The following is a 53,937-nucleotide window of genomic DNA, read 5'->3' on the forward strand; positions in this document are numbered from 1 at the left end:
TGCTGATCCTTACGAGTCCAAAATGGTATAAAATTTCCAAATCGGACATTATTTGGCCGAGATATGCCAAAAAATCATCAAAAAGGGATGATTTTACAACCAACTCGGTTTTTGGTCAACCACCTTTTTTTACCCACCGATTTTTAAAATCTTTGAACGCCAATTAATAGTAGGGATCCGTACGAATTTAAAAAGGTATAACATTTTAAAATCAGACACCATTTACCCGAGATATTCAATAAAAATCATCAAAAAAGTTTTGATTTTCGAACCGACCCCGAAATTGAGAAAAAACGTGATGTAACCCCTTGCCATTTCGACGATTTGGGTGAAAATTTAGATTTTCATTCTTTTGATGCCAATCGATAGTGCTGATCCTTACGAGTCCAAAATGGTATAAAATTCCCAAAACGGACATTATTTGGCCGAGATATTCCAAAAAATCATCAAAAAAGGTTGATTTTACAACCGAATCGGTTTTTGGTCATCCACATTTTTTAACCCACCGATTATTAAAATTATTGAATGCCAATTGATGGTAAGGATCCGTACGAATTTAAAAAGGTATAATATTTTAAAATCAGACACCATTTACCCGAGATGTTCAAGAAAAATCATCAAAAAAGTTTTGATTTTCGAACCGACCCCGAAATTGAGAAAAAACGTGATGTAACCCCTTGCTATTTCGACGATTTGGGTGAAAATTTAGATTTTCATTCTTTTGATGCCAATCGATAGTGTTGATCCTTACGAGTCCAAAATGGTATAAAATTTCCAAATCGGACATTATTTGGCCGAGATATTCCAAAAAAATCATCAAAAAAGGTTGATTTTACAACCGAATCGGTTTTTGGTCAACCACCTTTTTAATCCACCGATTTTAAAAATCATTGAATGCCAATTGATGGTAAGGATCCGTACGAATTTAAAAAGGTATAATATTTTAAAATCAGACACCATTTACCCGAGATGTTCAAGAAAAATCATCAAAAAAGTTTTGATTTTCGAACCGACCCCGAAATTGAGAAAAAACGTGATGTAACCCCTTGCCATTTCGACGATTTGGGTGAAAATTTAGATTTTCATTCTTTTGATGCCAATCGATAGTGCTGATCCTTACGAGTCCAAAATGGTATAAAATTCCCAAATCGGACATTATTTGGCCGAGATATTCCAAAAAAATCATCAAAAAAGGTTGATTTTACAACCGGATCGGTTTTTGGTCATCCACCTTTTTTAACCCACCGATTTTTAAAATCATTGAATGCCAATTGATGGTAAGGATCCGTACGAATTTAAAAAGGTATAATATTTTAAAATCAGACACCATTTACCCGAGATATTCAATAAAACTCATCAAAAAAGTTTTGATTTTCGAACCGACCCCGAAATTGAGAAAAAACGTGATGTAACCCCTTGCCATTTCGACGATTTGGGTGAAAATTTAGATTTTCATTCTTTTGATGCCAATCGATAGTGTTGATCCTTACGAGTCCAAAATGGTATAAAATTTCCAAATCGGACATTATTTGGCCGAGATATTCCAAAAAAATCATCAAAAAGGGTTGATTTTACAACCGAATCGGTTTTTGGTCAACCACCTTTTTTAACCCACCGATTTTAAAAATCTTTGAATGCCAATTGATGGTAAGGATCCGTACGAATTTAAAAAGGTATAATATTTTAAAATCAGACACCATTTACCCGAGATATTGAATAAAACTCATCAAAAAAGTTTTGATTTTCGAACCGACCCCGAAATTGAGAAAAAACGTGATGTAACCCCTTGCCATTTCGACGATTTGGGTGAAAATTTAGATTTTCATTCTTTTGATGCCAATCGATAGTGCTGATCCTTACGAGTCCAAAATGGTATAAAATTCCCAAAACGGACATTATTTGGCCGAGATATTCCAAAAAATCATCAAAAAAGGTTGATTTTACAACCGAATCGGTTTTTGGTCATCCACATTTTTTAACCCACCGATTATTAAAATTATTGAATGCCAATTGATGGTAAGGATCCGTACGAATTTAAAAAGGTATAATATTTTAAAATCAGACACCATTTACCCGAGATGTTCAAGAAAAATCATCAAAAAAGTTTTGATTTTCGAACCGACCCCGAAATTGAGAAAAAACGTGATGTAACCCCTTGCTATTTCGACGATTTGGGTGAAAATTTAGATTTTCATTCTTTTGATGCCAATCGATAGTGTTGATCCTTACGAGTCCAAAATGGTATAAAATTTCCAAATCGGACATTATTTGGCCGAGATATTCCAAAAAAATCATCAAAAAAGGTTGATTTTACAACCGAATCGGTTTTTGGTCAACCACCTTTTTTAACCCACCGATTTTAAAAATCATTGAATGCCAATTGATGGTAAGGATCCGTACGAATTTAAAAAGGTATAATATTTTAAAATCAGACACCATTTACCCGAGATGTTCAAGAAAAATCATCAAAAAAGTTTTGATTTTCGAACCGACCCCGAAATTGAGAAAAAACGTGATGTAACCCCTTGCCATTTCGACGATTTGGGTGAAAATTTAGATTTTCATTCTTTTGATGCCAATCGATAGTGCTGATCCTTACGAGTCCAAAATGGTATAAAATTCCCAAAACGGACATTATTTGGCCGAGATATTCCAAAAAATCATCAAAAAAGGTTGATTTTACAACCGAATCGGTTTTTGGTCATCCACATTTTTTAACCCACCGATTTTTAAAATTATTGAATGCCAATTGATGGTAAGGATCCGTACGAATTTAAAAAGGTATAATATTTTAAAATCAGACACCATTTACCCGAGATGTTCAAGAAAAATCATCAAAAAAGTTTTGATTTTCGAACCGACCCCGAAATTGAGAAAAAACGTGATGTAACCCCTTGCCATTTCGACGATTTGGGTGAAAATTTAGATTTTCATTCTTTTGATGCCAATCGATAGTGCTGATCCTTACGAGTCCAAAATGGTATAAAATTCCCAAATCGGACATTATTTGGCCGAGATATTCCAAAAAAATCATCAAAAAAGGTTGATTTTACAACCGGATCGGTTTTTGGTCATCCACCTTTTTTAACCCACCGATTTTTAAAATCATTGAATGCCAATTGATGGTAAGGATCCGTACGAATTTAAAAAGGTATAATATTTTAAAATCAGACACCATTTACCCGAGATATTCAATAAAACTCATCAAAAAAGTTTTGATTTTCGAACCGACCCCGAAATTGAGAAAAAACGTGATGTAACCCCTTGCTATTTCGACGATTTGGGTGAAAATTTAGATTTTCATTCTTTTGATGCCAATCGATAGTGCTGATCCTTACGAGTCCAAAATGGTATAAAATTTCCAAATCGGACATTATTTGGCCGAGATATTCCAAAAAATCATCAAAAAAGGTTGCTTTACAACCGAATCGGTTTTTGGTCAACCACCTTTTTTAACCCACCGATTTTTAAAATCATTGAATGCCAATTGATGGTAAGGATCCGTACGAATTTAAAAAGGTATAATATTTTAAAATCAGACACCATTTACCCGAGATATTGAATAAAACTCATCAAAAAAGTTTTGATTTTCGAACCGACCCCGAAATTGAGAAAAAACGTGATGTAACCCCTTGCCATTTCGACGATTTGGGTGAAAATTTAGATTTTCATTCTTTTGATGCCAATCGATAGTGTTGATCCTTACGAGTCCAAAATGGTATAAAATTTCCAAATCGGACATTATTTGGCCGAGATATTCCAAAAAAATCATCAAAAAGGGTTGATTTTACAACCGAATCGGTTTTTGGTCAACCACCTTTTTTAACCCACCGATTTTAAAAATCTTTGAATGCCAATTGATGGTAAGGATCCGTACGAATTTAAAAAGGTATAATATTTTAAAATCAGACACCATTTACCCGAGATATTGAATAAAACTCATCAAAAAAGTTTTGATTTTCGAACCGACCCCGAAATTGAGAAAAAACGTGATGTAACCCCTTGCCATTTCGACGATTTGGGTGAAAATTTAGATTTTCATTCTTTTGATGCCAATCGATAGTGCTGATCCTTACGAGTCCAAAATGGTATAAAATTCCCAAAACGGACATTATTTGGCCGAGATATTCCAAAAAATCATCAAAAAAGGTTGATTTTACAACCGAATCGGTTTTTGGTCATCCACATTTTTTAACCCACCGATTATTAAAATTATTGAATGCCAATTGATGGTAAGGATCCGTACGAATTTAAAAAGGTATAATATTTTAAAATCAGACACCATTTACCCGAGATGTTCAAGAAAAATCATCAAAAAAGTTTTGATTTTCGAACCGACCCCGAAATTGAGAAAAAACGTGATGTAACCCCTTGCTATTTCGACGATTTGGGTGAAAATTTAGATTTTCATTCTTTTGATGCCAATCGATAGTGTTGATCCTTACGAGTCCAAAATGGTATAAAATTTCCAAATCGGACATTATTTGGCCGAGATATTCCAAAAAAATCATCAAAAAAGGTTGATTTTACAACCGAATCGGTTTTTGGTCAACCACTTTTTTTAACCCACCGATTTTAAAAATCATTGAATGCTAATTGATGGTAAGGATCCGTACGAATTTAAAAAGGTATAATATTTTAAAATCAGACACCATTTACCCGAGATGTTCAAGAAAAATCATCAAAAAAGTTTTGATTTTCGAACCGACCCCGAAATTGAGAAAAAACGTGATGTAACCCCTTGCCATTTCGACGATTTGGGTGAAAATTTAGATTTTCATTCTTTTGATGCCAATCGATAGTGCTGATCCTTACGAGTCCAAAATGGTATAAAATTCCCAAAACGGACATTATTTGGCCGAGATATTCCAAAAAATCATCAAAAAAGGTTGATTTTACAACCGAATCGGTTTTTGGTCATCCACATTTTTTAACCCACCGATTTTTAAAATTATTGAATGCCAATTGATGGTAAGGATCCGTACGAATTTAAAAAGGTATAATATTTTAAAATCAGACACCATTTACCCGAGATGTTCAAGAAAAATCATCAAAAAAGTTTTGATTTTCGAACCGACCCCGAAATTGAGAAAAAACGTGATGTAACCCCTTGCCATTTCGACGATTTGGGTGAAAATTTAGATTTTCATTCTTTTGATGCCAATCGATAGTGCTGATCCTTACGAGTCCAAAATGGTATAAAATTCCCAAATCGGACATTATTTGGCCGAGATATTCCAAAAAAATCATCAAAAAAGGTTGATTTTACAACCGGATCGGTTTTTGGTCATCCACCTTTTTTAACCCACCGATTTTTAAAATCATTGAATGCCAATTGATGGTAAGGATCCGTACGAATTTAAAAAGGTATAATATTTTAAAATCAGACACCATTTACCCGAGATATTCAATAAAACTCATCAAAAAAGTTTTGATTTTCGAACCGACCCCGAAATTGAGAAAAAACGTGATGTAACCCCTTGCTATTTCGACGATTTGGGTGAAAATTTAGATTTTCATTCTTTTGATGCCAATCGATAGTGCTGATCCTTACGAGTCCAAAATGGTATAAAATTTCCAAATCGGACATTATTTGGCCGAGATATTCCAAAAAATCATCAAAAAAGGTTGATTTTACAACCGAATCGGTTTTTGGTCAACCACCTTTTTTAACCCACCGATTTTAAAAATCATTGAATGCCAATTGATGGTAAGGATCCGTACGAATTTAAAAAGGTATAATATTTTAAAATCAGACACCATTTACCCGAGATGTTCAAGAAAAATCATCAAAAAAGTTTTGATTTTCGAACCGACCCCGAAATTGAGAAAAAACGTGATGTAACCCCTTGCCATTTCGACGATTTGGGTGAAAATTTAGATTTTCATTCTTTTGATGCCAATCGATAGTGCTGATCCTTACGAGTCCAAAATGGTATAAAATTCCCAAATCGGACATTATTTGGCCGAGATATTCCAAAAAATCATCAAAAAAGGTTGATTTTACAACCGAATCGGTTTTTGGTCAACCACCTTTTTTAACCCACCGATTTTAAAAATCTTTGAATGCCAATTGATGGTAAGGATCCGTACGAATTTAAAAAGGTATAATATTTTAAAATCAGACACCATTTACCCGAGATATTGAATAAAACTCATCAAAAAAGTTTTGATTTTCGAACCGACCCCGAAATTGAGAAAAAACGTGATGTAACCCCTTGCCATTTCGACGATTTGGGTGAAAATTTAGATTTTCATTCTTTTGATGCCAATCGATAGTGCTGATCCTTACGAGTCCAAAATGGTATAAAATTCCCAAATCGGACATTATTTGGCCGAGATATTCCAAAAAAATCATCAAAAAAGGTTGATTTTACAACCGGATCGGTTTTTGGTCATCCACCTTTTTTAACCCACCGATTTTTAAAATCATTGAATGCCAATTGATGGTAAGGATCCGTACGAATTTAAAAAGGTATAATATTTTAAAATCAGACACCATTTACCCCAGATATTCAATAAAACTCATCAAAAAAGTTTTGATTTTCGAACCGACCCCGAAATTGAGAAAAAACGTGATGTAACCCCTTGCCATTTCGACGATTTGGGTGAAAATTTAGATTTTCATTCTTTTGATGCCAATCGATAGTGTTGATCCTTACGAGTCCAAAATGGTATAAAATTTCCAAATCGGACATTATTTGGCCGAGATATTCCAAAAAAATCATCAAAAAAGGTTGATTTTACAACCGAATCGGTTTTTGGTCAACCCCCTTTTTTAACCCACCGATTTTAAAAATCATTGAATGCCAATTGATGGTAAGGATCCGTACGAATTTAAAAAGGTATAATATTTTAAAATCAGACACCATTTACCCGAGATGTTCAAGAAAAATCATCAAAAAAGTTTTGATTTTCGAACCGACCCCGAAATTGAGAAAAAACGTGATGTAACCCCTTGCCATTTCGACGATTTGGGTGAAAATTTAGATTTTCATTCTTTTGATGCCAATCGATAGTGCTGATCCTTACGAGTCCAAAATGGTATAAAATTCCCAAATCGGACATTATTTGGCCGAGATATTCCAAAAAATCATCAAAAAAGGTTGATTTTACAACCGAATCGGTTTTTGGTCATCCACCTTTTTTAACCCACCGATTTTTAAAATCATTGAATGCCAATTGATGGTAAGGATCCGTACGAATTTAAAAAGGTATAATATTTTAAAATCAGACACCATTTACCCGAGATGTTCAAGAAAAATCATCAAAAAAGTTTTGATTTTCGAACCGACCCCGAAATTGAGAAAAAACGTGATGTAACCCCTTGCCATTTCGACGATTTGGGTGAAAATTTAGATTTTAATTCTTTTGATGCCAATCGATAGTGTTGATCCTTACGAGTCCAAAATGGTATAAAATTTCCAAATCGGACATTATTTGGCCGAGATATTCCAAAAAAATCATCAAAAAAGGTTGATTTTACAACCGAATCGGTTTTTGGTCAACCACCTTTTTTAACCCACCGATTTTAAAAATCTTTGAATGCCAATTGATGGTAAGGATCCGTACGAATTTAAAAAGGTATAATATTTTAAAATCAGACACCATTTACCCGAGATATTGAATAAAACTCATCAAAAAAGTTTTGATTTTCGAACCGACCCCGAAATTGAGAAAAAACGTGATGAAAAAACGTGACCCCATGCCATTTCGACGATTTGGGTGAAAATTTAGATTTTCATTCTTTTGATGCCAATCGATAGTGTTGATCCTTACGAGTCCAAAATGGTATAAAATTTCCAAATCGGACATTATTTGGCCGAGATATTCCAAAAAAATCATCAAAAAAGGTTGATTTTACAACCGAATCGGTTTTTGGTCAACCACCTTTTTTAACCCACCGATTTTAAAAATCATTGAATGCCAATTGATGGTAAGGATCCGTACGAATTTAAAAAGGTATAATATTTTAAAATCAGACACCATTTACCCGAGATGTTCAAGAAAAATCATCAAAAAAGTTTTGATTTTCGAACCGACCCCGAAATTGAGAAAAAACGTGATGTAACCCCTTGCCATTTCGACGATTTGGGTGAAAATTTAGATTTTCATTCTTTTGATGCCAATCGATAGTGTTGATCCTTACGAGTCCAAAATGGTATAAAATTTCCAAATCGGACATTATTTGGCCGAGATATTCCAAAAAAATCATCAAAAAAGGTTGATTTTACAACCGAATCGGTTTTTGGTCAACCACCTTTTTTAACCCACCGATTTTAAAAATCTTTGAATGCCAATTGATGGTAAGGATCCGTACGAATTTAAAAAGGTATAATATTTTAAAATCAGACACCATTTACCCGAGATATTGAATAAAACTCATCAAAAAAGTTTTGATTTTCGAACCGACCCCGAAATTGAGAAAAAACGTGATGTAACCCCTTGCCATTTCGACGATTTGGGTGAAAATTTAGATTTTCATTCTTTTGATGCCAATCGATAGTGCTGATCCTTACGAGTCCAAAATGGTATAAAATTCCCAAATCGGACATTATTTGGCCGAGATATTCCAAAAAATCATCAAAAAAGGTTGATTTTACAACCGAATCGGTTTTTGGTCAACCACCTTTTTTAACCCACCGATTTTTAAAATCTTTGAATGCCAATTGATGGTAAGGATCCGTACGAATTTAAAAAGGTATAATATTTTAAAATCAGACACCATTTACCCGAGATATTGAATAAAACTCATCAAAAAAGTTTTGATTTTCGAACCGACCCCGAAATTGAGAAAAAACGTGATGTAACCCCTTGCCATTTCGACGATTTGGGTGAAAATTTAGATTTTCATTCTTTTGATGCCAATCGATAGTGCTGATCCTTACGAGTCCAAAATGGTATAAAATTCCCAAATCGGACATTATTTGGCCGAGATATTCCAAAAAATCATCAAAAAAGGTTGATTTTACAACCGAATCGGTTTTTGGTCAACCACCTTTTTTAACCCACCGATTTTTAAAATCATTGAATGCCAATTGATGGTAAGGATCCGTACGAATTTAAAAAGGTATAATATTTTAAAATCAGACACCATTTACCCGAGATATTGAATAAAAATCATCAAAAAAGTTTTGATTTTCGAACCGACCCCGAAATTGAGAAGAAACGTGATGTAACCCCTTGCCATTTCGACGATTTGGGTGAAAATTTAGATTTTCATTCTTTTGATGCCAATCGATAGTGTTGATCCTTACGAGTCCAAAATGGTATAAAATTTCCAAATCGGACATTATTTGGCCGAGATATTCCAAAAAAATCATCAAAAAAGGTTGATTTTACAACCGAATCGGTTTTTGGTCAACCACCTTTTTTAACCCACCGATTTTAAAAATCATTGAATGCCAATTGATGGTAAGGATCCGTACGAATTTAAAAAGGTATAATATTTTAAAATCAGACACCATTTACCCGAGATGTTCAAGAAAAATCATCAAAAAAGTTTTGATTTTCGAACCGACCCCGAAATTGAGAAAAAACGTGATGTAACCCCTTGCCATTTCGACGATTTGGGTGAAAATTTAGATTTTCATTCTTTTGATGCCAATCGATAGTGTTGATCCTTACGAGTCCAAAATGGTATAAAATTTCCAAATCGGACATTATTTGGCCGAGATATTCCAAAAAAATCATCAAAAAAGGTTGATTTTACAACCGAATCGGTTTTTGGTCAACCACCTTTTTTAACCCACCGATTTTAAAAATCTTTGAATGCCAATTGATGGTAAGGATCCGTACGAATTTAAAAAGGTATAATATTTTAAAATCAGACACCATTTACCCGAGATATTGAATAAAACTCATCAAAAAAGTTTTGATTTTCGAACCGACCCCGAAATTGAGAAAAAACGTGATGTAACCCCTTGCCATTTCGACGATTTGGGTGAAAATTTAGAAAAGTTTTGATTTTCGAACCGACCCCGAAATTGAGAAAAAACGTGATGTAACCCCTTGCCATTTCGACGATTTGGGTGAAAATTTAGATTTTCATTCTTTTGATGCCAATCGATAGTGCTGATCCTTACGAGTCCAAAATGGTATAAAATTCCCAAATCGGACATTATTTGGCCGAGATATTCCAAAAAAATCATCAAAAAAGGTTTTCATTCTTTTGATGCCAATCGATAGTGCTGATCCTTACGAGTCCAAAATGGTATAAAATTCCCAAATCGGACATTATTTGGCCGAGATATTCCAAAAAATCATCAAAAAAGGTTGATTTTACAACCGAATCGGTTTTTGGTCATCCACCTTTTTTAACCCACCGATTTTTAAAATCATTGAATGCCAATTGATGGTAAGGATCCGTACGAATTTAAAAAGGTATAATATTTTAAAATCAGACACCATTTACCCGAGATGTTCAAGAAAAATCATCAAAAAAGTTTTGATTTTCGAACCGACCCCGAAATTGAGAAAAAACGTGATGTAACCCCTTGCCATTTCGACGATTTGGGTGAAAATTTAGATTTTAATTCTTTTGATGCCAATCGATAGTGTTGATCCTTACGAGTCCAAAATGGTATAAAATTTCCAAATCGGACATTATTTGGCCGAGATATTCCAAAAAAATCATCAAAAAAGGTTGATTTTACAACCGAATCGGTTTTTGGTCAACCACCTTTTTTAACCCACCGATTTTAAAAATCTTTGAATGCCAATTGATGGTAAGGATCCGTACGAATTTAAAAAGGTATAATATTTTAAAATCAGACACCATTTACCCGAGATATTGAATAAAACTCATCAAAAAAGTTTTGATTTTCGAACCGACCCCGAAATTGAGAAAAAACGTGATGAAAAAACGTGACCCCATGCCATTTCGACGATTTGGGTGAAAATTTAGATTTTCATTCTTTTGATGCCAATCGATAGTGTTGATCCTTACGAGTCCAAAATGGTATAAAATTTCCAAATCGGACATTATTTGGCCGAGATATTCCAAAAAAATCATCAAAAAAGGTTGATTTTACAACCGAATCGGTTTTTGGTCAACCACCTTTTTTAACCCACCGATTTTAAAAATCATTGAATGCCAATTGATGGTAAGGATCCGTACGAATTTAAAAAGGTATAATATTTTAAAATCAGACACCATTTACCCGAGATGTTCAAGAAAAATCATCAAAAAAGTTTTGATTTTCGAACCGACCCCGAAATTGAGAAAAAACGTGATGTAACCCCTTGCCATTTCGACGATTTGGGTGAAAATTTAGATTTTCATTCTTTTGATGCCAATCGATAGTGTTGATCCTTACGAGTCCAAAATGGTATAAAATTTCCAAATCGGACATTATTTGGCCGAGATATTCCAAAAAAATCATCAAAAAAGGTTGATTTTACAACCGAATCGGTTTTTGGTCAACCACCTTTTTTAACCCACCGATTTTAAAAATCTTTGAATGCCAATTGATGGTAAGGATCCGTACGAATTTAAAAAGGTATAATATTTTAAAATCAGACACCATTTACCCGAGATATTGAATAAAACTCATCAAAAAAGTTTTGATTTTCGAACCGACCCCGAAATTGAGAAAAAACGTGATGTAACCCCTTGCCATTTCGACGATTTGGGTGAAAATTTAGATTTTCATTCTTTTGATGCCAATCGATAGTGCTGATCCTTACGAGTCCAAAATGGTATAAAATTCCCAAATCGGACATTATTTGGCCGAGATATTCCAAAAAATCATCAAAAAAGGTTGATTTTACAACCGAATCGGTTTTTGGTCAACCACCTTTTTTAACCCACCGATTTTTAAAATCTTTGAATGCCAATTGATGGTAAGGATCCGTACGAATTTAAAAAGGTATAATATTTTAAAATCAGACACCATTTACCCGAGATATTGAATAAAACTCATCAAAAAAGTTTTGATTTTCGAACCGACCCCGAAATTGAGAAAAAACGTGATGTAACCCCTTGCCATTTCGACGATTTGGGTGAAAATTTAGATTTTCATTCTTTTGATGCCAATCGATAGTGCTGATCCTTACGAGTCCAAAATGGTATAAAATTCCCAAATCGGACATTATTTGGCCGAGATATTCCAAAAAATCATCAAAAAAGGTTGATTTTACAACCGAATCGGTTTTTGGTCAACCACCTTTTTTAACCCACCGATTTTTAAAATCATTGAATGCCAATTGATGGTAAGGATCCGTACGAATTTAAAAAGGTATAATATTTTAAAATCAGACACCATTTACCCGAGATATTGAATAAAAATCATCAAAAAAGTTTTGATTTTCGAACCGACCCCGAAATTGAGAAGAAACGTGATGTAACCCCTTGCCATTTCGACGATTTGGGTGAAAATTTAGATTTTCATTCTTTTGATGCCAATCGATAGTGTTGATCCTTACGAGTCCAAAATGGTATAAAATTTCCAAATCGGACATTATTTGGCCGAGATATTCCAAAAAAATCATCAAAAAAGGTTGATTTTACAACCGAATCGGTTTTTGGTCAACCACCTTTTTTAACCCACCGATTTTAAAAATCATTGAATGCCAATTGATGGTAAGGATCCGTACGAATTTAAAAAGGTATAATATTTTAAAATCAGACACCATTTACCCGAGATGTTCAAGAAAAATCATCAAAAAAGTTTTGATTTTCGAACCGACCCCGAAATTGAGAAAAAACGTGATGTAACCCCTTGCCATTTCGACGATTTGGGTGAAAATTTAGATTTTCATTCTTTTGATGCCAATCGATAGTGTTGATCCTTACGAGTCCAAAATGGTATAAAATTTCCAAATCGGACATTATTTGGCCGAGATATTCCAAAAAAATCATCAAAAAAGGTTGATTTTACAACCGAATCGGTTTTTGGTCAACCACCTTTTTTAACCCACCGATTTTAAAAATCTTTGAATGCCAATTGATGGTAAGGATCCGTACGAATTTAAAAAGGTATAATATTTTAAAATCAGACACCATTTACCCGAGATATTGAATAAAACTCATCAAAAAAGTTTTGATTTTCGAACCGACCCCGAAATTGAGAAAAAACGTGATGTAACCCCTTGCCATTTCGACGATTTGGGTGAAAATTTAGATTTTCATTCTTTTGATGCCAATCGATAGTGTTGATCCTTACGAGTCCAAAATGGTATAAAATTTCCAAATCGGACATTATTTGGCCGAGATATTCCAAAAAAATCATCAAAAAAGGTTGATTTTACAACCGGATCGGTTTTTGGTCATCCACCTTTTTTAACCCACCGATTTTTAAAATCATTGAATGCCAATTGATGGTAAGGATCCGTACGAATTTAAAAAGGTATAATATTTTAAAATCAGACACCATTTACCCGAGATATTCAATAAAACTCATCAAAAAAGTTTTGATTTTCGAACCGACCCCGAAATTGAGAAAAAACGTGATGTAACCCCTTGCTATTTCGACGATTTGGGTGAAAATTTAGATTTTCATTCTTTTGATGCCAATCGATAGTGCTGATCCTTACGAGTCCAAAATGGTATAAAATTTCCAAATCGGACATTATTTGGCCGAGATATTCCAAAAAATCATCAAAAAAGATTGCTTTACAACCGAATCGGTTTTTGGTCAACCACCTTTTTTAACCCACCGATTTTTAAAATCATTGAATGCCAATTGATGGTAAGGATCCGTACGAATTTAAAAAGGTATAATATTTTAAAATCAGACACCATTTACCCGAGATATTGAATAAAAATCATCAAAAAAGTTTTGATTTTCGAACCGACCCCGAAATTGAGAAAAAACGTGATGTAACCCCTTGCCATTTCGACGATTTGGGTGAAAATTTAGATTTTCATTCTTTTGATGCCAATCGATAGTGTTGATCCTTACGAGTCCAAAATGGTATAAAATTTCCAAATCGGACATTATTTGGCCGAGATATTCCAAAAAAATCATCAAAAAAGGTTGATTTTACAACCGAATCGGTTTTTGGTCAACCACCTTTTTTAACCCAGCGATTTTAAAAATCATTGAATGCCAATTGATGGTAAGGATCCGTACGAATTTAAAAAGGTATAATATTTTAAAATCAGACACCATTTACCCGAGATGTTCAAGAAAAATCATCAAAAAAGTTTTGATTTTCGAACCGACCCCGAAATTGAGAAAAAACGTGATGTAACCCCTTGCCATTTCGACGATTTGGGTGAAAATTTAGATTTTCATTCTTTTGATGCCAATCGATAGTGCTGATCCTTACGAGTCCAAAATGGTATAAAATTCCCAAATCGGACATTATTTGGCCGAGATATTCCAAAAAATCATCAAAAAAGGTTGATTTTACAACCGAATCGGTTTTTGGTCATCCACCTTTTTTAACCCACCGATTTTTAAAATCATTGAATGCCAATTGATGGTAAGGATCCGTACGAATTTAAAAAGGTATAATATTTTAAAATCAGACACCATTTACCCGAGATGTTCAAGAAAAATCATCAAAAAAGTTTTGATTTTCGAACCGACCCCGAAATTGAGAAAAAACGTGATGTAACCCCTTGCCATTTCGACGATTTGGGTGAAAATTTAGATTTTCATTCTTTTGATGCCAATCGATAGTGCTGATCCTTACGAGTCCAAAATGGTATAAAATTCCCAAATCGGACATTATTTGGCCGAGATATTCCAAAAAATCATCAAAAAAGGTTGATTTTACAACCGAATCGGTTTTTGGTCATCCACATTTTTTAACCCACCGATTTTTAAAATCATTGAATGCCAATTGATGGTAAGGATCCGTACGAATTTAAAAAGGTATAATATTTTAAAATCAGACACCATTTACCCGAGATGTTCAAGAAAAATCATCAAAAAAGTTTTGATTTTCGAACCGACCCCGAAATTGAGAAAAAACGTGATGTAACCCCTTGCCATTTCGACGATTTGGGTGAAAATTTAGATTTTCATTCTTTTGATGCCAATCGATAGTGTTGATCCTTACGAGTCCAAAATGGTATAAAATTTCCAAATCGGACATTATTTGGCCGAGATATTCCAAAAAAATCATCAAAAAAGGTTGATTTTACAACCGGATCGGTTTTTGGTCATCCACCTTTTTTAACCCACCGATTTTTAAAATCATTGAATGCCAATTGATGGTAAGGATCCGTACGAATTTAAAAAGGTATAATATTTTAAAATCAGACACCATTTACCCGAGATATTCAATAAAACTCATCAAAAAAGTTTTGATTTTCGAACCGACCCCGAAATTGAGAAAAAACGTGATGTAACCCCTTGCTATTTCGACGATTTGGGTGAAAATTTAGATTTTCATTCTTTTGATGCCAATCGATAGTGCTGATCCTTACGAGTCCAAAATGGTATAAAATTTCCAAATCGGACATTATTTGGCCGAGATATTCCAAAAAATCATCAAAAAAGATTGCTTTACAACCGAATCGGTTTTTGGTCAACCACCTTTTTTAACCCACCGATTTTTAAAATCATTGAATGCCAATTGATGGTAAGGATCCGTACGAATTTAAAAAGGTATAATATTTTAAAATCAGACACCATTTACCCGAGATATTGAATAAAAATCATCAAAAAAGTTTTGATTTTCGAACCGACCCCGAAATTGAGAAAAAACGTGATGTAACCCCTTGCCATTTCGACGATTTGGGTGAAAATTTAGATTTTCATTCTTTTGATGCCAATCGATAGTGTTGATCCTTACGAGTCCAAAATGGTATAAAATTTCCAAATCGGACATTATTTGGCCGAGATATTCCAAAAAAATCATCAAAAAAGGTTGATTTTACAACCGAATCGGTTTTTGGTCAACCACCTTTTTTAACCCAGCGATTTTAAAAATCATTGAATGCCAATTGATGGTAAGGATCCGTACGAATTTAAAAAGGTATAATATTTTAAAATCAGACACCATTTACCCGAGATGTTCAAGAAAAATCATCAAAAAAGTTTTGATTTTCGAACCGACCCCGAAATTGAGAAAAAACGTGATGTAACCCCTTGCCATTTCGACGATTTGGGTGAAAATTTAGATTTTCATTCTTTTGATGCCAATCGATAGTGCTGATCCTTACGAGTCCAAAATGGTATAAAATTCCCAAATCGGACATTATTTGGCCGAGATATTCCAAAAAATCATCAAAAAAGGTTGATTTTACAACCGAATCGGTTTTTGGTCATCCACCTTTTTTAACCCACCGATTTTTAAAATCATTGAATGCCAATTGATGGTAAGGATCCGTACGAATTTAAAAAGGTATAATATTTTAAAATCAGACACCATTTACCCGAGATGTTCAAGAAAAATCATCAAAAAAGTTTTGATTTTCGAACCGACCCCGAAATTGAGAAAAAACGTGATGTAACCCCTTGCCATTTCGACGATTTGGGTGAAAATTTAGATTTTCATTCTTTTGATGCCAATCGATAGTGCTGATCCTTACGAGTCCAAAATGGTATAAAATTCCCAAATCGGACATTATTTGGCCGAGATATTCCAAAAAATCATCAAAAAAGGTTGATTTTACAACCGAATCGGTTTTTGGTCATCCACATTTTTTAACCCACCGATTTTTAAAATCATTGAATGCCAATTGATGGTAAGGATCCGTACGAATTTAAAAAGGTATAATATTTTAAAATCAGACACCATTTACCCGAGATGTTCAAGAAAAATCATCAAAAAAGTTTTGATTTTCGAACCGACCCCGAAATTGAGAAAAAACGTGATGTAACCCCTTGCCATTTCGACGATTTGGGTGAAAATTTAGATTTTCATTCTTTTGATGCCAATCGATAGTGTTGATCCTTACGAGTCCAAAATGGTATAAAATTTCCAAATCGGACATTATTTGGCCGAGATATTCCAAAAAAATCATCAAAAAAGGTTGATTTTACAACCGAATCGGTTTTTGGTCAACCACCTTTTTTAACCCACCGATTTTAAAAATCTTTGAATGCCAATTGATGGTAAGGATCCGTACGAATTTAAAAAGGTATAATATTTTAAAATCAGACACCATTTACCCGAGATATTGAATAAAACTCATCAAAAAAGTTTTGATTTTCGAACCGACCCCGAAATTGAGAAAAAACGTGATGTAACCCCTTGCCATTTCGACGATTTGGGTGAAAATTTAGATTTTCATTCTTTTGATGCCAATCGATAGTGTTGATCCTTACGAGTCCAAAATGGTATAAAATTTCCAAATCGGACATTATTTGGCCGAGATATTCCAAAAAAATCATCAAAAAAGGTTGATTTTACAACCGAATCGGTTTTTGGTCAACCACCTTTTTTAACCCACCGATTTTAAAAATCTTTGAATGCCAATTGATGGTAAGGATCCGTACGAATTTAAAAAGGTATAATATTTTAAAATCAGACACCATTTACCCGAGATATTGAATAAAACTCATCAAAAAAGTTTTGATTATCGAACCGACCCCGAAATTGAGAAAAAATCGATAGTGCTGATCCTTACGAGTCCAAAATGGTATAAAATTTCCAAATCGGACATTATTTGGCCGAGATATTCCAAAAAAATCATCAAAAAAGGTTGATTTTACAACCGAATCGGTTTTTGGTCAACCCCCTTTTTTAACCCACCGATTTTTAAAATCATTGAATGCCAATTGATGGTAAGGATCCGCACGAATTTAAAAAGGTATAATATTTTAAAATCAGACACCATTTACCCGAAATATTCAATAAAAATCATCAAAAAAGTTTTGATTTTCGAACCGACCCCGAAATTGAGAAAAAACGTGATGCCCTTGCCATTTAGACGATTTTGAGGAACATTTAGATTTTCATTCTTTTGATAGCAATCGATAGTACTGATTCTAACGAGTCAAAAATGATGTATCATTCTAAAATGCGACATTATTTGGCCGAGATATTCCATAAAATCATTAAAAATAGTTGACTTTACAAACGAATTGTTTTTGGTCATGATGTCCATTTGCCAACCGTTAGTCCTCATCCTCCCAATTCAGTATATATAAATGAAAAGGACGAAAGTCTTTTCGACAGCATAGATATATACAATTCTTTCGTTAATTAACAAAGCCATAACTCGGCCGTATCCTTGCGGATTTTGACAATTGCTGTTCGGGGCTAACTTTGCCAGTAGAAAGTCCTCACCCTCCCATTGAAGAATTTACAACCCAAAGGACGAAAATCCTTCAGACAATAATGTTCTAAGAACGATTTTTTTTAATATATGATATGAATAAGCCATTACTCGACCATAACCTTGCGTGTCCTGGCGTGAAATATGTTAAAATAATTGTGATGTCCTTGTAGTCTTGGAGATTTTTAAGAATTTGTGTTTTCTTAGATGACCCAATAATTTTATGATGCAGAACGATGTAGGGGTCTATACGATCCTAACGCACCATGTCCTTTGAAAATCTGCAAGGACATGTCCGAGTTATGGCCTATTTTCCTCTGTTCTGTAATTATTAATATGTTTAATTTAAATGTGTTTTTATCTCTACAGACTGACAAATTAAGGACTACAATGAGTTCTAAGGACCTTCACGAGTGACAGCACAGATTTTTCCAGGATCGGACTTTAATTAAGATATAGTTATTTTAAGTTTCAATAAGCTAAAATTATAATTTATACTCGATTTGTATAATTTTAAGAGAAATAATTAGGAAAATTAGCATAAAAACGAACAATTTTATAAATTTAAACATAAATAAATAAATTATTTAAAATAAAAAAAGAAATTCCTGTTTTTTTATTTAGAAATTCAAAAATCAACGGTCCTTAGAAATCCATTGCATACCCGCCAGGGGCGTCTGTTGGCAACCGCTGGCTGCCGAGATTTTTCTAAAAATCTGCCAAAATACCAGGCGAACAGAAATGTCCAGAAGGTCGACCCGAAAGGGATGCGAGAACTCGGTCCTTTAGGATCGCTAGGACTATATACATGATATTGAATAACCAAGGATAAACAGGTCAACTAGGTTCCATGAAAAGCGAACATTGTTTAATGCCAATCGATCGTACTGTATTTCTATTAAATGCCAATCGAAAGTAGGCTTTTGTACAAATTCAAAAAGGTCTTAATTTCAAAAATCTGATTGTATTTACCCGAGATATTTCAAAAAAAATGATTTTCAAACCGTCACCGATTATGAGAAAAATCGTCACTTGGGTCAAAATTTAGATTTTCATTTTTTTAATGCCAATCGATATTACAGGTCCCTATGAGTCCAGAGAGGTATATCATTCCATAGTCTGACAATATTTGGCCGAGATATTCTAAAAAATCATCAAGCAAGTTCGACCTCATGACTAAACCGTTTTTTATCCACAATTTTTTTTTGTAACCACTTGATTGATATTTTTATTGAATGCCAATCGTCAAATAAATTTTAAATATATTTGATGATGTCAACAGCGTCTATTTGATCAATAAATTTTTACCGTTTTATTTAGAAATGAGCAACGCGTTTTAAGCACCAGCACTAATTATTAAATCAGCCCTCGCAGAAGATTACAAAGGTAAATGTTTTTTTATATGACGCCACAGAAAAGTCCCCTCAGCTTATGTATGTTGTCTAGTGTAGTTAATCACTGCTTCGGGGCAGGCTGATTATCAGCGGTCAATAAGTTCACAGCGCATTCTCGAGCACAACCTCAGTTGCTTGTCGAGATCCGCACTGAAATGAGCTTTGGCTGGAACGTGCTTTTTGGTTGTCTAATGGCACTCACCGCCGTCAACGGCCAGACAGAGTTGTCCATAGTTTCTCGTGTTGATTGGCGCGCTCGGCCGCCAAATGGGGAAATGACGATGATGACGCTACCACTGGGCCGGGCCGTTATCGCTCACACGGCTGGACGTGGCTGCACTGATGACCAGAGCTGTAGGGACCAGGTGGCCAGCATTCAGACGTACCAGATGATTAGAATGAAGTACTCGGATATAAGCTACCACTATTTGGTTGGCGGTAATGGGCTTGTCTACGAGGGACGCAGTCCAAGTCAACAGGGCGCAATTGCGGCTGGTAATAATGCCGGCAACCTGGCCATTGCCTTCATTGGAAACTTCGAGGAGCAGCCGCCAACGGATGCAGCACTGGCTGCTGCACAGTCATTACTGGATCATGCTGTCAGACAGGGTGAGCTTGCCCAGAATTATCAGCTGCTGGGCCATCGCCAGTTGAGCGCCACCAAAAGTCCGGGTGATGCGCTGTACATTGTTGTGCAGAGCTGGCCGCATTGGAGCAGTATTTAATGTTGAGTGATGTTCAAATGGGAGCGTGCTTAGATTTCGACACGTAAAGACCATTCCTTACACATTTATTGTAAATATAATTATGTATAATTTGTTGTTTGCTTAAATACGAATACTAAACTTTTAATTTTGTTGATCTGTTTTCTTATTTCTTTTTTGTTGTTTTTTGTTTTGTTTTTCTTTGTTTTCTTTCATCTCGATCCTCGCGCGCCTAAACGTTTGGTTGTCGCACTCGCAAAGCTCCCCGGGAGCACTGGGCCACAATAGAGATTTGAGACATCACATAGCATTCACTGAACTTCCAAATTAAAAACCTAAACTAACTTTACAGAACCTTAAAGCACAGAAGCAAAAGAACAGCTCACTTAATGCAGCAGAAGGAGGCAAAACTATGGCTAGCAACATAACCAATGCCAATGCCAATTCATATATAAGATATAGATTATGATTTAGAAAATAGAAATAGAAAACAAGGAACTATACAAAATTCGTAAAGTACTTAGGTAAAATTGCACTAATATAAACCCCCGCTCGCGGTGGCGTTGCCATTTTGCTGTTGTACCCCAACTATTGGCAGCTGGAGTAGCCAGTCTCGCTTGGCTTGACCATCGGGCGTATCACCACGCTGTGCGCTCAACGTCTGAAAGCAGGTGGTCAGTCCAACGCTAGGCGTAAACTCGGCTCGTTCGCGCAGCTCCTCCTCGGTTGCCAGCATGATGCAGTCCTCGTCGATGTCCTCGCTGTCCACATAGGCGGGCTGCTGTTGCTCCATGCCGCCCCGCTGCTGCACTATGCTGTCGCTGTTGCGCCGAAACGAATCGTCTGTCTTCCGCAGGAAATTATATAATGCCACACAGCCTAGCACCACCTCCCCGATGTGCTTCTCGCTGACGCGCAGTGGTTGCGCTAGTATGGGAAATATATTGCACAATATGCGCATCGTTTGCTCGGCATGAGCATTAATCTGTTCAAGCGCAGCGTACGCGGGGCTCTCCTTGGCCAAATTGCGTGTACTGATCAAATAGGATGTGCTGGGCAGCACTGCATCACCGGCGAGATAGTAGCCCTTGCGATGCGGCTCCGATTGTGCCTCTAGCGCCTGCATCTTGTGCTCGATTAGCTCAACGGCAGTGGTCTGGTTGTATATATCATTTGGCCGACTGTTCGCCGCACGCTCCACCTTCGCATACTGGAAATTGTTGTCCGCATCCACAATGGCTGTAAAGATGACGGCCGCACGCTTGCGATCGTCGTTGCTGACGCTGTTTTGCAGCTGAATGCTACGCATAAACAGATTACCCACGCACTGGGGCAGGTTGTGTTTGCGCTCCATGTCCGTGGCCGCGTTGCGCCACTGCTCATCAGTCTTTGGTAGTGTCACGTATTGGTCCTTGAGGTGCTCGTAGAAGCCCAGACAGATATTGGCAATCATTTCGTTTATCACAAATTTGGAGGCACGGAAGCAGTAGTTTCGACAAGAATGCACTTCACCTGCAACAAAGACATACATACACACATTACCAAATGGATGCACATCGATCTACATATACGCAACGTACATATATATATATAAGTAAATGAGTCAAGAAATTGTTAAATGGATTCAGAGTCGATCTGTGAGCAATGCTTACCCGTTGCCAAATACTTGAGCGTTATGGCCAGACGCTCCTCGGCGCTGAAGGATTTCTTTTTGCGCTGAGGCGCATACTGGCTAATGATGGGCTCCAGTTTCTGTACCAGATATCGAAACTGGCTCTCAGTTATGGCTAGGAAGTAATTCAAATGGTAGCACTCGTCCTTGCGTGACTGCAGCTCGCTGAGCAGATTTTCCTTGCTGAGAAATTCGGATTGGTTTTTTCGCAGCCACTCCTTGGTCCATTCGAGTCGCCGTTTCGTGTTTAATATACCTGCCAGATCGAGTGCGCTGATTTTGGATGTCTGCGGCCGGGAGAGCACCGAGGTGCGTGCCGCACCCCCCGCTCCGGTAACTGCACCGCCACCGACTGCATTTAGTGCATGTGCATCGTTGCGTTCTGCTCCAGGGGCGTTGCCGTTATCGTTGCCATTGCCATTGTCCTGCGTGACCCCAATTGCAACGGCCACGCCCACGCCCACCTGATGACTGCCAACGCCAGCAGAGACGCCACTGCTGCGATTAACATTCGTGCCACCGTCGCGCTCGCGCAGCACGCCAATAACCTTTAGTTTGATTTTTTCCATTGCCTGGAAATGTATACAACAATTTGTAATGTGCATCCCATCAACATAGTTCGTCAGCTTCTCGTCCACGTTCAGGTCCCGCCCCGCCCATGTCAACCACTCGCCCTCGTGCACAGGGTTGTCACAGTTGTGTGTTTGTGTGTGTGGCGTTTTGTGCAACAAATCGATTTTTACTCACCCTCACTCTCCGCTGCGTCGAACTGCCTTTCGCTGCTGCTGCTGCTGCTCCCGTTCCTTCGTTGCCGTCGCCGCCGTCGTCGTCGTCGCTGTCGTTGTCGTCGCTGTGTGTATAACCAGTTTCGGTCTTTGAGGGGAACACAGTTGGGCTGTTGTATAATTAGAATTATTTGCACCAATGCCTCAGCATTCGTTTGTTATCTTAATCTTCAATGAATTTCACAAATTTGCACGTAGATTTTAGTTTTGCATCTGTCATCTGCTTCTTGGCTTCTGTCAGCTCAATACGAAATGCGATAGCAACAACGACGAAGAATCAGAAAATTTGGCAACAATTTCATAGCTTGTTTGTGCGTTGAATTATTTATATTCGTATTTTATTGAACTGGGTTTTAACTGCTACGCAATTACTCGCTTAAAAACCACATTTTTCCTTAACTTTTTCACTGTGCAGTTGCCTTTTTTCCAATTTTCTATTCCATACGCACGAAGTATTGCTTGTTCGCTTCGTCTTGCTGCTTCGTCAGCTGTTGCTTTCGTCGTCAGCTGTAATGTGTGCTACCCAGTGTTGTCGAGCTACCTACTAAACGAACCAGTTGATTACAGAACTGGTTCATTACATGCGGTACATTTGCATGTAGTGCTTGACAATTTAGGCAAATCAGTTTTAGGCTTATATGCGTATGAGCTCAATCGTAGACATTGTCTTTTAAAAATACACAAAAGAAAAACAAAAAAAAAAGAAAGTCACTGTCCAGACAATAATGCACATATGAACAATCAATTACCAATCTGAACCGAAACAGCGGGGTTTCAAACCACACATTGGAATTGGTTGTAAACTTTTCTTTTTCCTCATCTAATCGATTGCTCACTATTTTTTGGTGCACGTATTCAGTACTAAATGGTTGTAAAATATCAGATGTAGTACTTACGCAGAAAAATAATTTCCTTCTGTATGACCGTTACCATATTTGGTATTAAATTATGGTATTTAATTCAAAATTTGAAAATTTCCATCTAATACCAGATTTAATCCATAACAACGAATTAGAACTAATAGTGAAAGGATTCCGCTCATAATGTGCTTCATTCGAGTGAATCAGGAACTTATATTCATATATAAGAACATTATTAGAAATTATATACAATCCATTTAAAACATCTAAAGCAATTTTTATTAAGCATTTTATTTGGTTATTCATACGCGTGTGTTTTACAATACAAATAATGTTTTTTGTAGTTTTTTTTTTGCTGTATGTTTTTAACACAAATATTTTATTTATAACCCATTACGCTGGTGATGCTAAGACGTTTAAATCTTGTAATATGTAAGAATATTATGAATACACTGCAAGGTGTGCATTACGAAAATTAGCATTAAGTATATGACTCTGTTGTATGTTGCGGCTTTATGTGAATTATTATTATTGGTTGTGTTTTTGTATATAAGTGTTTTAAATTTTATCTATGCATTTCGGTTTGTTATTGTATAATATTGTATGTATGTATATTTTTCATTAAAATATGCAAGCGTAAAAATTTGCTTGGTTCTTGTAAAAAATGAGACTTTAAAAGCATTTCACTTCCCAGGCCTTTCCTACTTGCTCTTTACATATGCACTTGTATATTTTGCTTAAATTAAACTACAATAATAAGCGATTCATTTAATAGATACATATATAAGTATAACTACATCAAATTAAAAGCAAATGTGTATTCTGCATTTCATTACAATGCGTTAGCTCAAGAATTGTTGCTCCTTATAAGATTTCATAAATGTTAAAACATTAAAGCCAATTACAGAAAATGCGAAACAAGTAATGCTTGCCATATTCAATTTTGCAATTTTTATAATAAATATTTATAAGTATTTAAAACTCATGTTTCCATTTCAAATTCATTTAAAATGTTTACACTGATGAAAAAATGACGAATTTGCTAGTTTCTTATTATGGTAATCAAGTTTGAGATAATCAAGGTCCGTGACGTATAAAGTTGGTGATTTGGTGTCGCATTCAGAATGTTTCATAGTCAGTAATCCGATAAAAGATGCGTTTTTAATGTCATCCTTAGTTGAACATCTTGTCTGCAAAAGTATTTAAAAGAAAATTAGAATTTAGTAAAGATACAATTGATTTTGCATATAGGCGACATGATTCTCTGTCAATGTTGAGCTCTACTGCTTATATATTGAGACCAAATAAAAACCGTAAATCATAAGTACAACTAAAAGCGGAGAAGCCTTGCCTTATAATGCTTACCTAGCCAGATATTCTTAGTCATTGTTTTAGCCCTTTATAAATTATTTCTTTCCTTCTCATCTTTACTGGTTTTGCTGTTGTTGTTGTTGTTGTTGTTGTGTCCTTAGATCCTCATCCTCAACCACCGTGGACTCATCATGCGACCAGAAACTGGCCGACATTTGAGAGGACGACATGCCACCCACACCAGGAAACGAGTCTTCCATTAACGTGCTTGATGCACAGCTAGTAACACTGCCCGACATCTGTGAATTTCCTGCGCTGGTCTGATACGTGGCTGTTGTGCCAGCCGAGCTGGTTGTTTGCTCAATGCACAGGTTCAGAGAATCAACGGATATGTCCTTTGACATACCGCTCTCATCCAGGGGCAATTCATGAATACCACTGCCACCGGAGACTGTTGTGGTAGTTATCACGCGTGTTACTGTGTGCTCTTGACCATCAGCATCAGTACTGGTGGTTGTGGTCGTCGTTGTGGTGGTCAATCCATCGCCTAATGTTACTCCGCCTCCGCTGACAAATTTGGACATAAGATCCAGCTGCTCATCGCCAAAAGATTCGATGCTCTCCTGTCGCGAATGCCGTTTGTCAATTTCCAACGAGTCGATGTCTGAGCGTGTGGTAGCATCCTTCGATATATCGAAACTTTCTATGCTGCTAGTCATCATGTCATGGCTCCTTATCTCCATGCTGTCGATGCTGTCCTTTTCCGAATCCTGGCTGTCAATCTTTGACTTTGGATCCAGTTCTGTGGTTGGTAATTCGCTAATTTTTACTGAACTAACTGCTTTCGAATCAAATTCATCCCGTTCCAATTGTTGCTTGAGCAAATGTTCAAGGTTGTCAGCTTGTCCTGCTGGCAACACTTCGGTGCGGGTCACAGTGCGAGTAACCTTAGTGACCACCACATTACCTGCGGCACCATGGTCGCTACCATTTGATTTATTGGATTCGTCGGAGCGCGAGAGCAGAGCCGCCTCTTCCTTGGCCTTAATCTCAATAAGATGAGCTTCGATGCATGCATTCTCCAGTCCCTCAAAATCCTTTAGGCTTGATATGGAGACATCATCGCCAGGCACTGTGCCGCTTCCACTATGCCTCACTATATAGCGCCGTGTAAAGCTGCCGTTGCTGGAGTCCGTGGAGCCCTGGTGGGCGCGATTTCGGTTCTCTAGTGAAATAGCCTGCTCCAGTGACTCGAACTCTTGCAGGCTGCTCATAGACACATCGTCGTGGTCACCGCGCGAATGATAGCGGCGTGCCGCAAGATCGTATTCGGGTGTGCTTGAGAACGAGTCCTTGAAACTACTGATGCGACTGCTGCCCACCTCAAATTCTCCATCCTCCTCCTTGATGTCTTCCAGCACTGCGCCCGTAAGATCGTAAGGATAGCGCAGCTGTGTATCAGTTAGCTGCATCTCGACCCAACGCTTATTAGCTGCTGCTGTATCGCTTGAATCGCTTTCCTCCTGCTGCTCGCTGCTACTGCTGGCTCCCGTTGGCGGGCTTTCCTCAAACTCAAAATTGAGGTCATCCTTGTACAACTGGGAGCCAAGTTTGGGGTCGGCAGGTGCCGATTTGATAATGATTTTTTCAACATCCTGATCATGCTTTTGCTCATATTTGATTGGCTTAATCTTTATGCTCTTGCCTCCCAGGTCAACCTCATTGGCCTCTTTGGCTACTTCTTCAATAATGACAAACTCGTCAGATATATCAGGCTGTTCAACCATTTCGAAGGAGTCCGGTGAATCCGCTGCCCTTTGATCCTCGTAATCTGCACCCACTTCGGCCCGTTTTAGTTCTTCAAGTTTCTGTTTATATTGTTCCTGTACACGCCTTTGGAAGTCGAGCTCTTTCTCTTCGGCCTTGGCCTTTTGATAAATGCCAACATCACTAGCCTTGTCAAGCTCCTCTTCAGTGCGAACTTTGTACAAAGTCTTCTCGGGGTACTCATCAGCATCTTCTAAAATGGGCGACTTAACATCCTCAGTTACCATAATGTCGGGTATATTTGAATAGTTTTGCATGTTTTGTGATGGTCGTCGCTCTTCAATCATAGCTGCTTCCGCCTCTAACTCTTCTGTTGCGTCCTCAACAATAACTTCGGCTACCAGCTGAGAAGGTGTAAATGGACGTTTCTCAAGCTCGGAGCTGTGGTCCATTTCTGCTGCGGCTTGTTTCTTTTTCTTGTGTTTTCGTTCTTTCGGGGAGCGGAACTGACGAGCATATTCGGATTCATAGGGGTCTGTATCGGACTCGCTTTCAGATTCCTTGCCTTCGCCTGGTAAAGCTGAATCCTTGTCCAAATTTTTCAGGGCATCTCCAGAAATCGTCGTGCTTTCATTGCGCTTGTGACCGCGTCTCTTTGACTCACTGCCAGGTGGCGTACTGGCATTTGAGTCTTGTGGTGAATTTTCCTTACTTTCCATCTCCAATACAAATGTATCTTCTGGTACGGACGTGGAAGGAACTGGATCATCGTGGCCATACTGAAAACCTTCAATTCCCGTCAACGATGATGAGCCGGCAGAACCAATTATATCATCAAAGTTTTCAACAACGGTGTCAATGTTCGATGTGCTAGACATGCTGACGGAAAGTATGCTTCCTTCATCTAAACTTGATGCCAGCTTCGACTCGTCAATCGAACGCCGGGGATCGCCGTGATAAAGCAAAATATCTTCACCTTTATCGCTATCCCGAGAACTATCAATCTTTCCCTCTTTCTCATCAATCGGATATGCTAAGCCCCAAGTGCGCTCGACCTCTTTTGGTTTCGGATACTCTTCAATCTGCATTGTCTGAGCCGATTGTTGCTGAGGTATAATTTCACACTCGGATTTTGGCTTGAATATCATTTCCTGAGAGCGCTTCATCGAGCTTTGCTGGTCGCCACTGTGATGGGAAGAAGCCATCATATCTAGGCTTTCATCACTATCGTCGTCATCTGCGCGCAACTCGTGCAGGCGAGCCATTTCTTCAGCCTCTAAGGCATCAGCTTCTGTTGATGTAGCTACCAAAGTCTCCGACAATTCAGAGACATCAATGCTCATCAGATTGGCCGACGTTTCCGACTGCGAGTCCAGGCTGCGCATGCTCTCGTGCGAGCTAATAGACTTTCCACTGCTGCTGCTTCCTAGAGTACTGACTGCACTCACGTATTCGGTACCATCGCGACAGGTGGAAGGTGTGAAGTCTCGAGCGGTTTGGTAATCACTTGATGTTCCAGTACCTGTAAGCAAGTTTTCTACATCAGACGAAAGTGGACGACTGTGTGTTTTCTCGAAGCTCTTGTGATAACTATCGCTGGAGCTGGAATTATCAACATCTGGAATGGACCAGCGATTGGCGGAGTCTGGCGAGGTATCACTTTTTATGCGATGAACCACTAAGTCCACTGGTTTAATACTTTGATCTGAAATTGCTTCTTCAAAAGTACTGCTCATGGATTTATCTGCAATGCTCTCTTCTACGACTACAGATGCCGTTGCTAGCCTCTCCGTGTAATAGTCCTCCATTGAACTAAAGTCTTCAGCCGTTTCCGTAGATATAAAGCCAAGTGAGCCTTGCTCTTCCTTCGTCAAACGGTCCTCCATTGAACTAAAATCTTCAGCCGTGCCTGTTGAGACAAACCCGAGAGATCCATGATCATCACGCCGCTCTATTTGGCTAAGCATATCTTTTGCATAATGAGCCATAGCAGCTTGTTTGTTTAATGTCTCCTTGATGGTTGTATCAAAAAGACCCTCTGGTGGCTGGGTACCATCTATTGTGGAGGCTTGAAGTTCGGGTATACCTATAAAGGATGATAAGTCCTCGTTCTCAACATCAGTGCTAAAAGCTTGAGACATTTGGTTGAGTTCAAAATCTTTTTTTACGTTCTCGACGGATTCTTGAATCTCTGCAATGGACTGACTATAAAGCATCTCGTCAATGACTTGTTTCTCAGAAGTTGCTTGTGGTTGCTGTGGCGAGTGCACTACCTTTGGCTTACTTGCAGTGGGAATTTCCTTTTCTGATATTTCCCACTCACTTTTCTCAAGTGGAAGCTCGAATTTGTCTGGCTTTTCAGCAATTGTGTTGACTATTTCTGGAATTTCCTTACTGGATTCGTCTGGATCTTCACTACTTGAAGGTGCCACCTCAATAACAGCACGACCACTAGAACCCGTCGACGTGGTTAGGCTCTCCTCGGTGGTGACTTTCGAAAGTTTTGCATCGGTGGATTTATCTTTGTCAGCATTTTCAAATTCTAAGAGATCATTTCTAGTTTCTGAACCTTGTCTGACTATTTTGCTATCTAAACCGAGGGGATCATCGGGCTTCATAGTTACATATTCTTTGAAAGCATCATTAGCTTCATCCGAATCGACGGACACCTCCTTCATCAAGGATATATCTTTGGCCTCAATATTCATTTCGATCTTAGGATCTTCATCCTGTGGGGTCATGCTTGGGGATTTCGTAGAAGTTTTGATGATCACATTTCGACTTGACTCGCCAATATAAAAGCTGGTTGTCTTCTCGACACCCTCTGATTTTTCAGTATCTGCTTCGTCCACTGAAATCTCACTCGTTGGCTCGAAGCTTTCGGTGTGATCCTCAGAAGCAGTTGTAGTGGTTGTCGTGGTGACTACATCCCGTAGCTGAGAACGTATGGACAGCTCAGTAGAGGGCTCGTCTGTTTTGGAAAGTTCCTCTGTAAAATCAAAACTACGCAGACTAATGCTGTCGGATTGCTCACCCAAGGCAGCCAGGTTCTCAAACTGATCTGTGTGCTTTATGGGCGCTCGTGGTTTCGGAACTGGTGCGGATATGTCGATCGGTAAGTCGGATTGTTGCACTTGATTTGGAATGGTTGTGCTATCTGTGCCTTCGGAGATGGAGTCGGGCGGGCTTGTTTTGAGTACGCGAGGTTTCGGTGTGGGTGTGTCGTGGCTGGTGGTCGCGAATGTATTGCTTTCGACCACCGTTTCATCTGATGTTGTCGTCGTTGTTGTTGTATCTACAACAGCAGAAGGTGGTATGGGGGTAGTATCGGTTGAGATTGGTAAATCGCCGCCTGTTTCTACAAAACAATAGGTGTGAAAATAAAAGCAATTTTAAAAGTGTTGCGAAAGTCGAAATCAGAAGATGAGGAAGTGACCAACAGAAGTATACAATAACAAGAAGGAGAACAGAACAAGGTGTTAAAGTTCCATGAATGGTTAGTACGTGGATAAGCGATAAATAGTTAGATAGGTTCTTAGAGTTAGAATAGAATAGAACAGTTGTAAATGAGTTGGATAGGAATGATTGATCGACATTTATGGAGTATGGAGTTGACATGCATAGTTCGTATAAATAAACTTGAACTAATTTAACAATTTAAAACACAAGATTAAATGCAATTAGAGCTCAACTTGAACAAAAAGTATTTTCGTTATTATTGGCCGCCATTTCATATATTAAATTGCCAGCATTAGGAAAGCAATTCGATTTTGTATTCACAATCTACGCAAATCACCAATAGAGGAACTATATAAAGCAATATACATATTAAATCATATGGTAAGTAGCTGTGTGCTGCATATATACTGATGATACCTGTTGTCAATTCTTGAATATCATTATCGGGCGTTAGTTGGGTCTGTGCCATGTCGGCCATTGTGTTAGTCGTGGGTGATACACTATCATCCCAACTGAGCTTGGAATATTCACCCTGCAGAGCACTTATCTCGTCCTCTTGTACAACTGTTTCGAATGTCTCATTAAATCGTGCGCTGACATCGCTGACATCTACATCAGCGGATAACTTTTCAATCTTATGCTCGATACGTCTGGTACGCACCTCCGTCTTTTCTTCCCCTTCACTAGGCACTACATGATTCGTAAGTATTCGGGGATGACACATGAGCAAACAAACAAAGAATACAGGATAATGATTATATTTAACGGACTACGTATCCCAAAGGATAATAACATTTGGCTAAAATCCTATTAAGCTCCCAACTGCTATGCTATCGTAGAGCTAACAGATTGCATGGCATTATAGATTACCTTTTGCTGTTGATGGGGTTGATGGGGTTGTGGCTAGTGGCTGCTGCTGCTGCTGTTGTTCTTGTTGTTGTAACTGCGATGTAATTGTTGTTGTTGTTGTTGTTATGTTTTGGGCATGCAAGGGTAAGTTAATGTGCTCGTCGGTAAAACTCATATTATCATCGAATGACTTGCCCGACATGGACTCAATTGTTGGCGATTTGATGACATCAACGCCGACAATATCGTCGCATGTTATAGCATAGTTTTCACTCTCTGAATTGTATTCGTGCTTTATAAAGTCGTGACCATTGGGCTGTTCCCCCTGGTTCTCAATGAAATCAACACTCTCTTCGAGCACGTGATCGACTAGAATTTTGGCTTCCTCACGGATGCGTGCCACAAGATCTTCGCCATCATCACCTTCACCTTCACCAACTTTAACATCATCTGTAAAACAATTGCACATTTTCATTGATAGATAGAAATTAGATAGTTGACAAGCTTGGAAATCATGAGCGGCATGAGAAGCGAGTTTTCGAAATATTTTTAATTAGAATATGTGCAACATTATGTGTGGATAGAAGATGGTGTTATAAATGCGGTGATATTTTGGTGATGTGAGCGAAATCTTTTAGCAGCGTATTCGGTTTATTAAACTTAGTTAGTCGCCATAATAACTATTTGCCTCAATGAGCTTTAATTGCATTTGTTAAACAATAAGAAACAATTGGATAATAATATTTAACAATACTTGTGAAGCGCATGAGATAATGTACGCGCAAAATTATGAAAAGCATTTTAGATATAAAGCCGCAAGCTGAACTTACCAATTGCTTGGGAAATTTTTTCTGTATGCAGAATGGATGGAGCGATTGTTGTTTTTGTAAATCCTTCTGTAAACGAACAAGCCAGCAATTAGTAAAGATATTTGACTGCACAGAACGAACATAAAGGTAACCTAAAAGCAATTACATACTGTAATTATATGCTACAAAAAAAATATAATAAAACGGACTCAAAACAAGGACGAAACAAATAGACTCCAAAGATCTTTTTTTTTTTTTTAGCTATAATTACTTAAGTACTAAAAATGTTAGTTGAACGACGCTTAGGTGATTATAAATATTGAAATTGTTAGTATTTTACGGGGGCACAGAGTTAAGGCAGACAATAGCAATTAGATTCAGGCTTTCGTTGCTTTGTTGTGTGATAAAAATTTTAACGAAAATGTAATTTTATATCTAGTTTAGTGATTATTAATTGTCAGGTTTACTTACAATATGCTTGAGTGTATGTGTTATATATTCAGTTGAGTTTCATTAGGTATCTTATATGGACACTTATACGAGCTATGAACTATTGTTAAGATTGTTTTCGGTAAATATATTCAGATTAGGGAGACGGTGACTAGTTGCCGCCTCTGGCAGCTGACTCATCAGATTCAACATATTCAACGTCAGTGTGGGCATCCCGTATCACACCCTTTATGTGCAGCTTCTCGGCCTCGGCATTGAAACTTCTGCCGCTCTTTTCGTGCACCACGGTATAACTCTCATTTAACATATCGTTGAGCTCTTTGCTATTGCTATTGGCCACCTTGATTTCTGGGGGCTCAAGTGCATCCTCAGCATCGGAGGGCAGTTGCACGTCTTCGATGTCCGTATTCTGCTGACTGATGGCATCGTCTTTAAGTAAACGCAAGTGAAGTGGATGCGTTTTGGACTTGTTTTGGGACTGCTTGGGTAAGTCAGCTGGCGGCAATGAAGCCTCAGAAGCATCAGATACGTCTTCAGTGGAAATATCTTCGGCATCGGTTAGCTTGTCTGCATTGTGACCCTTGGCTTGATATTTGAGTTGTGCCACACGTTTAACGCCTGGCGGTAGGTCACACTCGCTCAGATCCATGTCTTCCACATCGGTTATACCCGCCTCATTGGCCTTGAGAACATCGAGCAGCTTGTTTTTACCCTTGCTCAGTGTGCGCGTCTTCAACTTCTTGCGTCGGTTAGTACCTGCCACAAAAATTTCCTCCACGTCAGTGACAGATTCGGCATTTGACAGCACCTCCAGGCGTTTGTTTTGCTGTTTTAATAGTTCATTAGAAACAATGACTTCATTCTCTATTAGACTTGGTGATCCAATAGCCAGTTCCTCGGCGAGAGAAATAGTTGCGCTTAGGTCTTCCATACATGAGTATTCTTCCGAATCGGTATGATTGACATCCCTTAAGTGGTTAGGTATTCCAAACTCGTAGTTGCTTTTCATAGGCATGACATTAGCAATCGTATCGCCATACTTATCCTCTTTTAACTCAATGACTTCGCGATGTGGCAGTGGCAATACCTCGGGGGCTACAGAAATCGCTTCGGGCACGGCGCTTGTAAGCGAAAGGTCATCGCAATACATGTCCTCCACATCAGTTAGACAGGTGCCATCATCACCGATCGCTAGAATTATAGCACGTGGTATGGGCTCTTCATTGTCATCCTCATTATCAAAGCTGTCTTCGGCTCCTGAATCATCGATGCCCTCAATATCTGTTAGTACCTCATCGTTTTTGGGGGTCACTTGTAAAAAATGTCTTTGCTCAGTATTGAGGAATGTTGACTTGGAGTTTCTGCGAGGTTCTCCACTAGCGCTTACAAAGGCCACATCTATTGGCGGCAAGCTGGCTTCACTTATGCTGGCGCTTCTAGCAGCAGCGCCACCCGATTCCGACTCGGTACTGGAGCAGGCTATTTGACATACCTCTTCACTGCCACTGCCGGATACTATAAGCACCTCGTCCTCAGACATGCCACGCACGTGAATACCAATTCCAGTGCAGTCGGACATGGCTGAAGCCAAGTCACTAATGTCGCTAATGACAGAGACATCCTCGTATTGATCGGACTCATCCTCGGGTTTCTCGCCATCGGCTATATTGACGCGTCCCTGGTCGCCCACGGCGTTATCTAAGTCAACACACACAGACTTCTCATAGCCATAGCCTACTTCGGAGTCTGTGTCATAATCTTCGCAGTCGGTAAGGCAGTCGCTCAGACCATTCAAGTTTTGTGCTTGGAGAAAGTTACCCGCTTTATTTTCACGACTCTCCTTGGCGTCATTGTCCACAGCCTCTTGATTTTGGTGTCCTTGTTGCAAAAATTCTCGTAGCGATAATTTCAACTCGGGATAAGCGATGCTCTTCTCCTCATCGTCTGAATCAGTTTCATAGTCCTCCACGTCAGTGACATCATTTTCAAAGGGTTTCGATTTTTGTTGCTGGGTTTTTTGCCTTAGCGATACATTACCAGAGCCGCGACGAGAGTTTAGCTTAAGAACATCGGCTTGGCTGTCGAAGTCTTCAACATCTGTGACGCCCCCGCTGTTGCGACCATAGTCCATGTCATTGCTATCGGAGTCACGTGAGGATGAGGATGAATTGGAATGCTGCTCGGCAGTTACGGATATAGTTGGGAGTTTTTTGGACATTTTGGTGGGTTTGGTTTATATATTTTGTGGCTTTTATATTTTGAGTTTAGTTATTTGCGTTAGCTAGTTGTGGAAAATAAGTTAAAATTAAATTGAATAAAAGCATTTTAAAAATTGATATCAATTAGAAAAGTTGCATAATGTTTAATATTGCCCTTAGCATGGTGGGTATCGCTCTAAGCTATGTTTAATAAATGTAGTTATGATAGTGCTCTAAGCCTAAATGTATTCATTTACCTTTTGATGTGCAGCTTTTCTCCGTCTCTTTTTTAAGGCGACTCTCACTCACCGCCACAATGCTGTCGCTCTCGACATGCAATTGTTGCGAAGGGTCTACTGCGCTGCCCGATGCAGCAATATTCTGATGCTGATGCTGATGGTGACGCCGCAATGTTTCCTCAATTAAGGCTAAGGGACTACGGGTTGGCTTGGGGGAACCAGGACTGGCGGCCAGCAGGCGCTCTGGATCACCAGCGCCAAACATCGGCAGTGCAACAGAGTCGGAGAGACTGGAATCGGTGGTATCGATAAAGCTGACATCGAACTCGTTAACGCAGCGCTGTTGTTCATTTCTGGATTGCGGACGCATTCCTATTGCCGTGTGGTGCTCTGCATCAAAATCGGGTTGGCGGTAGATCACTTCCAGGGGCTTATCGGGGCCGAAAGTCTTAGTGAAAACCTCGCTGGTTAGCACCTTGCGACTGTTGCTGCCGCTACCAGAGGATGATGAGGTAGAGCTTTTTGTACTATCACTTGATTTAATGGAACGTATGGTTATCACCTCGGAGTCGTCATCAACGAGCACGGTGCTAACCGCGCTGGTAGTGGCTGTTGGCTCCCTATGAACCCGCACAGTCGATGTCGATATCACACCCTTCTGTTCTGATAGTTTCATATTCGTCTTCTCCTTGTCAGTCTTACGGCTAACCATCACGGAACGTACACTGCGTCGGGTGCTGCTCGAGGAGCCGCTGGCACTGGTGCTGCCGCTGGCTGTAGTGCTCGATTCGTTCATTGTGTCCTTCATCTGCTTTTGAAGTTTTGGTTCTATGGAGCTGCGCACATTTTTGCTAATATTACTGCTTCCCTCAGTCGTTTTGCTTGCTGTCTTCCTGACGATTTTCTTATTGTCTATCTGAGGTCTTAAAACGGTTTCATCACTTTTGTTGCTTAGCTTAGTTGAAGCTCTTGTTGTTACGGAAGACAAGCTAATTGGAACTTTGGTGCGTTGTTGCATAGTTGATGTAGTTTTTTTCTGTAGCTTGTTATCAGATTCTATGGAAGTTCTGTAGGCAATTGATTTAGTTGCAGTAGCTGATTGTGTCTTCATGGTTTTAGTTATTTGGCTCTTGGAGCCTATCACGTTTGCTTGTTTATTCTCTTTGGATATTTGTCTTTTGTAAAGGCGATCTGTACTCTGTAATAAATCCTTACTTTCAGTATGGGAACCTTTCTTGGTCAAAACTGAGGGCTTTTCTGTAATCAATTTCTTTTGCTGCTTTTGATCTATTGACGAGTTTTTTGTCAAGGCACTTATCGTATTCTTTGTTTTATATATACTTTGTCGATTGGGTTGTGCTGGAGCTGGCGATTTGGGTGGGGCTGGTGATTTAACTGGGGCCGGAGTCACACTTCGACTTTCACTATCGGCATTTAGACCGAAACGCATACTGTGAGCTAAAGTTGGCTGCATATATCGGTGTGTGGCAGATGGAGTTGGCGTTTTTATTCGCTTGTTGTCTTCCACAACTTTTGTAGATTTTGAGGTAATCTCTGTTTTTACCTTCTTATTAAACACTCTAGCTTTCTTGCTGACATCTTGTTTAATGGATGTTGTTTTTGTCGATCTTGTGGATTTGGGTGATGGACTTAACGAGCGAACCGAGGTGTTGTATGGTATTTTTGTAACATCTGTTTTTACCCTAGGCCTTGGCGTTGTGGAGCGGCTGTTTTCGCCTTGAGTGTGACTTTCATAAAATATTGAACTTGATGCTGGACTTGCGGATCTTTCGAAGTGAATTTCACTTATAACTCGACTTGTAGCTGAAGCCGAGCTTGTAGTCGAAGTAGAACTTGTAACTGATCTCCTCGACTCGGTTTTTCTAGAAACCTTCGGGGGTTCGTTTGTTAATGGCTTTCTTACTTTTAATTGCTTGCTAGATGCATTCGATAATTTTAGTTGTGTCGATGGTGATTTCTTTTGAGTAATCGCTGATCTTTCCTTAGTATCTACTTGCTTTTTAACTTGTTGTTTTTTCATTACATTTCCCTCGGATTTTGCACTGACATTTCTTACTGTTTTGGGTTTGGTAACTGGGGTTTTCATTTCTACCGTTTTTGTAGGCATAACATCTATCTTTTCATCACCTAACTTGACGAAATAAGCAATAGGTCGGACTTCTTTACACTCAGTTTTCTCTTTTTTCGTCGAAACTACATCATCTTCTACTAGATTTACCACCTGATTTTTGTCCCCTGCCTTAACTTTTGCACTTTTTAAAGTATCTTCCACAATCTCTTCAATCGATCGGTCACTTTCGCCTAACTCAGTAAATATATAATCCTTATGCTCTAATTCTCTATGTACCTGCACGCTTTTAAGAGTTTCATTTATAATCTTTTGTACCTCTGCATCACCAGCCCGCAAAGTTTCTTCAACAATTTGCTGAACCGATCTTGTATCATCAAAATCAGAAAATGATTCTGGAATCACCTTTTCCTCAATTGGGTAGCTGTCGATGCCAGCACGGCCGATTATTCGATTTGGAGAATCAGAAAATAAATCAGGAGCTAAATCCTTTTCACCATTGTCGGGACTTGGCTTAACAATTACAAGTCCGCTATCCCTCTCATCGTCCAAATATTCTTTTGGAACTAGGTCAGCTACTTTAGTTGGAGATTTCGGTTTCTCAATAGATTTCACAGGTTCCATGGGCAGCTTAACTACATCTTTGATGTGTATATCAACAGACTCGCGAGTTTCACTCACAGAAGTAATTGTGCTTGTAGTCATTGCTAGAGGTACCAGAGGTGTGGCGTAGGGAAGGAGCTTGTCTTGAGGCTTGTCGAAACCAATCTCTTCATCACAATCATCATCAGAATATTTCTTAAGAGTTTGCTTAAATGGATCAAGAGGGGACTTGGATTTCTCATCGAATTTAGCTTGTGGCTTATCGTCCTTAAAGTCAGTAAATGGTTTAACAATATCGTCAGTTTTCTGCAAGGCCTTTTCTGCAAGGGGCAGCAGAGAAGTGGTTGAAGGAATCATTTTCTCTAGTGGATTAGCAATTCCAATTTCGCCATCACTCTCATCGTCTGGATACCCCTTTGAAACTATCTTAGCTACATTAGTTGGGGATTTGGGTTTCTCAACAGATTTTACAGGATCCATGGGCAGCTTAACTACATCTTTGATGTGTATATCAACAGACTCGCGAGTTTCACTCAAAGAAGTAATTGTGCTTGTAGTCATTGCTAGAGGTACCAGAGGTGTGGCGTAGGGAAGGAGCTTGTCTTGAGGCTTGTCGAAACCAATCTCTTCATCACTTTCATCATCAGAATATTCCTTAAGAGTTTGCTTAAATGGATCAAGAGGGGACTTGGATTTCTCATCTAATTTAGATTGTGGCTTATCGTCCTTCAAGTCAGTAAATGGTTTAACAATATCGTCAGTTTTCTGCAAAGTTCTGTCTGCAAATGGCAGTAGAGGAGTGGTTGAAGGAATAATTTTATCTAGTGGCTTAGCAATTCCAAATTCTTCATCACTCTCATCGTCTGAATACCCCTTTGAAACTGTCTTAGCTACATCAGTTACAGGTTCCATGGGCAGCTTAACTACATCTTTGATGTGAATATCAAGAGACTCGCGAGTATCACTCACAGAAGTAATTTTGCTTGTAGTCATTGCTAGAGGTACCAGAGGTGTGGTGGAGCTAAGAAGTTTGTCTTGAGGCTTGTCGAAACCAATCTCTTCATCACTTTCATCATCAGAATACTCCTTAAGAGTTTGTTTGGATGCATCAAGAGGGGACTTGGGTTTCTCATCTAATTTAGCTTGTGGCTTATCGTCCTTCAAGTCAGTAAATGGTTTAACAATATCGTCAGTTTTCTGCAAGGTCTTTTCTGCAAGTGGCAGCAGAGGAGTGGTTGAAAGAATAGGCTTGTCTGGTGTTTTAGCAATTCCAATTTCGCCATCACTCTCATCGTCTGAATACCCCTTTGAAACTGTGTTAGCTACATCAGTTGGGGATTTCGGTTTCTCAACAGATTTTACAGGATCCATGGGCAGCTTAACTACATCTTTGATATGAATATCAACAGACTCGCGAGTATCACTCACAGAAGTAATTTTGCTTGTAGTCATTGCTAGAGGTACCAGAGGTGTGGTGGAGCTAAGAAGCTTGTCTTGAGGCTTGTCGAAACCAATCTCTTCATCACTTTCATCATCAGAATATTCCTTAAGAGTTTGCTTAGATGCATCAAGAGGGGACATGGGTTTTTCATCTAATTTAGCTTGTGGCTTATCGTCCTTCAAGTCAGTAAATGGTTTAACAATATCGTCAGTTTTCTGCAAAGTTCTGTCTGCAAATGGCAGTAGAGGAGTAGTTGGTGGAATAATTTTATCTAGTGGCTTCGAAATTCCAAATTCTTCATCACTCTCATCGTCTGAATATCCCTTTGAAACTGTGTTAGCTACATCAGTTGGGGATTTGGGTTTCTCTACAGATTTTACAGGATCCATGGGCAGCTTAACTACATCTTTGATGTGTATATCAACAGACTCGCGAGTATCACTCACAGAAGTAATTGTGCTTGTAGTCATTGCTAGAGGTACCAGAGGTGTGGCGTAGGGAAGGAGCTTGTCTTGAGGCTTGTCGAAACCAATCTCTTCATCACTTTCATCATCAGAATATTCCTTAAGAGTTTGCTTAAATGGATCAAGAGGGGACTTGGATTTCTCATCTAATTTAGATTGTGGCTTATCGTCCTTCAAGTCAGTAAATGGTTTAACAATATCGTCAGTTTTCTGCAAAGTTCTGTCTGCAAATGGCAGTAGAGGAGTGGTTGAAGGAATAATTTTATCTAGTGGCTTAGCAATTCCAAATTCTTCATCACTCTCATCGTCTGAATACCCCTTTGAAACTGTCTTAGCTACATCAGTTGGGGATTTCGGTTTCTCAACAGATTTTACAGGTTCCATGGGCAGCTTAACTACATCTTTGTAAATATTCCCTTTGAAACTGTCTTAGCTACATCAGTAAGGGGATTTCGGTTTCTCAACAGATTTTACAGGTTCCATGGGCAGCTTAACGACATCTTTGATGTGAATATCAAGAGACTCGCGAGTATCACTCACAGAAGTAATTTTGCTTGTAGTCATTGCTAGAGGTACCAGAGGTGTGGTGGAGCTAAGAAGCTTGTCTTGAGGCTTGTCGAAACCAATCTCTTCATCACTTTCATCATCAGAATACTCCTTAAGAGTTTGTTTGGATGCATCAAGAGGGGACTTGGGTTTCTCATCTAATTTAGCTTGTGGCTTATCGTCCTTCAAGTCAGTAAATGGTTTAACAATATCGTCAGTTTTCTGCAAGGTCTTTTCTGCAAGTGGCAGCAGAGGAGTGGTTGAAGGAATAGGCTTGTCTGGTGTTTTAGCAATTCCAATTTCGCCATCACTCTCATCGTCTGAATACCCCTTTGAAACTGTGTTACCTTTGAAACTGTCTTAGCTACATCAGTTGGGGATTTCGGTTTCTCAACAGATTTTACAGGATCCATGGGCAGCTCAACTACGTCTTTGATGTGAATATCAACAGACTCGCGAGTATCACTCACAGAAGTAATTTTGCTTGTAGTCATTGCTAGAGGTACCAGAGGTGTGGTGGAGCTAAGAAGTTTGTCTTGAGGCTTGTCGAAACCAATCTCTTCATCACTTTCATCATCAGAATATTCCTTAAGAGTTTGCTTTAATGGATCAAGAGGGGACTTGGGTTTCTCATCCAATTTAGCTTGTGGCTTATCGTCCTTCAAGTCAGTAAATGGTTCAACAATATCGTCAGTTTTCTGCAAGGTCTTTTCTGCAAGGGGCAGCAGAGAAGTGGTTGAAGGAATCATTTTCTCTAGTGGCTTAGCAATTCCAAATTCGCCATCACTCTCATCGTCTGAATACGCCTTTGAAACTATCTTAGCTACGTTAGTTGGGGCTTTGGGTTTCTCAACAGATTTTACAGGATCCATGGGCAGCTTAACTACATCTTTGATGTGTATATCAACAGACTCGCGAGTTTCACTCACAGAAGTAATTGTGCTTGTAGTCATTGCTAAAGGTACCAGAGGTGTGGCGTAGGGAAGGAGCTTGTCTTGAGGCTTGTCGAAACCAGTCTCTTCATCACTTTCATCATCAGAATATTCCTTAAGAGTTTGTTTGGATGCATCAAGAGGGGACTTGGGTTTCTCATCGAATTTAGCTTGTGGCTTATCGTCCTTCAAGTCAGTAAATGGTTTAACCATAACGTCAGTTTTCTGCAAGGTCTTTTCTGCAAGTGGCAGCAGAGGAGTGGTTGAAGGAATAGGCTTGTCTGGTGTTTTAACAATTCCAAATTCGCCATCACTCTCATCGTCTGAATACCCCTTTGAAACTGTCTTAGCTACATTAGTTGGGGATTTCGGTTTCTCAACAGATTTTACAGGATCCATGGGCAGCTCAACTAAATCTTTGATGTGAATATCAAGAGACTCGCGAGTATCACTCACAGAAGTAATTTTGCTTGTAGTCATTGCTAGAGGTACCAGAGGTGTGGTGGAGGGAAGAAGCTTGTCTTGAGGCTTGTCGAAACCAATCTCTTCATCACTTTCATCATCAGAATACTCCTTAAGAGTTTGCTTGGATGCTTCAAGAGGGGACTTGGGTTTCTCATCTAATTTAGCTTGTGGCTTATCGTCCTTCACGTCAGTAAATGGTTTAACAATATCGTCAGTTTTCTGCAAAGTTCTGTCTGCAAATGGCAGTAGAGGAGTGGTTGAAGGAATAATTTTATCTAGTGGCTTAGCAATTCCAAATTCGCCATCACTCTCATCGTCTGAATACGCCTTTGAAACTATCTTAGCTACATTAGTTGGGGATTTCGGTTTCTCAACAGATTTTACAGGATCCATGGGCAGCTCAACTACATCTTTGATGTGAATATCAAGAGACTCGCGAGTATCACTCACAGAAGTAATTTTGCTTGTAGTCATTGCTAGAGGTACCAGAGGTGTGGTGGAGGGAAGAAGCTTGTCTTGAGGCTTGTCGAAACCAATCTTTTCATCACTTTCATCATCAGAATACTCCTTAAGAGTTTGCTTGGATGCATCAAGAGGGGACTTAGGTTTCTCATCTAATTTAGATTGTGGCTTATCGTCCTTCACGTCAGTAAATGGCTTAACAATATCGTCAGTTTTCTGCAAGGTCTTTTCTGCAAGTGGCAGCAGAGGAGTGGTTGAAGGAATAGGCTTGTCTGGTGTTTTAACAATTCCAAATTCGCCATCACTCTCATCGTCTGAATACCCCTTTGAAACTGTCTTAGCTACATTAGTTGGGGATTTCGGTTTCTCAACAGATTTTACAGGATCCATGGGCAGCTCAACTACGTCTTTGATGTGAATATCAACAGACTCGCGAGTATCACTCACAGAAGTAATTGTGCTTGTAGTCATTGCTATAGGTACCAGAGGTGTGGTGGAGGGAAGAAGCTTGTCTTGAGGCTTGTCGAAACCAATCTCTTCATCACTTTCATCATCAGAATACTCCTTAAGAGTTTGCTTGGATGCATCAAGAGGGGACTTGGGTTTCTCATCTAATTTAGCTTGTGGCTTATCGTCCTTCAAGTCAGTAAATGGTTTAACAATATCGTCAGTTTTCTGCAAGGTCTTTTCTGCAAGTGGCAGCAGAGGAGTGGTTGAAGGAATAGGCTTGTCTGGTGTTTTAACAATTCCAAATTCGCCATCACTCTCATCGTCTGAATACCCCTTTGAAACTGTCTTAGCTACATCAGTTGGGGATTTCGGTTTCTCAACAAATTTTACAGGATCCATGGGCAGCTCAACTACGTCTTTGATGTGAATATCAAGAGACTCGCGAGTATCACTCACTGAAGTAATTTTGCTTGTAGTCATTGCTAGAGGTACCAGAGGTGTGGTGGAGGGAAGAAGCTTGTCTTGAGGCTTGTCGAAACCAATCTCTTCATCACATTCATCATCAGAATATTCCTTAAGAGTTTGCTTGGATGCACCAAGAGGGGACTTGGGTTTCTCATCTAATTTAGCTTGTGGCTTATCGTCCTTCACGTCAGTAAATGGTTTAACAATATCGTCAGTTTTCTGCAAAGTTCTGTCTGCAAATGGCAGTAGAGGAGTGGTTGAAGGAATAATTTTATCTAGTGGCTTAGCAGTTCCAAATTCTTCATCACTCTCATCGTCTGAATACCCCTTTGAAACTGTGTTAGCTACATCAGTTGGGGATTTGGGTTTCTCTACAGATTTTACAGGATCCATGGGCAGCTTAACTACATCTTTGATGTGTATATCAACAGACTCGCGAGTATCACTCACAGAAGTAATTTTGCTTGTAGTCATTGCTATAGGTACCAGAGGTGTGGTGGAGCTAAGAAGCTTGTCTTGAGGCTTGTCGAAACCAATCTCTTCATCACTTTCATCATCAGAATATTCCTTAAGAGTTTGCTTAAATGGATCAAGAGGGGACTTGGGTTTCTCATCTAATTTAGCTTGTGGCTTATCGTCCTTCAAGTCAGTAAATGGTTTAACAATATCGTCAGTTTTCTGCAAAGTTCTGTCTGCAAATGGCAGTAGAGGAGTAGTTGGTGGAATAATTTTATCTAGTGGCTTCGAAATTCCAAATTCTTCATCACTCTCATCGTCTGAATACCCCTTTGAAACTGTGTTAGCTACATCAGTTGGGGATTTCGGTTTCTCAACAGATTTTACAGGATCCATGGGCAGCTTAACTACATCTTTGATGTGAATATCAACAGACTCGCGAGTATCACTCACAGAAGTAATTTTGCTTGTAGTCATTGCTAGAGGTACCAGAGGTGTGGTGGAGCTAAGAAGCTTGTCTTGAGGCTTGTCGAAACCAATCTCTTCATCACTTTCATCATCAGAATATTCCTTAAGAGTTTGCTTAAATGGATCAAGAGGGGACTTGGGTTTCTCATCTAATTTAGCTTGTGGCTTATCGTCCTTCAAGTCAGTAAATGGTTTAACAATATCGTCAGTTTTCTGCAAGGTCTTTTCTGCAAGTGGCAGCAGAGGAGTGGTTGAAGGAATAATTTTATCTAGTGGCTTAGCAATTCCAAATTCGCCATCACTCTCATCGTCTGAATACCCCTTTGAAACTGTCTTAGCTACATCAGTTGGGGATTTCGGTTTCTCAACAGATTTTACAGGATCCATGGGCAGCTTAACTACATCTTTGATGTGAATATCAACAGACTCGCGAGTTTCACTCACAGAAGTAATTTTGCTTGTAGTCATTGCTAGAGGTACCAGAGGTGTGGTGGAGGGAAGAAGCTTGTCTTGAGGCTTGTCGAAACCAATCTCTTCATCACTTTCATCATCAGAATATTCCTTAAGAGTTTGCTTGGATGCATCAAGAGGGGACTTGGGTTTCTCATCTAATTTAGCTTGTGGCTTATCGTCCTTCAAGTCAGTAAATGGTTTAGCAATATCGTCAGTTTTCTGCAAGGTCTTTTCTGCAAATGGCAGTAGAGGAGTAGTTGATGGAATAATTTTATCTAGTGGCTTAGCAATCCCAAATTCGCCATCACTCTCATCGTCTGAATACCCCTTTGATACTGTCTTACCTACATCAGTTGGGGATGTTGGTTTCTCAACAGATTTTACAGGATCCATGGGCAGCTTAACTACATCTTTGATGTGAATATCAACAGTCTCGCGAGTTTCACTCACAGAAGTAATTTTGCTTGTAGTCATTGCGAGAGGTACCAGAGGTGTGGTGGGGGGAAGGAGCTTGTCTTGAGGCTTGTCGAAACCAATCTTTTCATCACATTCATCATCAGAATATTCCTTAAGAGTTTGCTTGGATGCATCAAGAGGGGACTTGGGTTTCTCATCTAATTTAGCTTGTGGCTTATCGTCCTTCAAGTCAGTAAATGGTTTAGCAATATCGTCAGTTTTCTGCAAGGTCTTTTCTGCAAATGGCAGTAGAGGAGTAGTTGATGGAATAATTTTATCTAGTGGCTTAGAAATTCCAAATTCGCCATCACTCTCATCGTCTGAATACCCCTTTGAAACTGCCTTAGCTACATCAGTTGGGGATTTCGGTTTCTCAACAGATTTTACAGGATCCATGGGCAGCTTAACTACATCTTTGATGTGAATATCAAGAGACTCGCGAGTTTCACTCACAGAAGTAATTTTGCTTGTAGTCATTGCTAGAGGTACCAGAGGTGAGGTGGAGGGAAGAAGCTTGTCTTGAGGCTTGTCGAAGCCAATATCTTCATCACTTTCATCATCAGAATATTCCTTAAGAGTTTGCTTGGATGCATCAAGAGGGGACTTGGGTTTCTCATCGAATTTAGCTTGTGGCTTATCGTCCTTCAAGTCAGTAAATGGTTTAACAATATCGTCAGTTTTCTGCAAGGTCTTTTCTGCAAGTGGCAGCAGAGGAGTGGTTGAAGGAATAGGCTTGTCTGGTGTTTTAACAATTCCAAATTCGCCATCACTCTCATCGTCTGAATACCACTTTGAAACTGTCTTAGCTACATCAGTTGGGGATTTCGGTTTCTCAACAGATTTTACAGGATCCATGGGCAGCTCAACTACGTCTTTGATGTGTATATCAACAGACTCGCGAGTATCACTCACAGAAGTAATTTTGCTTGTAGTCATTGCTAGAGGTACCAGAGGTGTGGTGGAGGGAAGAAGCTTGTCTTGAGGCTTGTCGAAACCAATCTCTTCATCACTTTCATCATCAGAATATTCCTTAAGAGTTTGCTTGGATGCATCAAGAGGGGACTTGGGTTTCTCATCTAATTTAGCTTGTGGCTTATCGTCCTTCAAGTCAGTAAATGGTTTAACAATATCGTCAGTTTTCTGCAAGGTCTTTTCTGCAAGTGGCAGCAGAGGAGTGGTTGAAGGAATCAGGCTTGTCTGGTGGCTTAGCAATTCCAAATTCGCCATCACTCTCATCGTCTGAATACCCCTTTGAAACTGTCTTAGCTACATCAGTTGGGGATTTCGGTTTCTCAACAGATTTTACAGGATCCATGGGCAGCTTAACTACATCTTTGATGTGAATATCAAGAGACTCGCGAGTATCACTCACAGAAGTAATTTTGCTTGTAGTCATTGCTAGAGGTACCAGAGGTGTGGTGGAGGGAAGAAGCTTGTCTTGAGGCTTGTCGAAACCAATCTCTTCATCACTTTCATCATCAGAATATTCCTTAAGAGTTTGCTTGGATGCATCAAGAGGGGACTTGGGTTTCTCATCTAATTTAGCTTGTGGCTTATCGTCCTTCAAGTCAGTAAATGGTTTAACAATATCGTCAGTTTTCTGCAAGGTCTTTTCTGCAAGTGGCAGCAGAGGAGTGGTTGAAGGAATAATTTTATCTAGTGGCTTAGCAATTCCAAATTCGCCATCACTCTCATCGTCTGAATACCCCTTTGAAACTGTCTTAGCTACATCAGTTGGGGATTTCGGTTTCTCAACAGATTTTACAGGATCCATGGGCAGCTTAACTACATCTTTGATGTGAATATCAACAGACTCGCGAGTATCACTCACAGAAGTAATTTTGCTTGTAGTCATTGCTAGAGGTACCAGAGGTGTGGTGGAGGGAAGAAGCTTGTCTTGAGGCTTGTCGAAACCAATCTCTTCATCACTTTCATCATCAGAATATTCCTTAAGAGTTTGCTTGGATGCATCAAGAGGGGACTTGGGTTTCTCATCTAATTTAGCTTGTGGCTTATCGTCCTTCAAGTCAGTAAATGGTTTAACAATATCGTCAGTTTTCTGCAAGGTCTTTTCTGCAAATGGCAGCAGAGGAGTGGTTGAAGGAATAATTTTATCTAGTGGCTTAGCAATTCCAAATTCGCCATCACTCTCATCGTCTGAATACCCCTTTGAAACTGTCTTAGCTACATCAGTTGGGGATTTCGGTTTCTCAACAGATTTTACAGGATCCATGGGCAGCTTAACTACATCTTTGATGTGAATATCAACAGACTCGCGAGTATCACTCACAGAAGTAATTTTGCTTGTAGTCATTGCTAGAGGTACCAGAGGTGTGGTGGAGGGAAGAAGCTTGTCTTGAGGCTTGTCGAAACCAATCTCTTCATCACTTTCATCATCAGAATATTCCTTAAGAGTTTGCTTGGATGCATCAAGAGGGGACTTGGGTTTCTCATCTAATTTAGCTTGTGGCTTATCGTCCTTCAAGTCAGTAAATGGTTTAACAATATCGTCAGTTTTCTGCAAAGTTCTGTCTGCAAATGGCAGTAGAGGAGTAGTTGGTGGAATAATTTTATCTAGTGGCTTAGCAATTCCAAATTCGCCATCACTCTCATCGTCTGAATACCCCTTTGAAACTGTCTTAGCTACATCAGTTGGGGATTTCGGTTTCTCAACAGATTTTACAGGATCCATGGGCAGCTTAACTACATCTTTGATGTGAATATCAAGAGACTCGCGAGTTTCACTCACAGAAGTAATTTTGCTTGTAGTCATTGCTAGAGGTACCAGAGGTGTGGTGGAGGGAAGAAGCTTGTCTTGAGGCTTGTCGAAACCAATCTCTTCATCACTTTCATCATCAGAATATTCCTTAAGAGTTTGCTTGGATGCATCAAGAGGGGACTTGGGTTTCTCATCTAATTTAGCTTGTGGCTTATCGTCCTTCAAGTCAGTAAATGGTTTAACAATATCGTCAGTTTTCTGCAAGGTCTTTTCTGCAAGTGGCAGCAGAGGAGTGGTTGAAGGAATCATTTTATCTAGTGGCTTAGCAATTCCAAATTCGCCATCACTCTCATCGTCTGAATACCCCTTTGAAACTGTCTTAGCTACATCAGTTGGGGATTTCGGTTTCTCAACAGATTTTACAGGATCCATGGGCTGCTTAACTACATCTTTGATGTGAATATCAACAGACTCGCGAGTTTCACTCACAGAAGTAATTTTGCTTGTAGTCATTGCGAGAGGTACCAGAGGTGTGGTGGAGGGAAGAAGCTTGTCTTGAGGCTTGTCGAAACCAATCTCTTCATCACTTTCATCATCAGAATATTCCTTAAGAGTTTGCTTGGATGCATCAAGAGGGGACTTGGGTTTCTCATCGAATTTAGCTTGTGGCTTATCGTCCTTCAAGTCAGTAAATGGTTTAACAATATCGTCAGTTTTCTGCAAGGTCTTTTCTGCAAGTGGCAGCAGAGGAGTGGTTGAAGGAATAATTTTATCTAGTGGCTTAGCAATTCCAAATTCGCCATCACTCTCATCGTCTGAATACCCCTTTGAAACTGTCTCAGCTACATCAGTTGGGGATTTCGGTTTCTCAACAGATTTTACAGGATCCATGGGCAGCTTAACTACATCTTTGATGTGAATATCAACAGTCTCGCGAGTTTCACTCACAGAAGTAATTTTGCTTGTAGTCATTGCGAGAGGTACCAGAGGTGTGGTGGAGGGAAGGAGCTTGTCTTGAGGCTTGTCGAAACCAATCTCTTCATCACTTTCATCATCAGAATATTCCTTAAGAGTTTGCTTGGATGCATCAAGAGGGGACTTGGGTTTCTCATCTAATTTAGCTTGTGGCTTATCGTCCTTCAAGTCAGTAAATGGTTTAACAATATCGTCAGTTTTCTGCAAGGTCTTTTCTGCAAGTGGCAGCAGAGGAGTGGTTGAAGGAATCATTTTATCTAGTGGCTTAGCAATTCCAAATTCGCCATCACTATCATCGTCTGAATACCCCTTTGAAACTGTCTTAGCTACATCAGTTGGGGATTTCGGTTTCTCAACAGATTTTACAGGATCCATGGGCAGCTTAACTACATCTTTGATGTGAATATCAACAGACTCGCGAGTATCACTCACAGAAGTAATTTTGCTTGTAGTCATTGCTAGAGGTACCAGAGGTGTGGTGGAGGGAAGAAGCTTGTCTTGAGGCTTGTCGAAACCAATCTCTTCATCACTTTCATCATCAGAATATTCCTTAAGAGTTTGCTTAGATGCATCAAGAGGGGACTTGGGTTTTCATCTAATTTAGCTTGTGGCTTATCGTCCTTCAAGTCAGTAAATGGTTTAACAATATCGTCAGTTTTCTGCAAAGTTCTGTCTGCAAATGGCAGTAGATGAGTAGTTGGTGGAATAATTTTATCTAGTGGCTTCGAAATTCCAAATTCGCCATCACTCTCATCGTCTGGATACCCCTTTGAAACTGTCTTAGCTACATCAGTTGGGGATTTCGGTTTCTCAACAGATTTTACAGGATCCATGGGCAGCTTAACTACATCTTTGATGTGAATATCAAGAGACTCGCGAGTTTCACTCACAGAAGTAATTTTGCTTGTAGTCATTGCTAGAGGTACCAGAGGTGTGGTGGAGGGAAGAAGCTTGTCTTGAGGCTTGTCGAAACCAATCTCTTCATCACTTTCATCATCAGAATATTCCTTAAGAGTTTGCTTGGATGCATCAAGAGGGGACTTGGGTTTCTCATCTAATTTAGATTGTGGCTTATCGTCCTTCAAGTCAGTAAATGGTTTAACAATATCGTCAGTTTTCTGCAAAGTTCTGTCTGCAAATGGCAGTAGAGGAGTAGTTGGTGGAATAATTTTATCTAGTGGCTTAGCAATTCCAAATTCGCCATCACTCTCATCGTCTGAATACCCCTTTGAAACTGTCTTAGCTACATCAGTTGGGGATTTCGGTTTCTCAACAGATTTTACAGGATCCATGGGCAGCTTAACTACATCTTTGATGTGAATATCAAGAGACTCGCGAGTATCACTCACAGAAGTAATTTTGCTTGTAGTCATTGCTAGAGGTACCAGAGGTGTGGTGGAGGGAAGAAGCTTGTCTTGAGGCTTGTCGAAACCAATCTCTTCATCACTTTCATCATCAGAATATTCCTTAAGAGTTTGCTTGGATGCATCAAGAGGGGACTTGGGTTTCTCATCTAATTTAGATTGTGGCTTATCGTCCTTCAAGTCAGTAAATGGTTTAACAATATCGTCAGTTTTCTGCAAGGTCTTTTCTGCAAGTGGCAGCAGAGGAGTGGTTGAAGGAATCATTTTATCTAGTGGCTTAGCAATTCCAAATTCGCCATCACTCTCATCGTCTGAATACCCCTTTGAAACTGTCTTAGCTACATCAGTTGGGGATTTCGGTTTCTCAACAGATTTTACAGGATCCATGGGCTGCTTAACTACATCATTGATGTGAATATCATCAGACTCGCGAGTTTCACTCACAGAAGTAATTTTGCTTGTAGTCATTGCGAGAGGTAGCAGAGGTGTGGTGGAGGGAAGAAGCTTGTCTTGAGGCTTGTCGAAACCAATCTCTTCATCACTTTCATCATCAGAATATTCCTTAAGAGTTTGCTTGGATGCATCAAGAGGGGACTTGGGTTTCTCATCGAATTTAGCTTGTGGCTTATCGTCCTTCAAGTCAGTAAATGGTTTAACAATATCGTCAGTTTTCTGCAAGGTCTTTTCTGCAAGTGGCAGCAGAGGAGTGGTTGAAGGAATAATTTTATCTAGTGGCTTAGCAATCCCAAATTCGCCATCACTCTCATCGTCTGAATACCCCTTTGAAACTATCTTAGCTACATCAGTTGGGGATTTGGGTTTCTCAACAGATTTTACAGGATCCATGGGCAGCTTAACTACATCTTTGATGTGAATATCAAGAGACTCGCGAGTATCACTCACAGAAGTAATTTTGCTTGTAGTCATTGCTAGAGGTACCAGAGGTGTGGTGGAGGGAAGAAGCTTGTCTTGAGGCTTGTCGAAACCAATCTCTTCATCACTTTCATCATCAGAATATTCCTTAAGAGTTTGCTTGGATGCATCAAGAGGGGACTTGGGTTTCTCATCGAATTTAGCTTGTGGCTTATCGTCCTTCAAGTCAGTAAATGGTTTAACAATATCGTCAGTTTTCTGCAAGGTCTTTTCTGCAAGTGGCAGCAGAGGAGTGGTTGAAGGAATAATTTTATCTAGTGGCTTAGCAATCCCAAATTCGCCATCACTCTCATCGTCTGAATACCCCTTTGAAACTATCTTAGCTACATCAGTTGGGGATTTGGGTTTCTCAACAGATTTTACAGGATCCATGGGCAGCTTAACTACATCTTTGATGTGAATATCAAGAGACTCGCGAGTATCACTCACAGAAGTAATTTTGCTTGTAGTCATTGCTAGAGGTACCAGAGGTGTGGTGGAGGGAAGAAGCTTGTCTTGAGGCTTGTCGAAACCAATCTCTTCATCACTTTCATCATCAGAATATTCCTTAAGAGTTTGCTTGGATGCATCAAGAGGGGACTTGGGTTTCTCATCGAATTTAGCTTGTGGCTTATCGTCCTTCAAGTCAGTAAATGGTTTAACAATATCGTCAGTTTTCTGCAAGGTCTTTTCTGCAAGTGGCAGCAGAGGAGTGGTTGAAGGAATATGCTTGTCTAGTGGCTTAACAATTCCAAATTCGCCATCACTCTCATCGTCTGAATACCCCTTTGAAACTGTCTTAGCTACATCAGTTGGGGATTTCGGTTTCTCAACAGATTTTACAGGATCCATGGGCAGCTTAACTACATCTTTGATGTGAATATCAAGAGACTCGCGAGTATCACTCACAGAAGTAATTTTGCTTGTAGTCATTGCTAGAGGTACCAGAGGTGTGGTGGAGGGAAGAAGCTTGTCTTGAGGCTTGTCGAAACCAATCTCTTCATCACTTTCATCATCAGAATATTCCTTAAGAGTTTGCTTGGATGCATCAAGAGGGGACTTGGGTTTCTCATCGAATTTAGCTTGTGGCTTATCGTCCTTCAAGTCAGTAAATGGTTTAACAATATCGTCAGTCTTCTGCAAGGTCTTTTCTGCAAGTGGCAGCAGAGGAGTGGTTGAAGGAATAATTTTATCTAGTGGCTTAGCAATCCCAAATTCGCCATCACTCTCATCGTCTGAATACCCCTTTGAAACTGTCTTAGCTACATCAGTTGGGGATTTCGGTTTCTCAACAGATTTTACAGGATCCATGGGCAGCTTAACTACATCTTTGATGTGAATATCAAGAGACTCGCGAGTATCACTCACAGAAGTAATTTTGCTTGTAGTCATTGCTAGAGGTACCAGAGGTGTGATGGAGGGAAGAAGCTTGTCTTGAGGCTTGGCGAAACCAATCTCTTCATCACTTTCATCATCAGAATATTCCTTAAGAGTTTGCTTGGATGCATCAAGAGGGGACTTGGGTTTCTCATCGAATTTAGCTTGTGGCTTATCGTCCTTCAAGTCAGTAAATGGTTTAACAATATCGTCAGTTTTCTGCAAGGTCTTTTCTGCAAGTGGCAGCAGAGGAGTGGTTGAAGGAATATGCTTGTCTAGTGGCTTAACAATTCCAAATTCGCCATCACTCTCATCGTCTGAATACCCCTTTGAAACTGTCTTAGCTACATCAGTTGGGGATTTCGGTTTCTCAACAGATTTTACAGGATCCATGGGCAGCTCAACTACATCTTTGATGTGAATATCAAGAGACTCGCGAGTATCACTCACAGAAGTAATTTTGCTTGTAGTCATTGCTAGAGGTACCAGAGGTGTGGTGGAGGGAAGAAGCTTGTCTTGAGGCTTGTCGAAACCAATCTCTTCATCACTTTCATCATCAGAATATTCCTTAAGAGTTTGCTTGGATGCATCAAGAGGGGACTTGGGTTTCTCATCGAATTTAGCTTGTGGCTTATCGTCCTTCAAGTCAGTAAATGGTTTAACAATATCGTCAGTTTTCTGCAAGGTCTCTTTCTGCAAATGGCAGCAGAGGAGTGGTTGAAGGAATAATTTTATCTAGTGGCTTAGCAATTCCAAGTTCGCCATCACTCTCATCGTCTGAATGCCCCTTTGAAACTATCTTAGCTACATCAGTTGGGGATTTCGGTTTCTCAACAGATTTTACAGGATCCATGGGCAGCTTAACTACATCTTTGATGTGAATATCAAGAGACTCGCGAGTATCACTCACAGAAGTAATTTTGCTTGTAGTCATTGCTAGAGGTACCAGAGGTGTGGTGGAGGGAAGAAGCTTGTCTTGAGGCTTGTCGAAACCAATCTCTTCATCACTTTCATCATCAGAATATTCCTTAAGAGTTTGCTTGGATGCATCAAGAGGGGACTTGGGTTTCTCATCGAATTTAGCTTGTGGCTTATCGTCCTTCAAGTCAGTAAATGGTTTAACAATATCGTCAGTTTTCTGCAAGGTCTTTTCTGCAAGTGGCAGCAGAGGAGTGGTTGAAGGAATAATTTTATCTAGTGGCTTAGCAATTCCAAATTCGCCATCACTCTCATCGTCTGAATACCCCTTTGAAACTATCTTAGCTACATCAGTTGGGGATTTCGGTTTCTCAACAGATTTTACAGGATCCATGGGCAGCTTAACTACATCTTTGATGTGAATATCAAGAGACTCGCGAGTATCACTCACAGAAGTAATTTTGCTTGTAGTCATTGCGAGAGGTACCAGAGGTGTGGTGGAGGGAAGAAGCTTGTCTTGAGGCTTGTCGAAACCAATCTCTTCATCACTTTCATCATCAGAATATTCCTTAAGAGTTTGCTTGGATGCATCAAGAGGGGACTTGGGTTTCTCATCGAATTTAGCTTGTGGCTTATCGTCCTTCAAGTCAGTAAATGGTTTAACAATATCGTCAGTTTTCTGCAAGGTCTTTTCTGCAAGTGGCAGCAGAGGAGTGGTTGAAGGAATAATTTTATCTAGTGGCTTAGCAATCCCAAATTCGCCATCACTCTCATCGTCTGAATACCCCTTTGAAACTATCTTAGCTACATCAGTTGGGGATTTGGGTTTCTCAACAGATTTTACAGGATCCATGGGCAGCTTAACTACATCTTTGATGTGAATATCAAGAGACTCGCGAGTATCACTCACAGAAGTAATTTTGCTTGTAGTCATTGCTAGAGGTACCAGAGGTGTGGTGGAGGGAAGAAGCTTGTCTTGAGGCTTGGCGAAACCAATCTCTTCATCACTTTCATCATCAGAATATTCCTTAAGAGTTTGCTTGGATGCATCAAGAGGGGACTTGGGTTTCTCATCGAATTTAGCTTGTGGCTTATCGTCCTTCAAGTCAGTAAATGGTTTAACAATATCGTCAGTTTTCTGCAAGGTCTCTGTCTGCAAGTGGCAGCAGAGGAGTGGTTGAAGGAATAATTTTATCTAGTGGCTTAGCAATTCCAAATTCGCCATCACTCTCATCGTCTGAATA

The 53,937-nt window shown here is 39.3% G+C and overlaps 5 protein-coding genes across 6 annotated transcripts; 1 reads left to right on the forward strand and 4 right to left on the reverse strand.

Moving 5' to 3' along the window:
- Window positions 1-19,693: 19,693 nt before the first annotated feature.
- Window positions 19,694-20,427, forward strand: PGRP-SD (Peptidoglycan recognition protein SD). Its single transcript, XM_064688287.1, has one exon. The coding sequence runs from the start codon at window positions 19,731-19,733 to the stop codon at window positions 20,298-20,300; it is 570 nt and encodes a 189-aa protein (XP_064544357.1). The 5' UTR covers window positions 19,694-19,730; the 3' UTR covers window positions 20,301-20,427.
- On the reverse strand, window positions 20,330-23,263 carry LOC135432584 (uncharacterized). The gene is made up of 3 exons (XM_064688286.1): window positions 22,699-23,263; window positions 21,932-22,523; window positions 20,330-21,791 (listed from the first exon to the last, which is right to left on the reverse strand). The coding sequence occupies exons 2-3, from the start codon at window positions 22,518-22,520 to the stop codon at window positions 20,815-20,817; spliced, it is 1,566 nt and encodes a 521-aa protein (XP_064544356.1). The 5' UTR covers window positions 22,521-22,523; window positions 22,699-23,263; the 3' UTR covers window positions 20,330-20,814.
- Window positions 23,264-25,023: 1,760 nt separating this feature from the next.
- Window positions 25,024-31,451, reverse strand: LOC135432586 (uncharacterized). The gene is made up of 3 exons (XM_064688288.1): window positions 31,004-31,451; window positions 30,551-30,823; window positions 25,024-29,969 (listed from the first exon to the last, which is right to left on the reverse strand). The coding sequence occupies exons 1-3, from the start codon at window positions 31,449-31,451 to the stop codon at window positions 25,024-25,026; spliced, it is 5,667 nt and encodes a 1,888-aa protein (XP_064544358.1).
- On the reverse strand, window positions 29,978-34,828 carry LOC135432588 (uncharacterized). Of its 2 annotated transcripts, none has more exons than XM_064688292.1 (4): window positions 34,697-34,828; window positions 32,263-34,522; window positions 31,813-31,878; window positions 29,978-30,032 (listed from the first exon to the last, which is right to left on the reverse strand). In XM_064688292.1, the coding sequence occupies exon 2, from the start codon at window positions 34,457-34,459 to the stop codon at window positions 32,393-32,395; it is 2,067 nt and encodes a 688-aa protein (XP_064544362.1). In that variant the 5' UTR covers window positions 34,460-34,522; window positions 34,697-34,828; the 3' UTR covers window positions 29,978-30,032; window positions 31,813-31,878; window positions 32,263-32,392. The 2 variants fall into 2 exon arrangements, with proteins under 2 accessions (XP_064544362.1, XP_064544361.1); XM_064688291.1 differs by lacking the exon at window positions 29,978-30,032 and adding an exon at window positions 31,358-31,432.
- Window positions 34,829-34,981: 153 nt separating this feature from the next.
- Window positions 34,982-39,659, reverse strand: LOC135432587 (uncharacterized). Its single transcript, XM_064688290.1, has 2 exons — window positions 35,241-39,659; window positions 34,982-35,172 (listed from the first exon to the last, which is right to left on the reverse strand). Exons 1-2 carry the CDS (start codon window positions 39,657-39,659, stop codon window positions 35,128-35,130), a joined length of 4,464 nt encoding a protein of 1,487 aa, XP_064544360.1. The 3' UTR covers window positions 34,982-35,127.
- Between the last annotated feature and the right edge of the window lie 14,278 nt (window positions 39,660-53,937).

This window comes from Drosophila montana, unplaced genomic scaffold (genome assembly GCF_035044405.1).
Source record: "Drosophila montana isolate Dmon_TW-CO22-7 unplaced genomic scaffold, ASM3504440v1 contig_3206_1, whole genome shotgun sequence".
Taxonomy (NCBI): Eukaryota; Metazoa; Arthropoda; class Insecta; order Diptera; family Drosophilidae; genus Drosophila; species Drosophila montana.

Coding starts and splice junctions, on each gene's coding strand:
- PGRP-SD (XM_064688287.1), top strand. CDS start 19,731: ATGAGCTTTGGCTGGAACGTGCTTTTTGGTTGTCTAATGGCACTCACC.
- LOC135432584 (XM_064688286.1), bottom strand. CDS start 22,520: ATGGAAAAAATCAAACTAAAGGTTATTGGCGTGCTGCGCGAGCGCGAC. Junction 21,792..21,931: donor GCTCAAGTATTTGGCAACGG/GTAAGCATTGCT, acceptor TCTTTGTTGCAG/GTGAAGTGCATTCTTGTCGA.
- LOC135432588 (XM_064688292.1), bottom strand. CDS start 34,459: ATGTCCAAAAAACTCCCAACTATATCCGTAACTGCCGAGCAGCATTCC.
- LOC135432587 (XM_064688290.1), bottom strand. CDS start 39,659: ATGGAACCTGTAAAATCTGTTGAGAAACCGAAATCCCCAACTGATGTA. Junction 35,173..35,240: donor TCGTTGATGACGACTCCGAG/GTGATAACCATA, acceptor ATCCTCTGGTAG/CGGCAGCAACAGTCGCAAGG.
- LOC135432586 (XM_064688288.1), bottom strand. CDS start 31,451: ATGTGCAATTGTTTTACAGATGATGTTAAAGTTGGTGAAGGTGAAGGT. Junction 30,824..31,003: donor AACCCCATCAACAGCAAAAG/GTAATCTATAAT, acceptor CGAATCATGTAG/TGCCTAGTGAAGGGGAAGAA. Junction 29,970..30,550: donor TATTCAAGAATTGACAACAG/GTATCATCAGTA, acceptor CTGCTGTTGTAG/ATACAACAACAACGACGACA.